Source organism: Prosopis cineraria, unplaced genomic scaffold (genome assembly GCF_029017545.1).
Source record: "Prosopis cineraria cultivar Desert tree isolate PC_DT_omini unplaced genomic scaffold, ASM2901754v1 PC13, whole genome shotgun sequence".
Taxonomy (NCBI): Eukaryota; Viridiplantae; Streptophyta; class Magnoliopsida; order Fabales; family Fabaceae; genus Prosopis; species Prosopis cineraria.
In genome coordinates this window covers 94,449-155,396 of record NW_026555344.1, presented here as the reverse complement: position 1 = coordinate 155,396, position 60,948 = coordinate 94,449, and the positions used below count along the sequence as shown (strand labels likewise).

Here is a 60,948-nt window from a genome sequence, read left to right as displayed (position 1 = left end):
TAAATACTATATGAATTTTTTACTCCTCTCTCTAGGTGAACTCTGGCTAAGTGATCATGTAATGTTTATGCTAACTTATTTCTCAATTCACTTAACATCAACACGTTAGGCTTATAGTATTACACTACCTATGTTAACATCAATATCATATTCACAAATATTCTCCCTTTTGATTTTAAATTTCATAACACATTTCAAATTTTTGTTTAGCCACACATATAACACCCACATGTTAACACAAGCACACTAACATCACATCACCCATCATAAACTTCTCATTTCAATACACATTCATAGTTTGAAAACTCATTTTAAATTCAACTCCACATTTATGTAAGATCAAAATTAATATACTAACATATGATTTATATCATACTTTCACATTTACAAACTCAATCATATATACAAATAACTCATTTTCACATTAAAACTTAATTAACAAATAACTACTCAAAATAAAGTTTTCTCAATTACCTCAAATATTTAAGAGATCAAAGATTTACCCCTTAATATGCATTTCTAAACTTGCTTTCCAAGCCAAATATAGTTCGGATGATTGATTTATAATTAATCAAGTCCAAACTCATCAACATTACCACATATACACTTCTAACTCTCATTTTTCAACACTTAATAACCTAAAGTCTTTGTCTATTACATTTAAGCTTATACATTAAGCTCATTATCATCTATTAAGTTCCAATAACTTCATTAAATCCTTTTAGGGTCATTAATATCACCCAACAACCCTCATAACTCCTATTAAATACTAAAATTTTGGACATAAATGCCCAACAACCTCAATTAATGAGTAAGCTTCTAATTTCTAGGTTTAAATACTCAAAACAATTCTCATTAACTCCATTTAAGTCAATGAATTCGGACTCATAGTCTATATGGATCAAAAATCATCTTCCACTTACGAACCCGAATTATAAATTGAAGAAAATGGGTTGGGAAGGAAGTGAAAGAGGTTAGGGGTGCTTACTCTCAAGGTTTGGAAGCTTCAAAATGCCTCTAATCTTCTTGAAATTGAAGCCTTGGCAAAGCAAAGATTAGCTCCTTCGTTTTTCCCTTCTTTCTCTTCTAATTTCTATTTCAGTTTGTGACTTATTTTTGTAGAAAATGTACCATGCGCCGTGACGCTTTTACCACATGCTACAACATGTGGTACAGAAAGATGAACTTCATGTTCTAGTGGCCCATGTGCTGCGGCATGTAGCATAGAGCCATTTCTCCTTGTTTTTCTCACTTTTTCATGTTCAAGTGGCCTGACTTCACTTTAGACTCAATCTTGAGGTTGAAATCACAACCCAAAACATCTGTTAACTTTTTATAACCACACTTCGCATAAATTTACTTAATTACCCTAATTTATTTAGCTAATTTGGGGTTAAATTTTCTCAAATGTTACAACACACCCCCAACGGTGTCTCCCCTGTCATCATCAAACTCTCCTCACTCTTGCTTGAACTCATCTAGTAATGCAAACATGTAAAGAACTTTGAGAATGACGTCTTCTTAGATTTCTAGCTCCCCAAGAATTACAAGCTTTGCTTGAGTTCTTTCACCGTTGTCTACTCCATTGTTCTCTTCATCTTCTTCATCCATCTCCTCTTCCACATCGTCCAAGCTGTTTGTGAAGGGGGGGAGAGAGAGAGAGAGTAGAGAGGGAGTGTAGAGATAGAGGGAGGATAGAGTGGGATTTTTATATTATAAAAAATATTAAAAATAGTGGGACTCACTAAAATAATAAAAAAGTTAAATGTGGGCCCCGGCCCCACAAATGGGAAAAAATTAATGAGACAAACGGCAGGGCAATGGATTTAAAAATTTTAGTGTTTAAGGAATATAAATAACCTATAATTGAGTTTAAGATTATTTATGATATTTTATGTACACTTTATAGGCATTTTTTACGCTTAACCCAAATTAAAATATAGATCACAGTATTTTACAATTTTTTTAATTGACAAAGTTACAGTCAAGACCGTGCTATTATAAAAAAGTTACTAAGAGTTGGTGCGTAAAATTTTTTTGCACCCTAAGGATGGAACTGTGGCAATTTTAATATCGAAACTAATAATATTCACTGCAAGCCAATCAACATATTAATTTGGGGCGGAGGGAGCAACAGTTTATCTTTTTATATGCAGAGTGATTTATGAAAATAACTACTAATTTGTTCTAAAATGTAACTTCTGTATGGTCGATGATGGGGGAGTAAAACCAAACAAAAGTTTTCTTCTTAGGGCTAATTGTTTTTGAAACAATAAATGTTCTGAAATACAAATAATAACAATATCATAAAATTTATGTAAAAAGATGTGGAAAAAAGTTAATTCTTAAATTAATTGGTTCCACATATAAAAAGATTGTAAAACCAAATTTCGCACTGTAATCGGAAAAAAAATTCAAATTTCAGAGTGACTCCGCAAGGAATCGTATGTTGCATTATTTATAAATAGCGACAGTGATAAAAATATATTGTCACCTATTAAGTAATAAATTGACATTTTAAATTAGCGATTATTATCAAAACCAATAGTAATGTTTTCATAAATTAATTTAATTCAATGCCATGCCAATGACCGATGGATGCTTTTGGCAACAAAAGCACTAATTTATCCAGTATATGAATAAATTTCATATCAATTATTGTTATTAGATTTAATTAATCTTTTATTAAATTCGAATCTTTTAAAATTGGGTATGAGACATACTATTTTTAATTTTTTATAATACTTTATGAAAATATTGTTTTAATATTTTTGGTCAATAATATAACAATTGATATTTTGGGACCAACCAATCATTTAGTGGAGTAGAATATAAGCAATGCGTTGCAATTAAGACAGGTCAGCACTCAGCAGTAGTGACCAATGAGACCCTGGCTCAAAAAAAAAAAAAAAGAAAAAAAAAAAGGGCTGCAACGATACTTGGTGACCGTTCGATACTACGTTTTCTGGGGAAAAAAGTGATAACTACGTTTCATAATTCATACTCAACGGAGTCGGCTTTGCTCATCCACGCACCGATCCCAAGTCCAAATTTAATATTTTATTTATCTATTTATTTATTTATATTAAAATAAAAATTTATAAAAAGTTTTAATAAATTTAAACATCAATTTAAATAATTTAAATTTAATTCAATTCAAAATTTAAATCAATTATTAAATTTAAATTATTTAAATTAATAATTAATTTTAAATTAAAATATATATTTAATTTTTTAACTTTACACAACGTTTTATTTTATTTCAGTGCTTTAATTTTATAAATTATTATTTTAATATTTTAACCTTATACAGTTAGTTTATTTTAATAAATTTTTATATTAAATTATTAAATATTTACAATACATTTTAAATATTGACATATTAAATTTAATTTTTTAAAATAATAATAATTAATATAAAAAATAATTATTTAAAATTAACATTATTAAAATTAAAGAATTTAAAAATATTTAATAAAATTAAAGAATTAAATTAAAATTTTATATAAAATTAAAGGATTAAAAGTAAAATATATTTTAAATTTATTAGATTTTTTTATATTGATATAAATAAAAAATAAAATATTAAATTTAAATATTTAATCTAATTTGGATCATGCTTCCCGGGAGCGGCGAAGCCGAGTACATGCTCAACCGGGGAAGTTAATATATACTCTCCCTCTCGCTCCCTCACTCACGGGCAAAGCACCACCGCGCGTGTTTCTCACTTGGTCCCTGTTTATAATCCTCGAGATCCTTGCTCATGCCCCAGCTCTCACTCTCTTATGCAGTGGAAGAAATTAATTTCTCTAATACAGATAACAATGGCGAATTGCCTCTTTCTTCTTCACAGCTGTGCATCCAGGAATCCCAATAGATTGCTTCCCAATCTCCCCCTCATCATAACAACCACCGTCTTCTGCACCGTCTTCTATCTCATAGGCCTCTGGCAGCACTCCTCTGGCCTTGTCACTATTGATGCAGGCTACGTCGTCGCCGATTCCATCTGCCTCCTCCCCAATTCCACCTCATCTTCTCTGTCGTCCCCGCCCCCGCCCAACCTCGACTTCACCGCCCACCACCAAATCCCAGGCCCTCTTCCTGCTCCGGAGGCGGCGCGCGATTTCCAATTCCCTCCCTGCGACGTCTCACTCTCCGAGTACACACCCTGCGAGGACGTCAACCGGTCCTTGAAATTCGACAGAGACAGATTAATCTATCGCGAGAGGCACTGTCCGGATCCGGAAGAGGGGTTGCGGTGCCGAGTTCCGGCTCCGCACGCGTACCGAGTTCCGGTGCGGTGGCCGGAGAGTCGCGACTGGGTTTGGTACGCTAACGTGCCTCACAAGGAGTTGACTGTGGAGAAGAAGAAGCAGAACTGGATTCGGTTCGAAGGGGACCGGTTTCGATTCCCTGGGGGAGGGACCATGTTTCCTCGGGGTGCGGACGCTTACATCGACGATATCGGGAAGCTCATCAACTTGAGAGACGGGTCCATCAGAACAGCCATCGACACCGGGTGCGGGGTGAGTTTTGCCTGCCGTTTTTTTTTTGCTTCATCCGGTTTCAGATTCCCTTCTTTTCCACTCTGTTTCTTTTGCTGGCCGGGGAGTTTACTTCTCTATTACTTTGTTAATCGGTTCGATGCGGCGGATAGCTGGATTTGAAACTCTTGTTGACTCTTGTCAAATTTAATCTCTTGACGTATAAAGAGTGATCGCTGAGTTTTTGTCGGCTGTGTCGCTTTCGCTGCATGATGCATCATCATCATTTTGGAAGGGATGGGAGTGTGGTTGTTTGTAATGTTTTTCCAGTATTCTTGAAACAAATTCAGTTTCTGTTTGATTTTCACATCAAATTGTTGGTTTTAAATTTAATATTCTAATTAAAATATTAAATATAAATATTTGAATTTGATGTCCATCATCTAAAGTTAAAATGAGAGAAGAATAAAAGAAAAGGAACAAGAATTGAATTGCAATATAAAGCATTCTTATCTATATTTGTCTGGGATTACATTATTGTTTTATAATTTGTTTTGGAATTTAACTGGTACTTACACAGCACATTGAGAAGTTTCCTGTGTGTTTTGTTTCGTTTGCTTTCTGTTTGATCTTTTTAACTTTTGAGGGTGAATTTGGCAATTTGTTTTGGAATCTTCTGAGAGTCCAGATGCCATTTATGGGTTGAAGGAGGATGGAAATACCTTCTGGGTCCTCTGTTTCCATTTTGAAAAAGGATGTCTTTCTATGGAAATTTATAATTAATGACATCATTGTCCTAATCAACCCAGTGTCATGTCATGCTGTTTTTATTTTTCGCGGTTTTGTTTTGCTGTCTTTTTTTAGTATTTTAAAATAACTTGACATGAATCTTGAACGAGATAAAATTTGAAAAATGAGCTTGTCATAATAAATATGATTTATTAAACTTTTACATTACATATTGATATGATTCTAACAACAAAACAAAAAAAATTATTATAGAATTTGAGTTGTAATAAAGAATTTTTCATTTCAAATTTAATTCATAAAGATTTTTGTATGTTTATTTTATATTAGAATTAGAATAGTATAAAAATAAAAAAGACTAAATTATGCATTTCTTGAGCTTTTATATCTTGCTTAGATAATCTACTCAACTTTTAAAACTATACAATAAATCTCCTAAACTTTTACATTTATGCTCATATCTCTCCTGTTAGTAATTCATTTATTATTTATTTATATATAGGTCAAAATTTATAGAGGTTATCTACATACAAGTTAAAGTTTGAGAAGTTATATGTACACAAAAATAAATTTTAAGAGTGCATATAAAGTTTGAGGGGGTTATTTGGATGGCGGATTTAAAAATGCAGGGGGTTTGTTATAAAGTTAAAAAAATTGAGGGAGTTATTTGTATAGGGTTAAAAGTTTATGGGAATTTTGTATAGGTTTTTTTTTGGACAAGGGAATTTTTTATAGTTCAAATGGCCCTATTGTATCATAATAAGAATATATTTAGGATCCAAGACCTGCACTACGAATTTTGTTCCTTATCCGAATATTAAAAAAAGTGAAAAAGGAGTAATCTTGAATTGCTTCGGCTGCAATTAATCAAATTCTTCAAACTGAAGTAAAGTAGTTATAATGAATTTTGTTTTGTTCGCGCGCGTGTGAATTAACAAAGATTTGAATTAATATAGAAAATGGAAGCTTGTGAAATGAGGGGGAAAATGACGGAAGGGAATAAAATGCAACGAATAATATATGGTAGAATATAGAAAGAAGTGGAAATATAAATTCATTTGTGTTATCGGGCAATGAAGGGCATATTGGACAATTATGTGTTTTGGATTAATTGAAAGATTTGATTAGAGTTTGAACGAGAGGTAGAGTTAAATTGAGTGGAGCTAGTGGGGAACGAGGAGGTTGAAGAAATTAACGAGAGGTGGGGTGATCTGGTGATGATAAGGAGCGACTGTGATGAAATTGGAAATATGGATTGGGCCTATAGACATGTTTCGCGTGCTCTGTGGTGCTCTCTCCAAGTGACATGGGTTCCCATCCTCTCCCCTTCCGTTAGCGTCCCTCTGCAGTCTAATCTTAATTATCAGACAATATCTGCACTGCATGTTAAATTTGATTCTGGGTTTATCACCATACGTGTCACGTCATTCGCTACATTGAACAAATGAAACGTGAAACTGATTCAGGTTGCGAGTTGGGGAGCGTACCTGATGTCACGGAACATATTAGCAGTCTCATTTGCACCCAGAGACACGCACGAAGCTCAGGTCCAATTCGCTCTGGAGCGAGGAGTCCCCGCACTGATCGGAGTTCTCGCCTCTATCAGACTTCCTTACCCTTCCAGATCCTTTGACATGGCTCACTGCTCTCGCTGCCTCATTCCCTGGGGCCAATACGGTACATCCCCAAATCCTAACACTCGATTTTACTTTTGTCTACGCGGAGAACTGATTGCTCTGAATGCGCAACGATTGATGATGGACCAGACGGGATATATCTCACGGAAGTGGACAGAGTGCTGCGGCCTGGAGGGTACTGGATTCTGTCAGGGCCACCAATCAATTGGCAGAAACACTGGAAAGGCTGGGAGAGGACTCGCGAGAGTCTTCAACAAGAACAGGACGGCATCGAGGGTGTGGCTAAGTCGTTGTGCTGGAAGAAACTGGTTCAGAAGGAGGATCTCGCAATATGGCAGAAGCCCACCAATCATGTTCACTGCAAAATCACCCGAAGACTTTTCAAGAATCGTCCCATGTGTCACTCATCACAGGATCCGGACACAGCCTGGTACACTAAACTGGAGACCTGCCTGACCCCGCTGCCTCGGGTGCGTGACATAAAAGAGGTGAGCGGCGGAGAGCTGGCGAAATGGCCAGAGAGGCTAAACTCGGTGCCTCCCAGGATTGGCAGCTGGAGTGTGAGGGGAATCACGGGGGAGATGTTCAGAGAAGACAGCGAATTGTGGAAAGAGAGGGTGAGAATGTACAAGAGAGCGGATCATCAGCTGGCGGAACGAGGGAGGTACAGGAACGTGCTTGATATGAACTCTCACCTGGGAGGCTTTGCCGCCGCGTTAGCATCGGCCGGTGATCCCCTGTGGGTCATGAATGTGGTCCCGGTGGAGGCGGAGATCAACACGCTGGGCGTCATTTTCGAGCGTGGTTTGATCGGTACGTACCACAACTGGTGCGAAGCCATGTCCACTTACCCGAGAACATACGACTTCATACATGGGGCCGGGCTGTTCAGGCTGTACAAAGAGAGGTGTAAAATGGAAGATATAGTGCTGGAGATGGACAGGATTCTGAGGCCAACGGGGAGCGTGATCGTGAGAGATGACGTGGACGTTGTGATGGGGCTGAAGAGCATGGCGAAGGCAGTGCAGTGGGAGACGAGAATAGAGGACCATGAGGATGGCCCTCTTCACAGAGAGAAGATACTCTTTGCAGTCAAGCCCTACTGGACTGCTTGACTTGTCTATTCTTTTGTGCCTCCTCCCTCCCTCCCTCCCTCTAATTTTTCATGCAACCATCACTGCCCTTGCTCCCTATGGTTTTCTGGCCCTTCCTTCATTATGTTTAATTTATACAGTTCCTACAGAAAAAGTCTTTTTCTTGCAGCAAAGGGAAACATCTCGTGTTTATTATATTCGTCTTGTTATTTAATACCGGAAATATTTATCTATTATTATTATTTTTTGTTTCAATCTATTAGTCATATTTTAAAATTATGAAATTACTCAGTTTGATTTTTCGTTCTCATGTATCAGCTGGTGTTTTCTACTATATCTTTTGGCCCAAGTTCTTCGATATTTTGTTCACCCGTTTTATTTGAAAATGATTTGAGCGTCCGGCTGATAATCGTCGGGAAAAAAAGCAAGGCAGGCTAATCCATACCAAAAAAAAAAAAAAAATAGTTGAGGAAAAGTTAATCATGTTCTCTCAAGTTTGCAACAATTTATGCGTGAGGCCCTTACATTAAAAATCAATTTCAAAATCATCCCACAGCATTTATTGGTTGCAAGGTTATGTTATTTACTTATTAAAAGATTTTAAAAAAAAAAGAAAATAAAGACTGGTGCCAGAACATTTAAAATGCAGCATATAGATGGGACTTGTTCATAAAAAAAAAAAATGTATATATATATATATATGGGTTTAACGCCTTATTAGTCAAGGAAAACTTGACTAGCTCCATCGAATAATCTGTCTAGGGATTGATGCCTTCGATTTAAAACTTCTATATCAAATTGAAAATTGAGGTGGATGATGCACATTAATTAAACTATTAGTTTTCCTTCAAAGATCTATCTATTGCCGCATTACAAATTACGAACAAAATCTGACTATCCGCGTACCTGTGGAATCTCAGATCCTTCGTCCTGCATCTAACGCGACTCCACACTTCTGAAACCAGCCTACGCCATTGATATAACCTCCAAGCAATTTCTTCTGAATTTGTATAAACTCCCCGATCCTTCAATTCAAACTTCCCTTAACCCATATGCGCGTTTGATCAGATCCAATCACTCCTCCTGATGGGCCAATCGAATTTGCCTCCCAAGCGTAACTCACGTCAATGGCGGCTCTTGGACGTAGTAACAGCGGCGTTCTTTGTGTTCATATTCTTGTTCTTTGTCCTCGTCTTCACACCTCTTGGGGATTCGCTCGCCGCCTCCGGTCGCCAGACGCTTTTTTTATCTAACTCTAATCGAGGGCAGCGCCACCGTCTCATTATGGCCATCGAAGCTGGGGAGCAGCGAACCATCGAGGCTTGCCCTCTGGATGCACTGGACCACATGCCGTGTGAGGACCCGAGATTGAACAGTCACCTAAGTAGAGAAATGAATTACTACAGAGAGAGGCATTGCCCGCGACCACAGGTTACGCCGCTTTGCCTGATTCCCCCGCCTGAAGGCTACAGGGTTCCAGTGCAGTGGCCGGAGAGCTTGCACAAGGTATAAGTACTACACTGCTTGCATCCGGTTAAAATGCTGAAATGTCAAATAAAACAAGACGTGGGTGTGTGAAAATCTAAATAATTACAAAATACAAGTAAAACAAGAAACGCGCGCGCGCATGTGAGCACTACGTTGGTTTGAATACTACCAAGTAAATTCTGTTACATCAGCAAAATTTTTCACTTGCTATATAGATATTTGTGGTCTCTTGAGAGTTTTTAAACGTGATGAATTTAAATTCCGTTTTTTTACACACGTTTCTCTAGCTTGAAAATTAAGAGGAAGAAAAAGGTAGATTACATTACATTCCCCCCTTTTTCTTCACCTTTTGTCTTTTATATCCAACGGGGACTTAATATCAATAAGATATCTTGTATGTTTCTTAATTAGTAATTCACTGATTTAAAACCATTTCTACATTTGTGCAGATATGGCATAGCAATATGCCACATGATAAGATTGCAGATAGAAAAGGTCACCAGGGATGGATGAAACGTGAAGGCCAACACTTTATTTTCCCTGGTGGTGGTACAATGTTTCCAGATGGAGCTGCTCAGTATATTGAAAAACTTGGTCAGTACATCCCAATAAAAAGTCACATTCTGAGGACTGCTCTTGATATGGGGTGTGGGGTAGGAGCTCTTCTCCTATTTCCTTCTGAATTTTCACAAGAACTTGTTATTGTTTTTTTATTCCTTTGGCCAAAAGAACTTATTATTGTTTAACATGTAAGTATATCTATCATTTTATAGGTTGCTAGTTTTGGAGGATATTTACTAGCTCAAGACATTTTAACTATGTCCTTTGCTCCAAGAGATTCACATAAATCACAAATACAGTTTGCTCTTGAAAGAGGAATACCGGCAATGGTTGCCATGCTTGGCACTCGCAGGCTTCCATTTCCTGCATTTGGATTTGACTTGGTGCATTGTTCTCGTTGTTTAATTCCCTTTACAGCCTACAGTAATCTCTTCATTCTGGCTTACCTTTTTATATCTTATAATCTGCTAGACAATAGCCTCTTCTCTAATGCGGAATATCTGCCCTGCAGATGCAACTTATTTTATTGAAGTGGATAGATTACTTCGCCCTAGTGGATACTTAGTCATATCTGGTCCCCCAGTGCAGTGGCCTAAACAAGATAAAGAATGGTCAGATCTCCAGGCCATAGCCAGAGCTTTGTGTTATGAGCTCATAGCTGTAGATGGTAACACAGTGATCTGGAAAAAGCCAGTAGGAAATTCATGCATGCCCAACCAAAATGAATTTGGCCTTGAGTTATGTGATGACTCCGATGACCCAAGTTCTGCTTGGTAATTTGCATCAGACTTAATAGTTTGAGTTATTCTTCCTCTTATTTTTTATTCTCTTTTGTCATTTTTCTTGTTAGTGATCTTCTGTATTAGGTGGACTATTTTAAATTTGATTCACCCTATCATAATGTTAGCACTTGGGTTAACTTTATTTTGTTAAAAGATTACTTATAATAGTTATTTGGGATTTCAAAATTGATTTATTTCACAGGTACTTCAAGCTGAAAAAATGTGTCAGCAATACAGATTCTGTCAAAGGAGACTATGCTGTTGGGAGAATTCACAAGTGGCCGGCAAGGCTCACTGCAGCACCTCCAAGAGCCACAATCATGAAAAACAGTGCTGATGTGTTTGAGGCTGATTCCAGGAGGTGGGTGAGGAGGGTTGCTTACTATAAGAATTCTCTAAACCTAAAGTTAGGTACTCCAGCTGTTCGCAATGTCATGGACATGAATGCATTCTTTGGAGGTTTTGCAGCAGCACTTGTATCTGATCCGGTGTGGGTAATGAATGTTGTTCCACCTCGCAAACCATACACTCTTGATCTTATATTTGATAGAGGCTTTATTGGAGTTTATCATGATTGGTGAGTTCTAGCTGAAAGATTTATGCATCGGTTATTGAAGAATTTCAGAGTTTAGAAATGATTGAATCACAAACAAATAGGAGTTGGATTAGAGTGCTAGGGTGCAAAATCCAAAATCCCAAAGAAATAGCTAATATGAATTTTAAATAAAAAATATATTGAAAAAAATGAGGTCACAATAAAAAGGCCTGACAACCTAAAACAAATGAAACTTATAGTTATCTTATTGTAATAGAATAATATGATGGTACAAAGCTCAATACATTGCCTTCTACAATAAAAAAACTAATATTAAAAAGATTCTGAATGATAATAAAAATGAAAATGTTGTTAAATGTCACGCCCAATAATGCACAATCTTTTCACATCTTCGAAAAGAAAAGACTGACATTCTCCAACGATTATGAAAATGATATGATTCATGATTTAAGCATATAAATTTATGCAATCCAAGCTGACATGGCAAAATCAAGTGATTTTTTAATTCAAAAGTTGCATACAAATATCGGGTATACTTGAAGTTGTGAAGTCAAATACATTACAACTTGATGTAACTTGACTGTGAAGAATATAGTTGCAGAACTCTCTTTTTTAAGTCGAAACCTATAATGACACATGAGAAGTTGATTATGCATTAATTATTTTTTCAGAGAATGAGTTGTTGTAGTTGTGTTGTATTACTGTTGACTGTTGTATAGATTTTATATTTCTTGGTATTTTCACTGCAATACTGACCTTGATCGGGGATCAAGGATTAGGCTTTCTGATCTCCACTATGCATCTTAATTTGACTACTTTCTTAAATTTATATCTTACACTATATTTTCACTCCAGTTTTCCATTTGTCTGCTATCAGTTGTTGGGCCTGTGCTTTTCCTGGCAGTTGCTCTATTGTTTTTAGTCTAGTACTTTACTACATATATCTAGTTGAATTTGAACTCATCAGGAGTATTAGTTGTAGCTTTGACTCACTGAAAGAATTTAAACTCGTGTCAGCTTGTTTTGATGATAAAGATTTTAAGGTAAAATACAGGTTACCACCATGTAGTTTTGTCCATTTGTAATTGGTTTCTTGGATTTGAGAAATAGTTGTTAAAGGTCTGTGATCTAAGGTTCTGTTTGGGTAGGTGTTTGAAGGGCTATAGAACGCTTGTATGGAGCCTCCTGCAATTCAAAGTAAATTGTTTTCTTAAGGCTGCTAGGCTTGAAAATAGGCGTGGATGCTTCAATTTTGGCTTTCAACCCTCCCAAAAAAATAACCGATGGTTAATCCTTCAGAAAGATTAATCTACATGAGCAATTCTTCAAACCTTTCTTGCCATGACAGATGCGAGTGTTGATGAATGCGGGGCCAATTTGAAAACAAAACAGAGGGGGGGTGCCAAAATCTATTTTAAAATTTTGTACAGGTAAAAAACTTTTTCCCCCAGAGGCTCATTCTCATTGAAGTGTTCCCCCCCCCCCAGCCCGCAATTGGCCCCTCTGGATCCATCCCTGCAATCTCTTGATACTCTATCATTGTTCCCTCTTGCTTCGAGTTCTTGAGTTCAGTTGTCGGATCAGTTCTCAAGATTTCACTGAAACTGACTCCGAGGTTGTCAAGATACTGTAGCCATCTATTATCTCCTATCTCTATTTTCTTCATAATGGCCTAACGCCCCTGCTTTTCCCTCCACATCCTCTTTATCCAACAGGGTTTGATCAACATAGAAAAACTTTCTGCATCTAAAGTGCCACCAGGTGAAGTCTGTCCCATCAAGTTTGTGAAACTCCATGAAACTTGGTTAAGAATACTTAGCTCCCCGCCATTTCATGGAGCATTCCAGACCATGGACATGGTCCACTTATTTGTCTGTCATTGCTGCCTCTGTTGATCCAGCCTAATTGGTATTGTCATTTGCAGTTATTGACAACTGCAAGAACTTGGATGTCAAATCTGAAAGAATGCTTTTCTTTCGGACAAGGAACCCTTAATTTTCAAAGTATCAGCCTGTTGCATCCCTTGCTCTAGTTCTGTGCTTATCATAGGCACGAGTCTCCTTAGCCATCACCCCTACATCAAGTCGTCCCATAATCTCCAACTGTTCAAACCGCGTGACTCCTTCTAAGAGAATCCCTTCCAATGGAACTAATAGAATTCTTAACAGCTATATCAGTTGTCCTAGCACGCATCTGCTAGCTGTCAATCCAATTACTCTCATATCTTATGTCTTCATTGCATAGGGAATCAGGGATTTTGTTTGAAAATTGGGATTTTATGGCACAATTTGGGGTGATTTTTATTGTTTTAGGAAATCAGGGATTTCAATTGGGCAAGGGAGGGGTTTTGTTTTTTCATACATAGGACATGAGGGATTTCTTAAGGAAATTGAGAATGTAGGGAGAAAGAAGGAATTAGTACAAGGTGGGAAGGTACTGATGATAGCAACCACAATATACCAATTTTCAAATTTTAAACTGTAGGGTAGTTGATTGCAAATAGATCAAACAATAGGGCGATAAAATATGTTTTGCCCGCTGGATATATCTTTACCCTGTGCGATGAATCAGATAAGTAATAACCTAAAACTTTTGAACATTGTACTAATTTCTAACATTTAAACTCATTTGAAATGTGTAGAAAAATATTGAAGTAATTTAAAAAAAAAAAGGTCAGACAGAGCCTAATGAAATGTGTGAAGAAAGATTGAAAGAATAAAAAAAGGGAGAATGACAATTAAGGACCTGCTAAGAACATTAATCCCAATTATGGACCGTGAAATTTTAAAATTCCAGTTGAGGATCATGGTCCTTAATTGTGATAAAAAAATGTAGTTTATGAGGTGGAATTCATTATTGCCACTTGAGAATTCACTAACCTAACTTGAGAAAATTTGTAACGTATATTGTGAAAACATGAAACCACACTTGGAAATGGAATGTTTAACAAAAAGCGTCACTTGAAAATTTACTAACTTGACTTGAAAAAATTTCTAATGTATATTGTGAAAACATGAAACTCCACTTGAGAATTGATTGTTTAATAAAAAATACCAATTTGGACAAGTTGCTTTTTATTAATGATTCTCAAGTGGGGTTTCATTTTTTCACAATATACGTTAGAAATTTTGTCAAGTTAGTTAGTGAATTTCTAAATGGCATTTTTTGTTAAATATTTCATTTCCAAGTGGGGTTTCATGTTTTCACAATATACATTAGTAATTTTCTCAAGTTGGGTTAGTGAATTTTCAAATCGCGTTAGTGAATCCCATTTCACAAATTACATTTTTTTATCACAATTAAGGACCATGGTCTTTAACTGGGATTTCAAGATTTTACGGTCCGTAATTAGGTTAATGTTCTTAACAGGTTCTCAATTGTCATTCTCCCATAAAAAAATGCATGGAGTCTTAGAGGAGTATCATTATAGCTCAAGTAATGCGACTCTGTAGATTTTACATTTTGTATTGATTTTAAAAGTTAAGACTTTCAATAAAATATGATATGATTGAAAATTTAATTAACAGAATCAAATGGTAGGTATTCAATTCAGGTTTCTTACATAGTGAAACCAATTCAATACAATCTAACGTCAAGTCATGTTGAGTTGAGCCTTTATTTAATCCAACCTGGTGAGCCTGTCAAATAGCGTGATTCTATTGCGAGAATACTATTTTTCTTGTATAAAATACTCAGTCTGATATGATTGTCATTTTCACTATTATTTCTTTTATGTAAATAGATAACCAATTCTGCTAATTTGTTGATGAATTCCAACATTCTATAACCAATTTTGCTAATTAGTTGATGAATTCCGACATTCTCTTTTTTCCTAGAAAAGAATAACATGGGAGTGAGTATTGTGATTTTATCCAGTCCTCTGCATCGAGAGAGTCAAAATTTCCTAGATATCTTGATTAAATCAAAGGCAGACTACTTAGCCTCTAACCTGCTTTTAACTTTTAGCTAGGATCTTGGTTCTAATCTTTTAACTGAGTTTAAGTGCATTCAACACATGTTACAATTGCGATAGAAGATTTTTTGTGGATCTCTCATTTGTAAGGATACTGTTCCAGGTGTGAACCTTTCTCAACATATCCTCGTTCGTATGACCTGATCCATGTGGCAAGCATTGAGTCACTTATAAAAGATCCAGCTTCTGGCAATAACAGGTGCCGACTTGCATTTTTCTATGGTAACATGCTAAATTAGAGCCCTACATATATACCCTTGCATGTTGAGAGAGCTAGAGGTTGCTTTTTGGAACCATTTAGCTATAGAAGGAACAACTTAATTTGATTTTCATCTGTTTGTATTAGGCTTATTGTTTGCCAATTTCTTTATCTCTTTTCGCCTATTGAATTTGAAGGTTTTGTTTCATTTCAAAATGTAAGCTTTTAAATCTAAAAAATGACGGTCTCCTTTGGCCAATTGGTCTATTTCACTTGAAGTAGTTTGCATTATAGAGCTGGTGTCGTTAAAATGATTATTGCATGCTTATTGGTCTATCTGAAGGATTTAAGTAACTTAGCGACTTATTATTTGAGAGTTCTGAGCCATCTAGGTAGCCACTGTCCTGTAGTGTGATTTCATGTGCAATCCAAAGTTGTTTCTGAGCAGCTTGAACATGACTGAAATTATTGAATGACTTCATTGCAGGTGTAGTATTGTTGACTTGCTGGTGGAAATAGACCGGATGCTGCGGCCGGAAGGAACCGTGGTGGTGAGGGACAGGCCAGATGTCATCACGAAAGTTGCCCATGTTGCCAATGCAGTACGTTGGAAGCCTGCGATTCACGATCAAGAACCTGAATCACATGGTGGAGAAAAAATTGTAGTCGCGACAAAGAGATTGTGGACACTTTGAACCTCATCCCGCTGACACGACTCTACAAATGAGGTTAACTTTTCTTCCTGTTTCTTCTTTTTTATGGCGGAAGACTTGAAAGAAAGAATATAATCTCAATGCATTAAGATATGAGGCTTTCTTTCTTGATCCAATATTTTTTTTTTTTGTTAGATTGAAGGAAGTGAAGAGAAGACCTTGAGCAGATTTTTTTTTGTAGGAAAGGCGGTAAGCCATGCTAGTCTTATTCATTGATCAATTGTAATTCTGTCGATTTATTTATTAAAAAAGGATCCTCATTGATTGTTGTTGATTACAAGTTTGGTTCTCGTAATTTTTGGGATGTTCTCGGTGCAATTAGTCAGTGATTAGAATTTGGCTTGAATTGACGGATTTTGGTGCAGCTCCGGGCTCCGTGTTTTATTGGCACCTCCCACCCCTCTCCCCTTGTGCTGGTGGATTTGGGACCTCCCATGTTGTTACATTTTTGTTGTTTTTTTTTTTCATCACTTACAGACGTCATTTTACTAGAAATAATCTCATCAAGTATAATTGAGCACTAACTAAAGACATCTCTTTTAATAACCCGCATAATATTAACCCGTCCGAACTCAACCTTCCTATTGGCGGCTTCCTCTTCAAATATGTAAAAGCTCACTTGGAAGTGAAATCAAACCTTCCTATTATTACTTCCTCGTCCCTTCCCTCTTGCCAAGTTCCTCTCACTACTCCCTTGGCCCCGTCCTCGTCACTTGCTAATATTCCTCTTTCTCCCAATTGTGTGAACAACCATATTTTCTATTACCAACATTGACTGATGAGACTGCCCCTTCCCTCCTAATAATACATTTCAATTATGTTAAATTATGCATAACTTTCTTAAACTTTGAATCATATACAAATAATCTCCTTAACCTTTAAAATTTAACAATAAACTTCTTTGAGTTTTCAAGTTTATGTAAATAATTTCTAACCATTAATTATATGCCCTTTTAAACTTTATTTTTGCATACATTTAAATCTCAAATTTTGATTGATATACAGATAGCTCCCTAAAATTTAAATTATATGTAGATAATTAATGTATAAAATTAATCATATAGAGTTATTTGCATAAATATAAGAGTTGAAGGAGGTTTATTATAAAATTTTAAAAGTTAAAGAGGTCATGTGTACATAGTTTAAAATTTAAAAAAATAATGTATAATTTAGCCTTTCAATTATTGATATATAGAAAATCACAATCAAAGATTACTGGAAACAATTAATTGTGCTGCAAGGCCAAATGATTTTGATATTATGATATTATCTTGCAAGACCAAAGGATTTAAATTGAATCAAAATTTGTTGTAAAAAGACAAAATTAAACACACACTCACACTCTCTCTCTCTCTTATAACAACTCCCCATTCAGGAAAAAAAGGTCCCATTTTTTATTTTAACAACAATCATTTTTTATTAATAACTCTAAAAAAATTAATTTAGTAATAGAGAGGAACAAATGTTGTGATTTGATAAATAAATTTTCATTCAAAAAAAAAAAGTCCTATTTTTATTTTAACAACAATCAATTATCTTATCAATAACTTCAAAAAAATTAACTTAATGGTGGGGAGGAACAAGTATTGCAATTTGGTAAACAAGTTTCCATTTGAAAAAAAAAGCAAGTCCCATTTTTATTTTAACAACAATCAATTTTCTTGTTAACAACTTCAAAAAATTAATTGATATGGAGAGGAGCAAGTGCTGTGATTTGGCGAACAAGTCCTCATTCAATACAAAGTAAGTTCCATTTTCATTCTAACAACAATCAATTCTTTAATTAACAAATAAAAAATATTAACTTGGTAGAGATGAGTTTTTGTAATCTAGTGAATAAGTCTTCATTTGAAAAAAATGAGGCTCATTTTTATTTTAACAACAATCAATTCTCCCATCACAACAGATATACATTAGGATAGTTTTATCTTTTCACAACAAATCTTAATTACATTTAAATCCTTTGATCTTGTAGAGTAATATCATAATTACAATTAATTATCATAATTGTGAGTTTTCCTATATTTAATTGTAGTCGTTACTCTTGTGTAATTTGTATTTTACTTTTCAAATTAAATATTTTTTTATATAATATTTTTATTTTATTGAGTTAAAATATACTCCCTCTGTTTAAAAATATAAGATATTTTTAGTCTTTTGAGGTGTACGCATTACCTTTTTTTTCTTCAAAAGTGCCCTTATTGATAATAATTTTATATTTATTATAGGGTGTTTAATAGGGATAAATATGAAAAGATAGGGTTAGTTTGAAATTAGGTAACTACTTTATTAGGGGTGAGGTTTGGTTAAAAATATCTTATATTTTTGAACAGAAGGAATATTAAATTATCATTTAACCCTTAACTCTTAAATCAATATTTTATCTAATAAAGCTTTGATATAAACCAGTAGAATACAGTAACATTTTTAGTTTTGCCAAAATTATAGGGAATAATTTTTTTTTATAAAAGCTAAATTTTGGTCCAATCTTTGAAATTAGTAAATTTATAAAATACTTAATTTTATTACCTAAAATTATGTTAGGAAATTTGAAACTGGTTATTTGCCCTCGATCTAATTGTATGCCTTCTACCCCCAATTTAATGAATTTTAAATAATTATGCAATATTTAAATGGATTTCTTACAAAAAAATACTTAAATTAATAGACATAGACCATATTAATATTCATGAAATTTAAAGTAAAATAAATATAATTTATATTGAACAATTAATTCTCCTCATATTAAGTACCTAATCATTAAGTTTTTTTCTTACATATTTGTTTGAATACTGTCTTAGCCTATTTATGCATTTCAACTTTAAAATATTAAAAAATAAATAAGTTTATGTATCTAAAAAATGATAAGAAAAAGGTTTAAAAATATATGCATTGTTATTATTTTCTTACAACCTAAATAATTTTTACACGATACTTATGTTAAAGAAATGTTATTTAATTCTAAATCTGTTATTTAACAATCAATTACTAGTTGGGTAGATAAAATAGAATTTTGAAAATAGAAAAGGAGGTTTCGATTATGTAACTTTTGATTTCAAGATTTGTGTAGGTTTTAAAAAATAGAAGGTTTATGTAATCAAGATAAAATAAAACTATGTCAATGTTTTTTTACTCTAAAACTAATATTTACTCTAGTGTTTTATATTTATTTTTTATTTTCATTTTTTAAGAGTCTGATTAAACCTCACCCATACATGCAAGCACAAGATTATTACAGCTTCAGAACATTTGTCTTCATCAGCTTCTGCGAGTTCAGCTCCTTGGATCTTGTTAGTGGAAGACAATAATGAATTCCATGTTACAGGGACAGGTGTCAAGTTGCATAGGCATTGTAATGTGCTTACTGTCCGAACAAGAGACGCCTTGAATCTTTGGACGATGCAGATTTCATCTCTCCTGAGCGATCTAAATCAGATCAAGCATCCAATTTTTCTTTTTTTATCATTTTGATCAATCATTTCCGATTGTAATTGAATAGGTGTTACCTCTTCACACTGATGGGGCTAATAATTGAACAGCTGGTATTTCTGTATTCAATTCATCAAGACAAGTAACACCCTCAATTGAGATGCATACTTCATCGAATACGTCAGCTACTGTTTCCGCAGCTGGTTTAACTTCAACTTTCACTAGAGCTTCTTTTACCACTTCATTTGCTGCTTCTCTTCATTGTTACTCTGCGAACTACATCTACATATCGCGTTATGTTTCATTCATGGAGCAGCCGTTGGTCCAGAATGGGTTTGTTCTAGAATCTACACATCATCGTGCAACCTCTCCTGCATCTATCTTGTCGCAAAACAACTTTTCTTTGACTAAGCTCGGGTTCGTTTCAACCATTTTGTCTGCTTCGCATCATCTCAAACGCAAATATACCCTGCTTTTCGAATCAGAAACAGAGTGCGTTTTCTCATCTGGGTTTGGCGGAGTTTCAGCTGAAAAACTCCGTCTTCCTGCATGATCCTTCATGCATTGCAGCCTCATGAAGGTCCATCATCCAGTGCTGCAGCTTTTGGGTTTATGTGCTTTGTCTCTATTGATACTGGTGTCTCAGTCAGCGTTCTGGTCTTTTGATTTCTGTTTGTTTGTTCACTACTATTAGGCAAAAGTTTGTCTGGTTTTGGGTCCTTTCTTGCGCTGTTATAGTTCAAGCAGATAAGTTTTTCTTAATTCCAGAGCATGTCCATCTTTGGATTTACAAATCCTACGGAATGTTCCTCTTAGCTGCATGTTCCAAAATATGCCAATGGGACCCCTTTATGTTTACTGCTGGTTTCGCGTCGTACTTTGTTTCTGACTTTTGTTTTTTTTAACCCGTTGGGTTTTGCTGTGTCGTCAGTTTTGGGCTTTTAGTTTGTTGCTCTAAAGGCCCTTTAGGTTGTGCCTTGTTGATAACATTTGCCTTCATTTAAAAAACAAAAAACGAATGAAGAAACCGAGGGATAGTTTGGACCCACGAAAGCCGAAGTTTGAAGTACTCGTCGCCAATATACCTCTTTCAATGAGGATTGTGATTAGACCTAATCCCCCTTGATTTGACAGGTTTAGTTTTATTTTAACCAAAACATGATAGGCGTGTGAATTTTCTATGTAACTGTGTTGTTATTTAAATTAAATTTTGTTTTTTCAGGTTTAGTTATGCTATATTTTGAGAAATTGATGTTGGATATAAGAATTTGTTTTCAAAAATTTTAATCAGTCATACAAGAAAGAGATAAGGAAACATAAAATTCTTTAAATTTGTTTTAATTATTGATTTGATTACTAAAGTTTAATTTTGCTTGACATGGTCCTTTAAATTTGTCTTAATTATGAATGTAGTCCTTATTAGTTTTGTAATTTTTTTGTATCCTTGTTTACAATTTTATATCCTTTTCTATTTGGTAATTTTTGATAAATTAATAACCTAAATTAACTTTCCTAAATGATAGGAAACATTGCACTGAAGGGGAATAATATATTAAAAATGAGTTGAATTTAAAATTTCAGTCTCTTTCAAATTTATAATTTAAAAATAAAAATACCCTTTCAACTCAATTTATTTTCATAACTTTTCTATGAACTTGTTATCTTAATTTTAAAAGAGTTGTTGTAAATTCTATACAGTGAAATTAACAAAATTAAAACATTTTGTCAATATTATGTTGCCTATTTAAAGACATGTCAAATAATAATTTATTAAAATTTAAATTACAACTCGTGAATTCTTAAAAAATAAATGATCATTATCCAAATACCAATTTATTAATTTTTAACATATAAATATTAAAATTTGCAAGTAAATAAGATTTTAAAAATAATTAAATTTTTTATTTGTAACCCGTTATAGTCCTAAACTTCATAACTCAAACTTACTTTTTTTTTTTCGTTTTGGTCCATAAAAAATTTATGTACAGTACGTGATATGATACATTTTTAATGATTACTCAATGATAATTACTTTATTATATTTTTTATATGAAAAAATTGAAATATGTTTTTATTTCATTTCATTCTACCTACCAAACAGCCCCTTATCATTGCTAAAGGAGCTAAAACTCCCCAAACGTGCTCAAATGATCGAGAAACTTTCTGCATAACACTGATTGTTGCCGTTTGAATTTAAAAGCAAGATGGCTGAAAGCTGTTTACAATAGGGGAAAATTTTCAAAGGCCAAATAGATACACATATAGACATGCCCAAGATTTACCATGGAGAAAGAAAGGATTTACACCCTCAGCATCCGTTATCTCACCTACAATTTATATCCAAAAAAAACTAACTCCTCTTTCTACCTGGGACTTGGGACATAGGGCTCGAAGAGTTTAACACATGGATTTGAATCATACTGAAGAATATTGGCGGCACGTTCAAACTCTTCTCTGATAACCTTGATGCTGGATTTGTCTACCACTCGACCCAGATCATGAGATAATTCAAACGGATCCTCTATGCATATTAGATGCCGATCATTACCAATCCTCCTTGTCCAATCTTTGTCTCGCTTACTAAGGCCAAAAATTAAATACAACACCACAGTAAGTTTGATATAAAGTCTTCCCCAACCCAAATTTTGATTTTTGAACAATTAATGACTTTTCACAACATGATTTGTGACAAGAAAACATTTACATATCCTAACAAAAGCCAGATGGATACGATCATATGCAAGAGAATGGCGTAAACCTTCAAAGTCACACCAAAATTGTACTGGGAAGCCAGGGGTCAACATTTCTACCCCCATCTAAAAACAAAAAAACAAAAAACAAAAAAGAACCCGCAAAATTAAATAGGAAAAATTTATATACTCAATCTTATAAATTTAATATGTTTCTTTCCATTCCAATCAAATCAAGACATCTGAATTTGTTATTTATTACATAATAAATTCTTGTTATTAATATTATCAATACTTTAAAATCTACTCATTCTAATTTGATTAGACAAAAGTATATCAAGCATATAAAGTTAAGTATTCTAGCTTTCTCCAATTACATAAAAGCTAGTGCTGAGGAAAGCAATATTTAAATATTTAAAACTGCATGAATATTAGTCAACAAACAATTACCATGCTAATGTAAAAATAAAAAGGAGAACTACAATCAAGTCCCAAGTAAGTGATTAATTATTTCCTCAGTCCCATTAGCAAGTCAAACTTCAATATTTATAAGTCAAATTTCATAATTTATAAGCGACTGGCACCTATGGATAATTAATTTTCTTATCTAGGACCTATATGTAATTCTCTTAAAACAAACCATCCAACAACCAACCAACAAAAACACAACACCCCACTGTGCTCTTACCTGATTACGTTTCCTGTACGTACAGATATAACAGAGTCCGCATAATCATGGCAGTATGCCCAGTAAAAGAAAAATCCCCACACAAGTTGAGCAATCGTTTCCTTGTTGTGACGTCCAAAATCACGTAGTTTTTCAACTTCATCAAAGTAACCGCATTTAACATCATCCACAGTCACAGAATATGTGGTCTCCATCTCCTAAATGGAAGATAGCAAATTAAAAAAATGCTCCAATGAATTACAAAAATAGCTACAAGAGGCACAAAGCATATGCAACTGATATGGATAGCGTGTTTCATAGTGAAGAGTGGAAGAGACGATCTGTTTAAAAACTGCAAGTACATTAGTCAACAAACTATTGCCATGTTAATGTAAAAATAAAAAGGAGAATTACAATCAAGTCCCAAATAAAGTAATCAATTATTTCCTCAGTCCCATTAGCAAGTAAAACTTCAATATTTATAAGTCAAATTTCATAATTTAGAAGCGACTGGCACCTATAGATAATTAATTTTCTTATCTAGGACCTATATGTAATTCTCTTAAAACAAAACCAAACGGCTCAGTGCAGACTGCAGACTTCATTTTGCTAACAATCTAGTTGAGTTCGGGCCAAAAAAAAAAAAAACAATCTAGTTGGCAATATGATCCTTACCGGTAGACAGAAAGATCCATCTGGCAATTTACTATATACAAAAAATTTTCAACTACTCCCTATCTCAAACTTAAAAGCAGATTTGGCCTCTGACATTTATTCACCACGCACTTTCCTCAAGGAAGTTCAAACCAATGCGACACTATTCCAACTTGCACATGTATTTCTAAATTATTATTCAATAGCTCACTCTCATCAATATCCAAACAGATATGGTATTAAATGTTTATTCATATTTGACATTTCATATATATGGGCCCAAGTATCTTGCTCCTGAAGCCATCTCTGGACTATTGAATTGACACTGAACTAAAAGGAAATCTTTATTTGGATGTTTTCATCCCCTAAACGTTCAATCCAACAGTCCAAGCAATGCCACCTACGATGTCGTACATGCAAAACTGGAAGTACAAGGTGCCCCATAGACTTGGCTAAGAATACAATATCATGTTTGATGCTTCAGTATCATCAACTAACAATCCAGGAATACTTACAGCTGGATAGCCACTAAGGAACATCTGCTTTATTATTAGCAGTTTATCACGTGTGAAAAATATTTAGGGCTTGCTTGATTTTGTTCCCATTTTTTATTTTTTAAAACTACTCTGTAAACTTTTAAAATTGTTTTTCAAAACAAAACAGAAAGAAAAAACCGTTTGATTAAACAAAAAGAAATCAAACAGGCCCTTAGTCTCCAAAAAAATGATTTATTTGAATTAAATTCAGAACACAGTAAAAAGAAAAACATTTAAGGGATTCAGAATAAGTGATAATGGGGGAAAACTTTTGAAGTACTTAATGTACATTACTTTAATAAAACTAAAAGGAAAAAACCATCATTTTTTGAAACATGATTTATTTCAATATTTTTACTAGAACATGTCAACTATGACGTCCATCAATTTTAAATTGCTCTAAGTCAGAGGACATCACATTCCCCAAAATAACATGTCTGAAGTGACAATGAGAAATCATGATATAATGTTCTTTGATTATGGCATGCTACCCGGTATTTTCTTCCATTTAAAGAAATCAAAGAACAGCTTAAGAGAATGGTAAGGGAAAAAAAAAATTGACTTATGTGATGTAATACTATGTACCGTCAAATTAGATCATAATTCCTGCGAACAAAAAGTCTCTGTTATTCCACAAATCACTACATAAGCACTCAATTCCACATGATAACATCAACACCAATAAAGCCTGTGAATAAATGACAATATCTAAACCATGGTGGGTACTCCTAATATGGTAGACCCACGACTTTGATAAACTTAAAAAGCCTTCATGGTGTGTAATCCTAATATGTAAGCAGCACTAACAAAAGACTATTTTATTAAGGCTAGACCCTTACAAATCTGGTGTATGGCAACAGAAGTTAAAAAAAAAAAAAGGAACATACCTGTAAGCAGGGAAGGATAGCAGGTCTCCTCATTTGTAAAAAATGAATGCACATTAAAACATATCTGAAAATTTCCAAAAGTTTGCATCACTTTGTATGCACTTAATTTATTAAATTATATCATTAACCAACTTCCTCTCAATATTTGCAAAGCAACTTAAACTAAATTAAATAAAGGTCAAGTAGAAAATGCTGGAGCTTAGTGCTGGAATAGTATAAAAAAACTACTAACGCATAGCTGGATAAGGTCCCTTGGTAAGTTTCGTTAACTCCTCTTGACTTGGCCCAATGTTTGATGATAAAAGCCAACTGACGTAGCCTTGCATCTATTTGTGCATAATCCTGAAGAAGCTTTGTATTCACAACAGCCAGGAGATTGTTAACACATATGTCACAGGAGATTCCTGTCGCAGGGTCCATGAGCTTAACTATAGGAACCCTGGCACGCGTCAAAGCCTGTTTATTTTATGAAAGAAAAGAATCAATTTCAATTAAAGGGAAATATGCAACCGCAGGCAGCTTCCCTGAAGGAAAGGACCCATACAGAAGAACATTGAATCATATGATAGAAGAAGTATGATCTTACATTTAAATGGACAATTTTGTCTAAACATCAAATGTTCAACAACTAAAGCTATCCATAATATATATAGAAATGCTAGTCACACATCATAAATCAATTACAAGTATTCCCCGAGGGCAAATCTATTAATAACGAAAGTACCAGAAATTGGTAGGTAAGTTGATTTGTTTATCTCACTCTAGACCTGACATATCATATGCAATAGGAGTTGTAAGCCAATTTGCTAACAACCCTCAAAAGAAGCACATGTAAACTGTATATCAAATCCTTAGGTACCTCAAGACAACACCAGGCAAGGGCCTATTTTTCTCTAAGGGGAATCACAAGAAGGTGGAAATATACACAGATGTAAACAAGGTGATACCAAGCAAAGAAAACCAGACGGGTGTAGAAATATATATATATAAATGCTGATCGGGCACAGCCAATTGATGATAGATGCTCAACCATAAGATACTGTGCTTATGTCTGGGGTAATCTTGTAAAATGGAGGAGCAAGAAGTAGCCATTCGTGTCTAGAAGCTCTGCAAAAGCTGAATACAAAGCATTGGCACTTGGAATCTATGAAGGAATGTGGATTAAGTGCCTGTTCAAAGAACCTAGGTTAGAATTGGATGCTCCAATCAAGATGGGGTGTGATAGCATGGTTACACTCAAGATTGCCAATAATCCAGATCAGCATGATCGCACCAAGCATGTTGAAATTGACAGACATTTTACTAAAGAAAGGATCGAAGCCAAGGTGATAGACTTGTCGTACGTCCCATATGGGAAGAAAGCTGCTGATATGATGACTAATCCTCTTATCAGAGGTAAGTTTGATGATTTTATAAGCAAGCTGGGAATGGTCAATATCTATTCACCAGTTTGAGGAGGAGTGTCGGAAGTGGGTTTAGGTTTGCTAGGCCCATCTAGTTTCTCTATATATGACTGTATCATAATATTCTGTAATTACTTAACAGATTGCAGAGTATTTCCTTTAATTTTGTTTTTTACTCTGTCAATCATTGAGAGAGGATTTCGAGGGATTATATTCTCTCCTCAGCCCTGCATGTATTGATTTATTCAAAGAAATAATATACAAACAAATTAGCACTGAAAATTCTCAAAATGAAAAACCAGGCTACCCAAAATTAACAAAGATCATTTAAAACAAATGTACAAATGAAGTATAAACTATGCTGAATGTTCAGCACACCTCGATGTCCAGTTATATAAGCATGTAGCATTTTCCCACCTTGACATCACGAGAATAACCTATAAAAAGACTACACAGATGTTGAATGAAATTAACTTAAATATACTAGTTGAGTAGTTGGCTAAGCATGTCAACCAATGTGATTAAACAAACTTGAATGTCTCAGAAAGGACAAAATGACCGCATGTGTGCATATCTTCAAAAATGTAAGACTTAATTTTTAACATCTAAGACAAAAGTCAAATCCATTGAATTACCATATGCAAATTTCCAAGTAAGCATGTGCGCAGGTGCATATCCTAAGATAATGCACAATTTTTGACTCTTTCTTGAACTATATCTTTATAAACTCCAGACTCAGAATAAATGTATTCAAGTCTTCTCACCTGCACATTCTGTAGATTATCTGATTTTAAAATATCAGCCAACTTCAATAAAATCTCAGATTTGTCCATGTCTGTTTCCTCAATGGCAAGGCAAACATCAACGTCACTTTTACAAACACCAAATGAATTAGCACATGATCCATAGAGATAAAGCTGAGCTTTTGGCCATTCCTTACAAACTAGTTTCTCCAGTAAAGCTAGTAATTGTTTCTGCTTGGCCTTTTCTTCTTCAGGAGGTATTAACGAATCATAAAGTGCAAGGAGGGGAGCATTGAGATTATTTATGTCACTTCGGCACGTCATCAGTCTTTTATACATTCTCACCCGCTGGCTTAGGAGCTTTTGTCCCCTTGAGTCCGATCTGACATCCTGATGATAAAAGATGTGGATTATGATAATAATACTTTAACATTTCATTGCAATCATATCAGTAATAGTTATCATCCACATACTTGAACATACTACTCAATTTACATTAATATTAATGATACTAACCTACATCATATTGACCTCGTGCAAACCAACAGGTGCCTAACTAGGAAGGTCAGCAATCTAAGATTTTATATGTCCATAAATATTTCCATAAAGATGTTTGAAATAAGAAATAATAGATTCTCAAAGTCTTTACCTAAGATCCCATCCACAATTCTGTTCTTTAGAATCATGACAGTTCATAATCTATAAACCATATCCATAACTACTACCAAAAAATGCAAAAGCAAACACATTGATGTAAAGCAAAATCAACAGAAATTAAAGTACCAACCTTTTCACGAGTGCGGCGCTGCCTTGAGACTGAGGTATTCTTGTCTTCAGATTCACCCTCATTCAACAAGGATTCAACCAATTGCTCACCGAAACCACTGCCAGAGTCAGTAATATCCTCCTTGGACACACCCACTCCATGATATTTATCTCCAACCCTATCTAAGACAATTTTACTCTGGAAATTGTTTCTAACCTCTTCAATGTCCGATCCTGAGACTGAATGAAGGTTGCTGCCGGAGGGTGGCCCCGGCCGATCTAGCTGTTCAGGAAGGCCCACTTCACTAGATTTATTGCCTCGGCTGTTACTTCTTTCTGATAACAGTTTTCCCACTCGTTCCTTCTCAGCGGTCACATTCTCGTATTCCCCACCCAATGAACCAGAATTAGCAGCCTCCCAACCGTCATGAATATCTGAACCCCTTCTTCTAGACCCAGAGACCCAATAGCCTCTTCCTTTGGGCTTGTTTGAAAAACCTGATGGCGACTGCCTTGTTTCAGGCCTGTAGTTTCCACCTTGATAGTTATTTCCCCGGCCACACCCTCTTCGGTCCAGGTCACGGCCATCATGATGTGGATTCCCAACCACATTCACACTTGAATTCGTATTAGAAGTCGCCTTGGGATCCAAATGGAAATTTCTATCTAACCCATTATAGCTTCTGCTCAATCCCGCTTCCCGCCCAGTGCCAACATTGAACACCAAATTGAGCAAAGAATCCCCATCGGACGATACTTCCCTACCCAAAACATCACTTGGTAACGAACCAAACTTCAGCTTATGTTCCTGCTGCTTCTGCTGCTGAACAAAAGCATCAATCCGATTACCTGCAGAAGGATCAACTGGAAACCCTAATCTTATTAGATCATCGCCATGGGTGACTCCAATGTTCCCCACAGGAATTGGATCCCCAGGGAAGTGATCCACGGGGAGCCGAGGAGGAGGGAACAGGTTGTGGGGCAACCCGAAGAAATTTGGCGGGTAATGAGGAGAGATTGTGTGAGGCCAAGACGGAAGATGATGTTGGGGATCACGCCCGTTACTCGGCCACGGTGGCATGATGGGGATCGTAGGTCCTATGGCTGCCACGGCGGGATCAAGCGTCAGTGATTGTTGCTGGTGCTCGAGTGACGGCGGTGGCGCCGTCAGTGGTGGTTGCAGTGGAGGTTGCGGGTGATTGGGGGACCTCTGGAGAAGAGAGAGAAGAAACTCTCCGCCATTGTCTGCCGGCGGCAGCGGTGCGTCTCCACCGCCGGTCATCCCAAATGATGTACTGGAAGTTTCACTAAGCTAGTGAAAGAAGCACCCGAAGAAAACATGGTGTTATCTTTTACGAGTGTTTCACTGGGGGAAAAAAATCCTGCGTGCCAATTTTCTTGTTTTTTGGGCCAACATTTGTGTATCGTGTCTAATCACCATGTTTCTACATACATAAGCTCATTAGCCCCCGGCAATTGACCCAATTCTAGTCTTAAGTCAGGTTTGAATAGCACTTTTAAACTTTAAATACGTGAAATTTATAAAAAGTGAAAAATCATACTTTTTGCAAAAGTACGTCTAAAAACTGAAAAATAAATTGACACATATTTTCTTTATTAAAAAATATAGAACATTTTTTATAAGGTTAAATTTTAAAAAATATAAAATATTTTTAATTTAATTTTTAGTATGCAATTAATGATTTTTTTTCAAAACTATCATTAATAAATGTATCACCCAGTCATTTTCATTTAATTTAGACACCTATTAAATATGAGCAAATATAAAAAGATGGTACTCCCTTCATTTCTATTCGTAGGATAAAATATCATTTTTTACTTATTTTTTATATAAATAAAATTACATATTTCAATAAGCATTAATTACACATTTTTTAAATTATCTCTTATAATTTATATTAATAAAAAATAATTAATACATACTTATATTGATTAAGGTAGGGCATTTTAGTTCAATTTTTCTATTTTCAGGTATAATTATTATTGTTAATCAATTTTTTTAAACTATATGATAGAGTTTTTCCTCTTATATACAAAAATAGAAGGAGTATTAATTTAAAAACAATTAAGTAACTTATTGGATGTGTAATTTGATTAAAAGTATCTTATATTTTTTAACATAAGAAATCATTACTATGAAATTTTATCACTTCTTTCATTTTGAAAATATATTAATTCATCCATCCACTCAAAGAAATATTTATCCTAATTTAATACTAATATTGCACATAAATGTTAATTTAGCTGGGAGAAGTCTATTGGAGATATTTTTTTATTATGAGGGGAGCCTGCTTTTTATATCTAGAAAGAAAGAAAGACAGGGATGGTATAAGAGGAATTTTGCTCTCAACTCCCTTGTTTGATTTTAAAAAATTTCTAATTTTTTAAGCAAACCTAAAAAATTCAGGGGAGAATTTCAAATAAGGATTAGGGATATGACATAATTACTGGTTGGTTTCAAAAAATTCTAAAATTTCAGTTTAGTTTAAGGGAATAAAAGTGAAAATAAGCTTAATTGTGCAAAGATCAAAGTATCATTCACTTGTTATGTAGAATCATTAATTGTTAATTTTCTTACTTTACTTATTAATTTACCAATATTACTTATAAATTACATCCCTTTGTCAGGGAAGCAGTAACATCAATTATTAGTTTGCTAACTTTACCTGCTAACTTAACAGTTGTAAATTATTGACAGGTCTTGTAATAAATTAACAAATAAAGTTAGTAATTTAATAATTGATGTTGCTACTTGTGATTGAACAATTGATGTTAAGCCTTATATAATTATTGATATATTAACTCATGTAATTTATAATTCATATTAGTAAATTAATAAGTGAAGTAAGAAAATTAATAACCAGTAATTTTGCATAACAAGTGAATGGTACTTTAATCTTTTCACAATTAAAATTATTTTCACTTTTATCCTCCTAAACTCAACTGAAATTTCATAATTTTTTAGAGCCTACTAATAATTATGTCACATCCTTGATCTTTATTTAAAATTCTCCCAAAATTTAAAGTTAAGCCCTCCTAAGTCCTAATCCCCCATAAAAAACAAGTTATGTTTGGCATCATTAAATTGACAATATAAAAATGAAATCAAAGAGGGAATTCTAATTTAAGCATGTTTGATATGTAGGAATTGTAATTCTTAAGAATCATGATATTACCAAAAATGTTAGAATCCAATTATATCATAATGATCATAAAATTATTTTAATTCCCTTGAATTCATTCGATAGACCCCACTATCTTCAACTTTCTTGTCCACTTATAATAAGGGAGGTCTTTTTAATTTTGAGAAGAAGGACAATTTGATCTTTTCCTATTTTAAATACATATATTAATTAAAATTATATTAGGATTTCATTTTCATATCAAACACACTTTTAAAATTTAATTATATTCCAATCTCAATTCTATCAAAAACTTTTCAATCATACCAAATGAGGCCTTAAGGAATTTGGAGAGATGTGTTATACTTTTTATTTTTTATGATATGCTGACTAAAATTCTCCTCCCTAAAGTATTTTTAAAAAATCATTTATTGTCCTATCTTTACACTATCTAGTATTAGAACATTTTCTAAAATTTGTTTTCTATTATCCATTCTAAAAAATAAAAAAAATTTAAAGTTATTTTGAAAAACTAAAAAACCATAATATATTTTTTTATATTTTGTTGCCTTTTGTTCTTGAAAACTAGATAAAAAGTAAAAAAAAATCATATTTTTATTAATGACAATTATATTAATAAAATAAATAATTTTCACCCTTTATTTCGTAGCTTTATATATATTTTTATAATATTAATTTAAATATATTTCTTTATTTTTTATTTCCAAAACTTGTTATAAAAAAATCATTCTGTAAAATTGTTTTATGAACATGAAAACATAAAACAGGGGGAAAAAAAGCAAGCCCTAAGTTTCAATCTCATATGCTCCTCCATTCACTGCCTGCTCCATCATTAGTTCGCTATCCCGTAGGTTTGTATTATTTGCCTCCCTCCCTCTCTCCCTCTCTACCCATTGCTATGTTTCTCTTTGATTTGCGCTATGATATTGGGATAATTTTAATATAGGATCAGGAAAGAAAGTTATTTACTAATAAGGCCTAAAAAGTCTGAAAATACTCTACAAGAATTTTGGTATGAAATGAAATAAAAGTGGTACCCGAAATGATCGAAATATCCTTTTGCAAGGTTTTTTTTCTTTTCCTGCACTCTTCTCGTCAACCTTCATTCTCCTCCTCGTTCTTTTCCATTTCACTCTTCCTTTCCTCACTCTATCCACCTTCTCTCCCCTTCCTCCCTCACTATCATGGATCATGCCCTCCAAGCCCTTCTCACTGTCATTGTTAACTTCTTCATCGTCACCTTCATGTTTGCAATGACTTCCTTCATTAACCTTAACTGACTCCAATAACTAATAATCCTTAACCATAATGAAAGTAATAATGATAAAAAATTGTTGCACCAAAAAACGCGACACGAACGGTGTGAGAGAGCGGAGGTTTTAGCGTTCAGGGCTGGAATTGAATAAACGGGATTCATCACCAAAATTTTGAGAAAAATCTTAAAAACCCATTTAAAGGAGGTAAGGATGGTCTGCAAAATCAAAAAATAGGTTCGGGAGTCAATTGAGTGTGGGAAAGATGTTAGGCACTCCACAACACCCGTTCATAAGAACGATTACCTGAAATTTGTTACGCTAATTTGATATGATTTTAAAGTTATTTTAATTATCCCTTTCTTATTCACATGTTTGATATAAAAATAATAATAATTAAGTGCAATATTTTTTTATTTACAAGAGACGACTTGACTTAAAATCAGACTCTAAAGCCTACATACCCTGTGATGGAAATCAAAATTCATGTAGTTTGTAGTATAAATTGTTGGTGAAAATATTTTTTGAAAAAAATTAATTAAAAATAATTTACTATTTTGCAAATAAAATAATTTTCTGAACTTTGATATGTGTGTGATAAATTGCAAAAAATTAATTTTATTTTAATTATTTTCTTAATTTTTGAAATAAAGAAAAGAAAAGGGTTTAAAATTATTTTTTTTACATTTTTATTATTAAAAATTTAACTACTATACTTGCAGAGCCTTATTGGCTCATACGACAATACAATTGTTTTTAATATCTGTGGAGATTTTGAAATCTTACACAATGAAAGAGTTTAGAAACTTAATTTATTTACTTAAATTTTTAAATATATATATATATATATTTTAAGCATGTATATATATTTTTTAATTCTTAGTCATCATACCTGCAAAGTTTTATTGACTTATACGATAATATGATTATTCTAAATATTTGTGAAGATTCAAAATTCTCACATAATAAGGGATTAAATAATATACATTTAACTATATTTTTAATTTAATTGATTTATTATGTATGTATATAATATACATATTTTCTTAAAAACTTAATTGTTATATCTGCAGAGTTTTAGTAACTCATAGGATAATACAATTATCTTAGAAGTCTATGAAGATTCAAAAACCTCATGTGACTAAAAGATATAATCGGTAAATGTGATTATAATTTAAACACATTAATTTGATTAACTAATTTTTCTAAATTGTGTATTATATCATTATTTACAAAATTTATTTATTTATTATAGAAATTGAGAGTCCTGACATCTGGGAGGATTTATTATCCCACACGATGATGTAATTAATTTAAGTCTCTACAAAGATTCTTGAAATCTCAGATGAGACTTAAATAAATTATTAATTTAGATTATAAAAAAGAGAGTTAATTTTAATGATGAGCTTTTGAAACCCATATTAGCATATAAGTTTTACTCTTATATCTGTGAAACCTTATTAACTCACATGATACGAGATCATTCTTAGTGCTTACGGAAACTCTTAAAATCTCACATGACAAAATTTAAAAATGATAATTATGTTTACCATTCGGGCACAAAGGGATGCACATATTTAAAGATAATTCATTTGAACATAAAATTCGTGGAAGCAACAAATGGGGGTGAACCATTTCTTTTTTTTTCTTTTTTTAACTTGGTCATAATTTTAGATATTTGGCTTGATGTTTTAAAGATACTCAAAAGGAAGAAAAATAAATAAACAAAGCGGCAACATTCTTCCTTTAAAACAACAATCATATAAACCATGTAAGTAGCCACTGCATAACTCCCCAATAATACTAATTTTTTTGAAAAACGATAAATACCAAATCAAAATCTCATCCTGAAATTAAATTACATATAAGTTAACTTCTACTAATAATAGGCCTTTTAGAAACAAAAATCATGATGTAGATATTGCAAGCCCCATTTGATTCAGTTAAAGTGAATATAAAGAACTTTGTCAAGTAATATTATAAAAACTTGAGGGAGTTGGATTACTGACCTTGAAACCCTGTGGTTCTTATGGACAAGGCCTTTGAATTGCGCTCTAAAATGATTCCAATTGCCTCCCGTCTGGCAGCCTCATTATCTACATTATTATGGCAATTTAAACAGTTGCAGCCATCACAATGGATCCCAGCTGCAAAACACTCACAGTACAATTGTAGAAACCAACGATTCCCAGCATGAAAGCAATTAAGTGAAGCAACAGGTGCATGAACTTATGGGTTGACCTCTCGCTTGGTATCATATGGTACGCCATCATTGCTTGATCGACATGAATATATAACCCATGAACATTAGTAGAAGGTGGATGTTGAAGACTCGGTATCCGTTGAGAGAATCATGCTCGATCCCCTCGTGAAAATGCAGCAGCCAGATGAGCAGGAGCATGATGATGTGGATCCAAAACCATTTAAATCTCTCTCGCTCTCTATCTCCAGATCTTGCTGTGAGAGAGCAACAAAATGCAAGATCTCTCTCTTTCCCCTCTACTGCTGCTCTCTCACCCTCGATCTCTCTTTTTTCTCCAACTTCTTCTCTATCTCTCTCTCGTTCATGCCTTCCCTTTTGGATCTCTTCTACCCCTCTCGGTCTCTCTCTTGCTTCAGCCTCTAGAAAAAAATACTAGGTCCCCTTTCTTTCTTTCGGTGAGCCCTGTTTATCTCTGAAGCTACCATTTTCTTTTCTCTTTCGTGCATGTTTGGCTTTGCTCTTTTGCTTTTGCCCTTCAGTCGAAAGTGTGCTGTCAATCTTCGTACGTGAGTTTGCTCTCCTCTGTGTCTTCTTCTGTGTTTTTCATCTGCAAGTCTATTTCTCTATATCTGTCTCTTCCCTTTGCCCATGCGAGTCTGTGTGTGCGTGTTTTGCTCTCTCTTCTTTTCTGATGTGTGGCTCACCTTCTGTCTAGTCTTCTCTTTTGTGTTTCTTCTGCATGCAGTCGAAAGAGGAATAAGGGTTGAGTGAAACGTTCTGCTCTCTGCTTTCGCATTTCGTGTGCGCCTTTGGTCTGTCTGCTCTCTCTTTTTGCTTTTGCTCTTCTTTTCTGTTGTAATATGCATGTGTTTTCTCTCCTGTATGCGTCTCTGGCTCCTTTCATTTTCTTTGCTCGTGTGCTCAAACTGGACGAAGTATTAGTGTTGATGATTAAACGTTAGATTCGATTTCCAGCGTTTAACCTTCGAGTTATATCATTTTTCTAAAAAACCATAATCTCTCTCTCTCTTTTTTTTTAAATTATGTTTAATTTGGGAGAGATTTTCAAAGATTTAAGCAAGATTATCTTTTTTTTTAAATTTGTTAGGTTATTATTTTTTAAAAATATAATCCTACAAAAGGATTAAATTTTATTTTTTTGATTATTTGAATGAACTAAAAAAATAAAATCTTAACCAACAAAATATTATCTAGTTAAAATAAAATAAAACCCTATTAATTAATTTTTTTTATTTTAAAAATATAATCCTAAAAAGGATTCAATTTTATTTTTGTATTTTTATATTTTTTTGGTTGAATTTATTATTAATTTTATTGAATTTTAAAAAAAAATATCTGGATAAAGTATAATGTTCACAAACACAACTTAAAAACTGAAATCCCAAAATTAATCAAAAAGATAAAGAAAATATTATCTTTTAGAAATCAAAGTATTTCTATTACACAAAAGTATGGAAAGGAGAGAAAATATTGAGAAAGAAGGATAAAAGGGCCAAACTATTATTTTTGGAAAATTGAATCAATTCGATGTGGTTAAGATTACCTTCACAATAGCCAATTACACATTGACCCACTCACCAAACCACTTCATAATCACTCATTCGCCACAACTAAAGGCATGTTTTCTGTGGCTAACACACGATTAGTCACTTGTCGTGGTTAACTGGCCAACATTATAATTCACCACAGCGGACACCGCATTGACAAAAAGAAAACAGCATGCAAAGATTAACTTTCAACCACATATAATTAATCACTTGAAACTCTAAATAAGGTGATTCAAGCATTCTATTGGATAATCCACTCTTAGTGGATTAAGCCCATTATAAGCCCATGGAGTTTTATCAGAATATAATAAAGACTTGGGTTTGAAAGCGTAATATACTTTAGGATCAAATGTGTGATTTTCCCTCAATTGTTTAAATTAGAGAGGGAACGATTATAGAGCACAATGCACGTACACACAACGCTAAGTAACTCCCATCAGTGTGGGTAGTTTTAAGAAGACAACCATAAGAGATAATAATGATTAATCGAAAACTAATGACTCTTAACTCAATTGTTCACTTGTTTTTTATTTCTTCCCCTCAAGTGCATTTGCTGTGATTCAATAATAGAGATAAGTCCCATGACTCTGATCTCGCATTTTGTATCTGTGCAACTATTTTCAAGTGTGTCTTCCTCCTCCAAATTCTTACATTGGTGAAGAGCCCTAAGCTTCTCTCTTCATTTCTCTTTTGATTTACCCTTCCATTTTGATGTCTGGTTTGCTCATTTTAAATTTTTCAAAATGTATTGTTTATTGTAGCAGATTTGTCTATTAGCCGTAGCCGACAGTACAATTTTATTGGCCCAACTTTAAAATTTTATAATTAGTTTCACACATCTTCAAAAATTGTGACTCTATAGAAAGCTTGAGATATCTACTTTTTAATGCAAAAAAAATTATTCAAAAATATTATCATTTATCCTTTAAAAATATTTCATTACAAAGATAGCTCATTTTCATCATATTCCAAGCCTTAATTGATTATAAAAATAATTATTTTCTAATGTATTTAAATTCCCTTAAAGTTTCCTAAATATTATTTATTAATTTAATTAACTCAAAAGGTAAGAATTTAGTATGTTACAGATTTAACCTCATAATAAGAAAGACGAGACTTCCCAGTCTGACCAGAGGGGGCAATATCACTTAGGCCTGTAGAAAGGGTATTTTAGTAGTAGGTTCAAAGATTTTATTGGGGCTTACAGTAAAAGCTCAAGAGGGCACCCCATTTAAAGGGAGCATATATAGGTTCAACAGGGCTTGGGATATTTACCTATCCAGCAACTAACTCAAGGTGCTCTACCACTGGCTAGGTTTGGATTGGGCTCTTCAAGACAGCTGAAGGTGGCTCTTAGGGTGACTTGGTTCTATGATCTGGATAGTACTTGGTCCATCATCAATTAGGCTTTTACACTTTGTTGGGCTTGTAACTTCTTCCCCTACATTCATATTGTCCACAACTACGCTCTTTCCTTCTCGGCCGACCAAGCACTTTTTTTCCATGCTTGGCACTTGATGCACATGTCTGGACCTCACATCAGTGTCTGCAAGATGCATTACTCCGTTACCAACAGAATCAAAATTGCATCCTGATTAATAGATTGCCTATCACCTATGCTCCGCCTAAGTTTAGAAGAGCCACACGACGTTCCCGTATGAATGGAAACCACCTTATCTTGGATAGAGATAATTGTTGAAACTGCCTTCATCAGAATGATACCAAGAGAAGCATCATACAAGGGAGCTTCAGGATTTTCTCTGACATGGCTCATTCAGAATCACATGGCCTCAAATCATGACCAATAATACCATAGTTATAGCAAAAAAATTTGAGTTTTTCAAATTTCACTTTAACCCAGACCTCAAGCAAGTTCGGACGAGACATCCAAAAACCAGCAACAAGAGGAACAGTTAATCAACAACCACTCTAATATGAGCAACAACAACAACAACAAGCCTTTATCCCACTAGGTGGGGTCGGCTACATGGATTGCAAGACGCCATTGTGCTCTATCATTTATTAAGCTTTTAGAAATATTATTAATTAAGAGATCACGTTCAACAACTTCCAAGAGTGTCCTCTTAGGCCTTCCTCTACCTCTCTTAATCGGACTCAAAGTTATATGTTCCACTCTTCTCACTGGTGCCTCCCTTGGTCTTCTTTGTACATGCCCAAACCATCTCAACCGATTTTCTACCATTTTTTCCTCAATAGGTGCCACCCTCACTTTTTCACGTATGTGCTCATTTCGAATTTTATCTTTACGTGTATGTCCGCACATCCATCGTAACATTCTCATCTCTGCTACTCCAACTTTATGCTCTTGCTGTCCCGTTAGAGCCCAGCATTCACTACTATATAACATTGCCGGTCTGATAGCAGTACGATAAAACTTTCCTTTAAGTTTATTAGGCACCTTACGGTCACAAATAACTCCTTTAGCTTTTCTCCAATTAAACCACCCAGCTTGAATTCTATGTGAAATATCTCCACTGATTTCGCCATCATTTTGAATAATGGCTCCCAAATATCTAAACTTTTCCACTTGAGGTATAATTTGATCTCCCAATTTCACTTCCAAATTATTTTCGAATAGTCCTTTACCAAATTTACAATATAAATATTCCGTCTTACTTCTACTCAGACGAAAACCTTTCGACTCCAATGTCCTCCTCCATAACTCAAGTTTGCAATTAACCTCTTCTCTTGTCTCTGCTATAAGAACTATATCATCCGCGAAGAGCATACATTTCGGGATTTCCTCTTGAATATGTTCCGTCAAAACATTTAAAATCAAGTTGAACAAATAAGGACTCAGAGATGATCCCTGATGTAGTCCAATCTTTATAGGAAAATCCTTTGTTTGACCACTAGGCGTTCTTATACTAGTTTTTACCCCCTCATACATATCTTGTATGGCTTTAATATAAGCAATCCGTACTCCCTTTTTTTCCAACGCTTTCCAAAGCACTTCTCTTGGTATACGGTCATAAGCTTTTTCCAAATCAATAAAAACCATGTGTAGATCTTTATCTTTACAACGATACTTTTCCATTAATCCCCTTAGTAGATAAATCGCCTCTGTAGTTGATCTACCTGGCATAAAACCAAATTGATTCTCAGAAATACTTGTCTCCAATCTCAACCTGTGCTCAATTACTTTCTCCCACAATTTCATTGTGTGGCTCATGAGTTTAATCCCTCTATAGTTAGTACAATTCTGAATATCTCCTTTATTTTTATAAATAGGAATTAATGTACTTCTCCTCCACTCATCAGGCATTTTCTTGGACCGTAAAATCACATTAAATAACTTAGTTAACCATCTCACCCCTTCTTCACCTAAACATTTCCACGCTTCGATAGATATACAATCAGGTCCGTTAGCTCTACCATTTGCCATTTTCTTAAGAGCTTCCTTTACCTCCTTATCACGTATTTTTCGATAGAATGACAAATTTTGTTCTCCTTCACCAGTTACTAAATCCTCCAAGTTACTAGATGAATCCTCTCCATCATTGAAAAGTTTAGAAAAATAAGTCTCCCATCTATTTTTAATTTCATCATCTGTAACTAAAATTCTTCCCTCTTCATCCTTTAATACACCTTACCTGTTCTAGATCTCTTGATTTTCTTTCCCTACTTTGGCAATCTTATAAATATTTTGCTCTCCTTCCTTCGTCTCAAGGTTCTTATAAAATTCTTCAAAAGCTTTGGAACGAGCTTCACCCACAGCTCTCTTAGTTTCCTTCTTAGCCATACGGTACCTCTCCCAATTTTCCTCATTGTTACACAAATGTATGGCTTTAAAACAGTTCTTCTTATACTTGATTTTGTCCTGTACACTATTATTCCACCACCAAGACTCCTTATCTCTCGGACCAGAACCTTTCGATTCTCCCAAAACTACTTTTGCAACCTCCCGTATCTTTTTAGCCATATCCTCCCATATGATGTTAGCACTTCCCTGAGAATCCCAAATTCCTTTATCCAAAAGATTTCGCTTGAAAATATCTTGCTTCTCACCTTTTAATTGCCACCACCTAATCCTTGGTGTTACTACTTGTCGACGTTTTTGGATTTTACTCATAATACACATATCAAGGACTAGGACCCTATGTTGTGTCGTTACAGCATCTCCAGGGATCACCTTACAATTTTTACAAAGTTTTCTATCTGTGTTCCTAACCAAAAGAAAATCAATCTGCGACCTTGAGGCTCCACTTTTGTAAGTGATGAGATGCTCATCTCTCTTCTTGAAACAAGTGTTGGCAATCTTAAAATCATACGCCAATGAGAAATCAAGAAGAGTTTGCCCTTCATTGTTTAGCTCTCCAAAACCAAAACCACCATGCACCCTCGCATACTGACCAGCTTCCCTCCCGACATGCCCATTAAAGTCTCCTCCAATAAAAATCTTTTCACTCTGTGGTATGTGTCGAATCAACCCCTCCAGATCCTCCCAAAATAATTCCTTAAGACTGGCTTCTGTCCCGACTTGCGGCGCATAAGCGCTAACAATATTAACAGTCTCACGTCCAATTATCATTTTTAAAGAAATAATTCTGTCTCCAATTCTGTTAACTTCTACAATGTTCTTCTTCCACTCCTTATCTATAATGATGCCTACTCCATTGCGTGCACTTACTTTTCCTGTATACCAAAGTTTGAAACCTTGAATATCCTTAGCTCCTTCTCCACGCCATTTTGTTTCTTGCAAGCAAAGGATATTGATTTTCCTTTGAATCATAACCCCTACAACCTCTACAGATTTACAATTTAATATCCCAACATTCCAAGTACCAAATCTAATTTTGCTCTTATGACTAACCACTCTAATATGAGCAAAGTTATGAAAAATAGCATTATAAAGTTTAGGATCTTCAAAGCAAATTACCTCACCTATCTGACTCCCCATAGTGAAAATATTCTTGAATGTCATAGCCTCCTTCGAGAGCTCCTAGACTTGAATCCAAAACAAGCATTCATAGAAATTCACCTCTGACATATTAAGAAGCCGTGACTAGGGCAAAAGATTCAACAAGAAAGTGTCAATACTCTATGGCCCATCTCGCAAAACACGATCATACTCACTTTGTAAAGTAAAGCTAAAAATGAGCACGCCATTATATTCGTTGACTTTCAGTTGCCCTTTCGGTCGCCAAGACTTGAAAACAGTCTCACGTACCATTTCTCAATCTAGGTACTTCTCAATGAAAATCCGCCCAATCAACAACAAATCCTGCTCTATTTACACCACCGCCTCTTTCCACTCTATCGGAAATCTTTTCCAACCATTAACCATTGCCATATTTGAAGAAAAGTTGCACGGGCACTAACAGAAACTAAAAAAATCACAAACCGGCCACCAAATGAAAAACCCACTCTAAGGAGGAACTTCGGAGCGAGTGCCAAAACCCAAACTGAGAAATCAAGAAGACAGAGTGAAAATAGAGAAGATGACGCACGAGGAGAGGCTAGGTAGAGAGAAGATGAAGAAAGAAAGAGGGGAAGAATATGGAGAAAAATGCAAACTCTCAGATTTTCTCAAGGGAGAGAGAATTGTTCCTATAATTATTGTAACCAATGAATTTATTTTAGTTGTTCATAATTGAATATTTTAAATTTTAGTATTTAATTCCACCTTTTTTAAAATTCAGATTTTTAATTTGTCAACGTATTTTATATTTCCTATCTACTTTTTTTAAAAAATTATAATTTTAAATTTCATATTTTTCTTTAAAAATATTAAATTAACCACAAAAATATATATAACAAAATTCATATCTATTTTTATTATTATACATTTTAATTGACTTTTTAAATTAAATTATTTCAACAAATTTTAATTTGTCCACTTGATTTCTAAAAAATATACATCTAAATACAAATTAAGTTACAATTATAGATTTTTCTTCTAACCTCAATTCACTATCATCAATTAATTCTTATCTTCAGTTGCAGATTTTTTTAATCCAAACACACCCATAATAAATAATTAAACATGGAGACAAATGTAAGGGAATCAATCTGGATCAAGATTTTGTTCAAACCCATTCTACATAATTCCTGCGCCTACACCCTTGCTAATGCCTCATCTGGCAATCTCATTTAACATTCTATAATATGTGTGACGTGTTTAGATCGTGTTTCTTTTTTTAATATGAAAGTATGAAGTAGCATGCCCCAAGAGCCATTGGTGAGTTTAGTCTGTTCGCGCATCTCAATGTTTATACTTTATTCACCCTCGTAGTTCCACTCTCACACTCGTTGCCTAAAAAAAATTCAACCCGAACTCAATACTGAAAATTCTATTAAGAGCTTCTGGTTCATTCAGTTAATCTCAATGCTTCACACAAGATCCTCAAAAGAGCTCTTAGGTGCACAAGTACAGCAACATGAAATATGAAAAACATTTTAAGGAGTGATCTTCATATATAGAAACACCGAACACGGCTTCTTCTTCATGCATTCCCGTATTTAGAAAGAAAAAATTGAAGCCTGACCTCACAATCACGAAGTGGAGGTCACATTTGAGGCGTAGATAAATTTCTGGATATTATCGCACAGAGCCAGTGCTTTAGCAGGTTCAAAGATCTCCACTCCATGGAACCCATCGTCGGTGAACATGGTGACCACCTGCACTCCACGTGTTTCCAGAATTTTCGCCAACTCCTTCTGCTTGTCCACCAGGGGGTCCCCGCCATAGCCGTTCAAGAAACACCGTGGCAGCCGTCCGATCTTCTCCCCATAGATCCCATCACCCACAGTCGGATTACAGTACTCATGGTCCCGGTCGGCGCCAAGTGGCAAAGACAGGGCCCACATCAGATCATTCGCCGGCAGCGGCAGAATGCGATCGTTGACCAGCCTCAGCTCCGATGCCGTCCTGTGGACGCCACTAAAGTAAGCCGAGTTTAGTATCAGCCCTTGGATGATCACGGGAGACAAGTCAAGATCGGCGGAGCGTAGACCAGCGAAGTAGGCGATATTTGCTCCAGCGCTACTTCCCATCAGGAAGCACTTGGAGAAATCCGCGTAGTCCTTCAACCAGGGGTCGGATCCGCCGGGATCCCGGGCTTGGTTTCGGACCCACTGGATGGCTTCGACAGCGTCTTCGTAGGCGGCTGGAAGGCGGTGCTCGGGGGCGAGGCGGTAGTCGACGGAGACAACGAGGGCGGGCAATCGGGAGGCCAGGGCAGAGCAGGAATCGTGGAAAACGGAGGAGGAAGGGTGGTAGAAGAGGAAGCCGCCGCCGTGGTAGTAGATGAGGAGGGGGAGTTTGGGGCGAGAGGGAGGGAGAGGGTGGGGGAGGAAGAGGCGGAGGGAGGTGTTGGAGGCGGCGTTAAGAGGGAGATCCTTGGAGAGAGACAGGGGAGAAGGGGGCACGGTGTGGACGGGTTGGAGTCGGGTGAGGGAGCCATCGGGATTGAGTTGAATGTTTAGGAATTCGTAGGGTTCGACGGAGGAGCAGGAGCCGGAGCCGGAGCCTGCATAGGGAGGCTGGTCGGCCATGGCTCACTGCATTCTGTCACAACCTATGTTATGTTCAGATATAAGAGAAGCCCTAAGCTGTAAAAATTTTAGAACCTTCTTGAACAAGGGAGAGAATTTTAGAGATTTAAAAAAAAATTAATATATTTTAAAATGTTTCAGAAATATCTAAAACAATTTAAAATAATCTGAAAAAATTTAAAAGTTTTAGAATGTTCTAAAAATTTATGAAGGAATATGAAGATATTTAAAATATTTTAAAATATTACACATATATCTTAAAAGATAGTCTCTAAAAACTTTTTTATAAATATTTAAATATTTATTGTAGATATTTTTATAAAACATTTTAGAGAATGAATGTAAATCGTAAGATTAAATTAATCTCTATCGTTTATTAAGGAGGTAAGAATTTTTTAGAGAAAGGAGGAGGCCTATAAATACCTCCATAATTCCTCATTTGTAAACTCAAACAAAACAATAAAGCTCTCAAGTTCATTCATTCACTCAAACTCTCTACTTTTTATTTGTACATCTAATTCTCTTAAGTTTTTTGACTATTTTATGTGTTTAATTGACTTAATCATGATCAAGAGGTTAATCAAATTAAAACTAATACAATTTAAGAAAAGAGAAGTTTTAAGTTCGTGACAATTCTTTAACATGCTATGGAGCCACCATTTTGTTTTTTGTTTTATTTATTTATTACCCAAGCTCTTGTTATGGCCCGCGTTATTAAATCAGCTACTTCATTTTTGGTTGCAACAAGTATGAAAATGATCCAAATCCGCCGGCCTCTTACCCAACCATGTCGCCACATTGAATGACCGCCTAAGTTAGGTTGGCATATAAATTTCATACTCCCTCACCGCCTCTCTCTTCGTGCCACTGGCACCAATACTTCCTTTCACATTCACAAGCCAAGAAACTTTAAAAGAATAACAAGTGAAATAGAGAGCACAATGTCATCAAAATATATGTTCGTCCAATAAAAAACAACTACTCTTGTTTCTATAATTTTTACTAGAGTACATGTAGGAGGAAGGTGGCAACAAAAAGCATTGAAAAAGATTTTTTTAAAAAAACAAAATATAAAACTAAAATATCCCCAACAATAATTTTTCTGCCCTTATTCATGGGCAATTTCAACATTTTCTCTCCATTTTGGAATTGGAGCCTTCCTCTCAACCATCCCTTCCGTTCTCATACCAACGATGGTCTTTCTCAACCACCCATAGACGAGGAGAGGCGGGACGCACATGATCTATCTTGAGTTTTTAAACAATTATTCAATATTAAATTTAAATGTTAAGAAACCAAAACGTTAAGGGAAAATAACAATTAAGGACCCCATAAGATTATTAATTCTAATTGAGGATCATAAAATATTAAAATCTCAATTAAGGATCATGATCCTTATTTGAAATTAAAAAACATACATAACTTTATAAAATTGTCCTCTACTAAATATTAAAATATAACAGTTTATATTTGCATTCTGTATACTTTTGCGTGTGAAAAAATGTGCTCCCGCTTGCTCACTACTCTCATTGCCTTCAATCCTGGTATTTAGTGGAGTGAGTTATTATTTGGGTTGTCATCTTCTCCCCTCTTAGTAATAGGTAAGTACATGCATTGTTTTTTTTTCTCAACTTTTACATTTTTTTTCTCTTCTTTATTTTTGTTATCAGACCATTGTGATTGTTTGTGGGTATATGAAAAATAAATTCTATTTTATACCGTTTCTCGTATATAGCTAAGAAAAAAAATAATCTTATTTATTATTATATATATACAAGAAATGATTTCTAACAAAGATAGTGTTAAAAAATTGAGTGAAAAAAAGAAAAAACTCTATTGTTTTTTTATCGTCATGCTATAAAATTTTTTCTTTTTTGTAATAAAAAGTGCACTAATGTTAAAAGATGTAACTTGAATGTTGAATTGTTGAAGTCATAGTTGGAATTAAGAAAGATAGTTGTAAGTAATAAATTTATTTGTTGCTTTTGGTTGTTCCAAGATTAATTCTCATATGACAAGTACTTTAGCAAAAGAAGTATTTTGTTATTTTCACATCGAAGAATATTTTGTAAAACATTCACAAGGAAAAATGATCTTTGAAGGTGGGATATCAATTTAAAAATTGATTAGAGAAGGTATAAATCAAGAGTTGTTGAGGATGACTTTTTGTACTAACATCCACAATATATATATTTTTTGTACTTATGGTGGTAATAAGTTATGTAAATAGGTTTGCAATTCAAGAAGTTTTTTGAGAAGTAGATTGCACAACTATCATTTAGCTAGATGGTAGGTTGGGATATTTTTTGTGTAAAGGAGATGCAAATATAGGGTATATATATTGAAATTAGTGTAATATGCTGCAATTGTAAATGCTTTGATAACGTCACACTACTGAAATTATTATGGTGGTATGAGAATATAGTCAATGTTAGTTGGGACAATAAGAAATTACACTTGAAAATATATTGTTTCCCAATATAAAAGAAATTGACTTTTGAAATGTTTTAATGTCATTTATGAATATATAAAAGTAACTTGAAAATTTACTAATTAACTTTACTCAAGAATATGAACAATGACTTTTCAAATTGTATGCTTGTTTATATAAAGTAGACCACTTGAAAAATAAAAACATAACACTGTTAAAATCACTATTATGACATGAAAATATTGCTAATATTTATTGGGAAAACAAGGAACTACAATTGAGAATATATTGTTTTTCAGTATAAAAGAAATTCACTTTTGAAACGTTCTAAGATTATTTATGAATATACAAAAGTGACTTGAAAATTTATTAACTTCACTAAAAAAATATGAACCCAATAACTTGTTAAATTTCATGCTTATTAATATATATAGTTAGACAACTTGGAAAGAAAACATAACACTACCCAAATTACTATCATGGTATGAGAATTTTGTTAATATCAATTGAAAAAATAAAGAATCATAGTTGGGAATAGATTGCTTTCCAACATGGAAACGAAGGTATCACACTTGAGAATTTAGGCAAATGACATAGAAAATCAAGATAAACTACTACTAAATAAAATGAGAGTCATTTGGACATTTAACAAAAAATTCTTAGGATTAATTGTTATATCATGTACAATATTGAACAACAGAAAACACTAAACTGCACAAAGTTTTATTTTATATCATACATATATAACCAAAACATCACTTGTGAAAGTACATGTCACATTTGTCCAATCTATGCTTTTAATTTTTTTGCTCCTCTATGGCCAACATTTAAAATAGATGTCATCACTTGTAAGGCTATTTTATTATGTGGATGAGTCATCATCCAATACAATAGCTCAGATCTCATTTTATTCAATTATTCCTATACAATTAAAGCAAGTCAATGAACAAATAGACAATAATAATAAAATGGTGACTTCCAAAAATTTTGTTTGTTACTCTTTCAACTAACCTTTGTTAATAGTAATATGATATGACCGCCCTTACTTCTCTTGTGTAATATTATTTCACTATCTAAAGCAAATAATGACATACATGCCACAATTACCTATACATAAACATTTTTCAACATAAAATTTGTCAACATGGGTTAAAAAAAACAAATTGCTACTAAATATATTTAACATTGCTAATGAATACTCATGATAAAACTATTGAATTCATCTTATATCAAATTTGAAATTTCCTTAAATCACGACTCACGTACTATATAAATACAGCAAAATTAAATTATAAAATAGCATATGTATGTCTAACAAGTGCTTGTCAAGTTGAATATAGAAGGGGAATAGGCCTGGAAAAGAGGAGAGGCATGTGAAAATGTTTCGTTGGGCAAAGCAAAAATTGGTCTTTATAAGTCATTTGTAGTTTCATGGCGTTTGCGTTGTTCAACTCATGAATTCTTGATTAAAATAACAATGAATTCTTGATTTTTAATTATTTGAGTTTGGCAACTTCAAACTAGTAACGAGAGGAATTTAATTTACCAAGCAAGAAAAGATCATGAATATCATATACTTGAGGCGATCTACATGTACAAGAAGAGAACAATTTTCATAAAAATGAGATCCAACTTTTTCTTAATTTAAATTTTGTTTAAATTTAGTTAGCCAGAAGAAAGGAGACAGGGAACAGAAGCAATGGGATCAACATGGATAACAGAAACGAAAGGTTCAAAAAAGGGAAAGGCAATAAGAAAGTTGAGAACTTTACCCAGATATGAAGAGTAAAGCAGTATGGAGCAACAATGAGTGGATTAACCAATGTCAATCGAAGAGCAGTGTTTGAATGGAGCAACGATGTCTGTGCGGTGTAATGATGAACACTGAACAATCTTCAAGAATCACTGGCAGGCAACTGTGACAATAACTAGAATGAACAGAGATGCGATAGTCAGATAGTAGAAAAAGGAACAAAGATGATATGGCATCTACGTAGGTATTTTGATTTTCTCTTGAGGGGCATCTAAGAGAACTCACATTTTATTAAAATTTTCAATAGGAATCATGATCTTTAATTAGAATTTCAATATTTTATAATCCTCAATTAAAATTAATGGTCTTAAAGGATCTTTAATTGTCATTTTTCCAACAAGAAAACCAGAAACGAATACATTCTCTCAGAAATACTTCTAAATTTTTAAGTGTTAAAGAACATATCTAGTAGAATATAACATAACATTTAAGTTCCTACCATAGAATAGTCAGTTAATATACAAGTCACTACAGTATTGTTTTATTTCATTCTGCATTCATTACTATTCATCTACCGAGAGTTACCTTGATTAGATCTAATATGTTCGAATCTGATACAACATTTAAAGACAAATGGTCCCTAATCTTCTAATATAAGTAGTCGTTGAAAGTCCTGGGACGTAGAGATTAGCCCTAAACTTGTTACAAGTTAAATTCTTATTTCCTCTGACAATAATAGAGCACAAAAAGACAGCAACGACAAAACCACTTGATAACAGAATAAGTTTTGCAGCCCATTAAACATTTGATAAAACTAATTTGTACGCTGTCAATAAATTATTGAACAGAAGTTCAGCCCTTTCTTTTCCCCATTTAAAAAGAGGGTTGAGAGAGTTTTGAAATTTGAGGAACATATTTTAGAGTTTACTCGAAAAGGATCTTACTAGCAACTTATTTTTCTGACTTTTTTGGGGCCTACTTTGATTCCTCATTTGAACAATCCCATAACATTATGAATTCCTTTTCTATTCTGGTAAATACCGCTTGATTTTCTTTTACCAAAAACGAGAGTCTGTCTGATTTTCAAACACCATAATGGGCCCAAATAATCTACGTTAGGCCTAGTTCGCATCGTGATTGCAAAAGTCTCAAATGATGGTATTCTCCTTTCATAAAATTTGAATCCGCCCATACCAACTGTTACAGTATAAATTTTTGGATGAAGTAACAAATTTGACTATGAATTATTATTTTTAGAAATATCTGATAACTTGAACTGTTAAGCGGTATGAAATAAATCTTTAATATTTAAAACTTGACCATCCAGTAACCTGTCGTTAACTTCACTTAACGAACGTTATGTGAGGCTTACAATGACATATGACACTCCATAAATGCTCCACAAGCAATCCACGTTAGCATGTGTAAATGTACAAATTTATTTATGAATTATTTTTTGAGAAGTACTAGATAGTCTCTACTATAAAAAATGGACCATCCATCACCTTCCTATCAATTTTGATCAAACATCATTTATTTTCATACTTATGAGACCCATAGCGTGTCAATCTCTCCAATGTTCTTGCTTTCATTCTCAACCTTAGCTAAAAAAAAAGATGTTTAAGTAATTCTTATTTGAAAACATTCATAAGGACAATGTTAATGAAGTAAAAGCTTGATTTTACTATGCGTGAAAGAAGCTTGAATCTAGTTTAATTTAGCCACAAATTATTTTTTACTTTTTTGGCATTGTTTTCGTGAATGTTTTCAGATAAAAATTCTTTGAACCTCTTCTTTTTGAGCTAAGACTGAAGATGAAAGCAAGATTGAAAAGATTGAAGCATTGTGAGTCTCATAAATATAAAAATAAACGGTGTTTGATCAAAATTAATGAAAAGATGTTGGATGGTCCGTTTTTTATAATAAAGATTAACTAGTGCTTCTCAAAAAATAATTCGTAACTAAATTTATACATTTACACATGTTGATGTAGAGTGTTATGAAGTACCAAATGTCATTGTGAGCCTCATATAACATCTGTTTTCTAAAGTTGAAAATTTAATTCAAACCACTTGATAATTTAAGTCATCATATGCTCTTAAAAAAAAGTATGTAGTTAAAATTTGTACCTTTATCCTTATTTCTTCTTCATACAGAGTCATGTGGATCTCGAATCTATTCATCCTTAATGTAAGGGCGTAAATCATGTTAAACAGAAGCAACCATGACATGGCAGTGACAAAAACTGGTTAAGCCTCTAGAGCACGTAAAGAAATAGAGATAAGAACTGGATCTATATAACAATTAACAAGTGAGTCAGGTCAATGAAATGACAGAGACTCTCATGATCTGGGAAAACGCAGTGAAATGTAATCCTTCTCATGGAAGAATGACAGACATTTTCATTGATCACATCCACGTCCTGCACTCAATTTGATTCCACTCATCACTGCCCTCGCAAAGATTGAAAATAGAAGATTATCACATGGAGTATTCCCTGCCAAAATGTTCTCTTTACAGAATAAAAATTCAAAGGAGACATTGCGACGTGTCAGAAGTATTGAAGGGGCTGGGCAGTTGTTGTAGTTAAGAGTTTGGCTGTTAAAGTAGTTAGCACTTCTCAGTTGGAGTTACAAGTTTGACTGAGAGATCCCCTTCCCATTTTTACATCCATCACTTCTTTTTCCCCCATCCCTTTACAAACACACTACTTGCATTCACTTACTTTTGTTAGCGGCTACGGTATATAGAGGTAGCTTAGATGAGGAGGTAGAACCTGTGGTTGAACTTGAAGGTTCCTGTAAATCATCTTTTGTCCAAGAGTCTCCATACCAGATATAGTACAAAACTACCTCCACAATGGCGGTGCTGTATGAAGTAAATACAAATTCAATCAGAAAGGCAGTCCCTTTCAGAGACCGTATTTCCTGAGTCTTGTTTATTGTTTGCACTTTGCACAATGAAAGAGAAACACTGTATATTTGCTGCTATGAAAACTAAAATCCTAGCTTTTTACCAGCATAAAATCTGTGATGACTTATCAGAGTCCATCAACCAGTCTCCAGACTTGAGAATGCAAATATCAATTATAATTCAAAATGGAAACTTTCCTAACCAACATATTCCTGACTTTGAAGCCTTGTAATACCCAAACTTTTCTATATCATAAATTTCAACTTTCACGTGATGGCCCAAAGAGGATTGGCCATTCTGTCATTGTAATATTTGCCAAATCTAAGTGTTTCTAATAATAAAAACTGAAAGACTGAAACAACCACTTGGCGTTTCATGTGTAGTTCGCGATCGAGTGGAATTAAAACAGAAAATATGCTCTCTTCAATTTTTCAAAAGACTCAAAGCTTAAGAACTAAATGCATATAGTAGGACCCAAGCCCTGTGATGATCAAATGATGATCTGCTACTCTCATTTTCATGGACAGGGCATTTTCCACTTTGCCCAAATACATCATCATTAGTTGTAAAGACAGGACGGGGCCAGGATTTGTTGCATGCTTTGAAATTTATGCTCACTTTCATAATGTCACTTTTACAAAATATGAGAAAAACAGACACATATATGAATAACTTTTGCCTGGGTCCTATGCAGGCAGTTAGGCACTAATGTCATGAAAATATTTTTTTTACTAATCGTACAGTCACAGGGCCAAACTGCTTCAAAAGAAAAAGAAATGTTCCATCACCTTTAGAAGGTCATACATTTCTTAAAATTCAACAAATTGTGAAAGCAATTAAGCAAAAGATAAGTGAGTCTACTAACACTACTCCCAAAAAGATCACTCAGATTAAAAAGCGTGAGCATTATGTCAGACTAAATGTTCATATGAAGGATAAAAGGAGCAAAACAAGGAAGACACTGATTTATATAGGGCTAGTAAATTACAGTTTTCTTTCCCTTTTGCCGCATCAATTTCTACAAATTGTGAAAATTAGATCTGACCTACAACCATACAAACTTCCATAAGTTAATCATAATGACAAGTACTACTCAGCCAACTAACTCACCCACCCTTCTTTCGGGACTTGAACGGAAAATTAGACGGCGGTGATGGTGAAAACTCAAAAGGTAAGTGGGGCGGCTCAGCCTCACCGGAAAGCATGCCTACAATCTCTTTCATGGTAGGTCGCTTTGCTGGGGATCTCTGTAGACATAACAAGGCTATAGTGATGCAGAGCAAAGCCTGCTCCTTGTCTAATGAATGAATGGAAGGGTCAATAAGATCCAATAGCCTCCCGCTGTGGGCAAGTTGTCGAGCCCATGAAATAAGATTAGCCCTTTCAAATTCTGACATTGGTGATGCTGTAACTTGAAGAGGTCGTCTTCCTGCTATCAAAACCAAGAGTAGAACTCCAAAACTATAGACATCACATTTCTCAGAAAGCTGTCCACCACCACCATACTCAGGAGCAATGTAACAAACAGTTCCTCTCATACTTGGCGTGCTGCTAATTCCACCACTCTTGGGCATATCCCCGCTAACCCAATCCTGGCTATTTCTTCTGCCATATCTGAGCTCACCGCTCAAACCATCCAACCACCAGTCAATGCTTCCTCTACTACTCTTGCTTTTCCTCTTCTTCTTCTTCTCCGATACCATTTCATCATCTTTCTGCCACCATGATTCCCCAACGTAATTCGAATCCAGACTTCTTCTTTTCTTCCTCGTGAGTTCCTCACAGAACTCCTCCTTCCACCATTCTCTGGGTTTTCGGTTCTTCTTCTCCTTCTTGACTTTTTCTTCCTCTAGTGATGCCCACCAATCCAATCTCCTTCTCTGCTTCTTTGACTCGATTTTTTCGGCCGGAGTGCTTGTCCCTGCGGTGCTTGGAGACGCAATCCATTCGCTTTTTGGTCTTTCCTTCTTAATCTCACTCCCGATCCACTCCATCACATAGTCTTTCACCCTGCCCGATTCCGACCCTCCTCCATTGTCCTGCTTCCACCACCAATCCCTGCCCGAACCACCCTTCTTTCGATTATTACCGATCAAATCTTTTCCACTATCAATGCTAAATTTATCAAAGCACCCTTCTGAGACACTTGATTTATCGACCCCTACGTCTGGGGACAGCGCAACCGTCGTCTCCGGAGAAGCTTCGGAATCCAAAATCCTAATCATGCAACTCTCCGGCGAACGATCGACCACTGCACTACCTTCTTCAAACCCAGTGGTGACACTCTCCACCTCTTCCAAAATCAACCCATGGTCATCCCCCAAGTCCGCAACCCCATCCTTTTTCTTCGCACTATCTTCTTCTCCCCCATTTTCCTCCACCATTTCCAGATCGTCTGTTTTCAACCTAGCAAGTCCAAAATCCCCAACTTTCGCTGAGAAATCGGCATCTAGCAACACATTACTCGGCTTAATATCCCCGTGAATCACGGGCGGATTACAATGATGGTGAAGGTACTCAAGACCCTTTGAGATGTGGACAGCAATATCGAATCTCTTCTTCCACTCCATAAGCTCCTCGCACTTCCTATCCAACAACGCATCTTGCAAACTCCTATTCGGCATGAGTTCATAAACCAAAATCAGTTTTCGGCCTCGGCGATCAGAAGAGTAACCCAGGAGAGAGAGTATATAGGGAGAACTAAGCTGGGAACAGAGTGAAAGCTCGTTGTGGAACTCGCGCTCGCCTTGAAGCGACCCCGTGGAGTCCATGAGTTTGAGGGCCACGGACAGACCAGAAGGCAGGGTAGCCTTGTGAACGGAGCCGAACCCACCATGGCCGAGCTTGGTGGACGCCGAGAAGGAGTTGGTGACGCGTCGAAGGAGAGAGTAGGAGAAACGACGATGCTGATGATTGTGGCTATAGTGGTCGAATGGTGCTGTTCGGTTATAAGAGAGTTTGCGGTAGAGAAAGACTATCAGGAGGACGATGAGGACTAGGACAATGAAAGCGAGACCGATAACTCCGATAAGGATTGATTGGTGACGGCGGTGATGGGAGGGTGAGGCTGTAGGTATCGCCGCCGCCGCCGTAGGTTGTAGAGACGGTCGTGATGGCATTGTTGTAATTAGGGGAAAATGCTAGCCTTCCATGAGGGGGAGAGACAAAAGGGGGGGGGGTGTGGGGGAGTCGCTGAATGAAGGAGTGACAGAACAGAGCTGGCAGATTGATAAACCAACTCTCACTGACCTGATAATAAGTGCAGTAATAATAATAATAATATGAAAAAGAAAATTATATATTTAACCTTGCGCATTTAGGCCTTTAGGGTGTTTGGTTTTAGGGAAAATTTCAGCCTGGAACCTTGATGAAATTTAATAAAAGAGAGGACCCCAAATTTTTTGACTTCACGGAAGGGCCTGTATGGAATTTCCATTGAATTTGTAAAGGAAATAAAAAAATTATCCTCGTTTAAATAAATAGTATAAACGATCTATTTATTTTTATATTTTATGTTATTCATTTATTTACAGAATATTATTCATTTCCTGCTTCACTTATTTATAAACCTACTTTTACTTGATTTCATTTCAAGGTCATAAACAAGTAAAGCAGGAAAATGAACAACATTTAGTAAGTAAACGAACAACATATAATATCAGAACGAACAAGTTATCTTATCATAAAATCAACGCGAAATGAAAATGAAATGAAACTAAACCTGTAAATAAGTGAAGTAAGGAAATGAACAACATTCCGTAAGTATATGAACAATATGTAGTATGAGAACGAACAAGCTATTTATGTTGTTCATTTAAATGAAAGAAATTTTATCATTTCTGTTACAAATTCAGGGGCAATTCCATACAGGTCTTTCAGTGAAGTTTCAGAAATTTTGAGACCCTCTTTTTGATTAATTTTGGTCAAAGGTCCCTAACTAAAAATTTTTCTTATTTTTAACTAAATTGAGACATATGTATCTATTATATATTATTTATTCTATAATAAATTTTTATTCTTAATATTATTAACATATTAAAATCTACATGTCTTAATTAGATTAAATAAAAATATATTAAATATATAATGATAAGTATATAAATTTTGACCTAATATTATAAAAAATAAGGGCATTCAGGGAACATTGAAAAGGAAAAAATTAGGAAAAAATATTAAAATACTTATAAATGTGGAGAGAACAGTAGCTAAATTTATTCAACAACACCCACATAAAATATAAGACATTTTTATCACCTAGTATTAATTTAAAATGTGAAATACTTTGTAAAACTTTCAAAACAATAATTTTTAGGGCTTTTGCATAGATAACCTATATTATAATATTAAGTAAAAGAAATAGCCTATCCTTTCTTAAATTTTAAAAATAATCTTTTAATATTTATATTATAATTAATTTATAAAACTGCTATTTTTAATATCTTCTTTTTTTCAAATACTAGGAGGTTCAAAACACAAGAAATCTCAGGAACGAGAGAGACAAATGTGAGAGAGAAGATGAAGCTTGACACAAGAGAGACAAACGCAAGATAGCAGAGTAATGTGAGTTAGCCATAGTTACGATGGCGAGAGACAAATGTAAGATGAGACACATTGACAGTACTCGATAGAACGAAGCACGTCGGTGGAAAAATAGAGCTATAGATTCACGATTTTTTTATTTTATTAGTTTAGATATTTGATTCTCTATGAGAAGTTAAGAGTCTAAAATTTTTTATAAACTATGTTTGATTTGTTAAAGGCAAATGATCATGTGTTTTTTATATTATTATTTTATGATACTACATTATTGATATATGACTATATATCAATTATAAACAAATTTATGTCTAATTGTTTGGTTATATTGATTTATGATAGTATATTAATGATATACTATTGTACTCCCTCCATCCCTATATATAAGGTATTTTTAATCAAATTTCACATACCAATAAAAGTTTGTTATTTAGTTGGACTCACGTAAAAACATAATGCTTTACCAATTTTACCCCCGATAATATCATAATTAATATCATGATGGTGGTAAGGAAAACATACAATCAATGATTCATTCCATTTTCTAAGACAAGGATAAAATTATCTAATTACTTAAAAATATCATTGCTGTCCTTATATTTAAGGACAAAATAAGCTTTTAAAAAAAATCCTATACATAAGGATAGAGGGAGTATATCACTAATATATAAGTCATATCAGCGAAAACTTACTGATTTATTTATTATTGATATACAATCGCATATCAATGATATAATATCATAGATCAGTAATGGAGTTTCCTCTTCAATGTCTAATGTTTTCTTCGTAATATTTTGGAAAAATAGAGAGGGAGAGAGAGGAAAAAGCTCTGTGATGAAGATAGTGATTCAGGAAAATTAGATAAAAAATTTTGATAAAGAAAAGCACTACATGAGAGATTAATATAATGATCAAGAAAATTAGATCAAAAAATATGATGAAAAAAAATACTCAGAAATGATAAACCAGAGAGGTAGCACGCACAACATGATTTTTGATGATAAAAATAAAAAATTCAATCAGGTAAAGATTAGTTAAATTAGATATATTTTGTTTTAATAATAAATTTATTTTGAGGATAAAAAAAGAAAAAACACATCTAACTGATTTTATGAAAGGGTCATATTCCAAAATATTTAAAAAGGTCATCCATAATTTATAGGAGTTGTGTATTTTGAGGCTATTGAGCTAATTTTCTCATAATTTTTTCACATATATGATTAGTTGTATTATACATAAACATTATATAAGAATGTGGTTATGTTTCAATTAGTGCCAATTTGAATTTAAGCTAGTATTTGGATAGTTGGATTCCAACCAGATCCAAAGCAAAATATTTTTGTCACAGTTCCTTTAAAATTTTAAATACTTAATTCATCCTACTTATTTTAAGTCTTAATCATCATCTTTTTCAATATTACCTAAATATATAAATAATTTATATAAGCAAGACAATTTATTTTTATTGATGTAAATTTTTATACTGTCCAAACGAAAGTAAATAAATGATTTTAAATTTAAAATTGGGAAAATGACAATTAGATATTATAAGAACATTAATTATAATTTTAGACAATAAATTATTAAAATTTTAATAGTAAACTATGATCCTTACTTACAATTAACAAAAGTCTGCTGCAACTTGCAAGCCTATCACAAGGGATTGTTAATTTTCAACTAATGCTACAAAGATTTTTTAAGTATCTTTTGTTGATTTTTCAATTGATTTATCTATGTATTCGTATCAAAAAATTACAAGTTGCTTGCCATTTACAACTAACTTTCATTAATTACAAGTAAAGATCATGGTTTATTGTTGTGATTTCAATAATTTAGGGTATGTAATTGTAAGGGTTAGTATACATTTTGAATCTTAAACTATAAGTACAAAAGTTATTTGAACCCTAAATTTTTAAAAAGGGCATTTTGAATTCTAAATAATTAAAGTTGGGACAATTTTACTTCCACCGTTAAATTTCAACAAATGTTTGTTAAATTGGAGCTTAATATATGATTTTCACCAAATTTCACTCTTCCCCTCTCTCCTATCCTCATTGGGTAAAAATTACACATTAAGCTCAATTTGACGGACATTTGTCTAAACTTAATCATAGGGGGTGAAATTGTCCTAATTTTAATTGTTTAGGATTCAAAATGTACCTTTTAAAAGTTTAGAGTTCAAATTGTATAATCATTTTTCCTTTAAAATTTTCAATGTAATATTTTAAATCTAAAATCCAAATCTGATATCATTTAAATGTAATTAAAATAAATTGATTTTTATTATTGCTCACAAATATCCTCATATTAGAGATAATTTTGTTAAGCCTTAACTGCCAATCGATGGAGCAGGTAATGGGTTAATTTTGGGAAGGATAATTTTAAGAGGATTAAAATCCAAGGCCACATGGTTTCCTAAATGATTGTTAACCGTTGGGCTACTTACACTAATGTAATTGTGTAAAATATATGTATGCATGCATGCATGTAATAACTCGTGTTCAATATAAAGAAATGACAACTTAAATATAAGAAAATGATAATTTGAAAAAAAAATGACAACTTGAATGCAAGAAATAAAGAAAATAACACTTACATATAAGAAAATAACAATTTGGACATAGAGAAGTGATAGCTTGATAAAGGTAAATGATAACTTATGAGAAAATAAATGCCATTTTCCTTTGTCAAAGTATCATTTTCTTATGCCTGAGTTGTTATATACTTATACCTAAGTTATTATTTGTTATCAAGTTGTCATTTTTCTATGCCCCAATTATCATTTTCTTATTGCGGAAACAAGTTATAATATATATATATATATATATAGCATTATTTTGTCAATATGTATAAGAAGTCCAATGGTTAATAATTATTTTGGAGACCATGTGACCAGTGACAAATGTGGGACCTGAGTTCAGTAGGAGAAAATTAATCAAAAACAAAAAAAAATCAAATGGCAATAACCATTATCATATTATAATCAAATACTAACTTTGGCAAGGGAAAAAAAGAGTAAAATACTAACCATTAGATGAAGATAGTAGTAATTTTCTATATTTTTTATAGACTAAGATAATGAAATATTTTCCAATAAATAAATATACATCAATAAATGAATGAAATATAAATTATTTTCAATGTCTTCAGGCTTAGACAAGTCACCTTAACTAAATCATGATAGCCAACGTACATGCATGTGGGCTTGGACTGTCACCTAGAGAAAAAAGCAGTTTGGTTCAACCCTTTGACTCATTTTGGTAGTTGGCCTGAGCTTGGCCCACTTTGATTAGGGTAGTTCTTGAAGACTTAAAGAAAAACAAAACATTCAAAACGATTGGACTGTTTTGACTCGTTTTTCACTTAAATATTATTTTTATTTAATTATTATGTTGTCGGTTTAACCATTGGTTTAATCGATGAAAATTATGACTTGTTGACCTTTTTGGTTCATCATCTAATCTAATTTGATTTTTAAGACATTGATTATTTTATTAAAATAGAAGTTAAGTTAAGTCAACTAACAGAAGTACCGAACAAATAAATTTATACTTGTTAAATTAAATATGAAGCAATCCAAAAGCAATGCTCTCTCTTAAATCACATGTCGGGACATAATTCAATTATATTTTTAGATAGTTAAAATTCTCCATAAAAAAGAGAACTCCTTTCTTCTACGTCCACTTCTCCATACTGTCGAGCTGGAAGTATGAAAGCAGCAACTTTGATTTCCTTTCTTTTTCTTTCTTCATTTTCATCTCTCCACGACTCCATCTCTTCCTCTCTAGCTTTTACAGAGTCCAAGCTCTAGCAATTTAACTCCACCATTGAAATCAAAGAGGAAATGTCTTGCTGCTCAATAGTTAAGCTATATACTTTTTCTTGTCAGTCTCTGCTTTCATATCAGTTTGATCAATCTTTTTTTCAGCCAACTAGTTTGATCAATCTCACTCAAAGCTAAGTTTATCATTTGCAAAATATGTCTATATAGGAGATTGTGCATATTGACCTCATGTGGACTGAATTCATATTAGTGGATTCAAGGTTAACATAATAAAGAGCTCAATACTTATTGCATGTAGTTTTTTTAAAGTCAATGGGGGCATCTGCTTACCCAAAAATATAGCTAAGTATGCCACTACACATTGTCTTAGGTCCTAGTCCTTCAAATGCCACCTTTCCTAAAATTAATCTATTAGTGATCGCTAGAGCTCTAGTTGCCAGCAGGTGTTCCAACAACTGACAATAATGATTGGTTGGAGCTTGAACTATATTTTTTTGAAAAAATAATGCAAGGGTATTTTTGTGATTACTCAAAAATATATACAATTAAGGGATTTTGAGACTTGACAATAATTTGTGCATTTCATGAGACCTAACGAGTAATTGGATTCCTTAATTAGGTCTTAGGAGTAATTCTCCTGAAAAATTATTGAAAGATATTCATTCAATCTCATATGTAAAAGACTCTTTACTTGACTTAGATCTAGTCTCCCTTTCCCTCATTATGCAAAAATCTGGACATTTGAGGTAATGGGGACTTTGATTTCAGTTTTCTTAGGTTTAGACCAAACCCATTGACTTATTTAAAATCTTAGGGAGTTAAATCAAGTTTTTAACCCTAGGTTTATGAGTTTTATAGTGATTGAAAATTTTGTTTAGGGTTTGGATGAACCCTAGCTATAATTTGAAGATTTTGAGATAATGTGAGGAATTGGATGATGAATTTGGTGTGTTGGGTTGTTTAATAGGATGGTTAGAGTGTTTTAAATGGGTGGTATGGTTGGTAAAGAAATTTAAGTGTTATAGGCACTTAGAACCTAGAAAATTCAAGGTTTATCTGAAGTAATAATTCATTATGTAAATTGAGTATTGCTCAAACTACCTTGTGCATATAAAATGTGTGGAGCTAATGTTGAGCCATGATAACCCTTTTGTGTGATAAAGGATTGAGGTAACAGAATAATTTATACTATTTAATTATATTGCTAAATTATCTGCGAGTAGATATGTTAAATTTATTACTTGGGATTTAATAATCTTGTATATAGTGAAATGTGATTTTGTGCATAAAAAAATATTTGCGAATGATGAAAATGATGAAAGTTTTATATGGCCTAGTTGAAAAATTTGAAATGTATATGTGCTATATATGATAAGTGTGAGTATAATCTTGTTAAGAGGTGGGAGTTCATTCATAAAAAGGAGTAATGGAAGTCCATATGGTATGTATCTCCTTAGTATCTAGTGAAGCATGGTGTTGGAGATTTTCTCCTTAGTATCCATTTGGGATATGGCATTGGAGAGTAACGCTCCCTAGCATCATTGATGTGGTATTGGAGTAACGACACCTTAATTTGTATGCGATAGAAGGAGATCATAGTCCGAAATTAAGATAGGATACCTTTGGCCGGGTGATCCTACTATTGAGGTGAGCCCGAACCATTGAGGGTGCACTCGGTCTAAGAGCTTATGGTTTTAGTTGGGGTGATACAGAGGCTCGGATGGTAGAATGATCATGCTAGTGGTAAATGATTTGTGTTGATGAAAAAGAGTATGTTATAATATGCAAAAGTATATTTTTGTGTTTTAATAGCTTTA

The 60,948-nt window shown here is 34.0% G+C and overlaps 5 protein-coding genes across 5 annotated transcripts; 2 read left to right on the top strand and 3 right to left on the bottom strand.

Annotated features, from left to right (window-relative positions):
• Positions 1-3,637: 3,637 nt before the first annotated feature.
• Positions 3,638-8,217, top strand: LOC129290668 (probable methyltransferase PMT15). Its single transcript, XM_054927529.1, has 3 exons — positions 3,638-4,526; positions 6,698-6,908; positions 6,998-8,217. The coding sequence occupies exons 1-3, from the start codon at positions 3,786-3,788 to the stop codon at positions 7,981-7,983; spliced, it is 1,938 nt and encodes a 645-aa protein (XP_054783504.1). The 5' UTR covers positions 3,638-3,785; the 3' UTR covers positions 7,984-8,217.
• Positions 8,218-8,709: 492 nt separating this feature from the next.
• LOC129290669 (probable pectin methyltransferase QUA3) lies at positions 8,710-16,580 on the top strand. The gene is made up of 8 exons (XM_054927530.1): positions 8,710-9,468; positions 9,900-10,103; positions 10,224-10,434; positions 10,523-10,784; positions 10,996-11,370; positions 15,426-15,521; positions 16,009-16,249; positions 16,370-16,580. Exons 1-7 carry the CDS (start codon positions 9,049-9,051, stop codon positions 16,214-16,216), a joined length of 1,776 nt encoding a protein of 591 aa, XP_054783505.1. The 5' UTR covers positions 8,710-9,048; the 3' UTR covers positions 16,217-16,249; positions 16,370-16,580.
• A 5,231-nt stretch (positions 16,581-21,811) lies between these two features.
• Positions 21,812-29,424, bottom strand: LOC129291023 (UTP:RNA uridylyltransferase 1). Its single transcript, XM_054928113.1, has 6 exons — positions 28,031-29,424; positions 27,265-27,633; positions 25,330-25,553; positions 25,098-25,161; positions 23,042-23,238; positions 21,812-22,243 (listed from the first exon to the last, which is right to left on the bottom strand). The coding sequence occupies exons 1-6, from the start codon at positions 29,288-29,290 to the stop codon at positions 22,027-22,029; spliced, it is 2,331 nt and encodes a 776-aa protein (XP_054784088.1). The 5' UTR covers positions 29,291-29,424; the 3' UTR covers positions 21,812-22,026.
• Positions 29,425-42,508: 13,084 nt separating this feature from the next.
• LOC129291232 (probable carboxylesterase 8) lies at positions 42,509-43,745 on the bottom strand. The gene has a single exon (XM_054928493.1). It carries the CDS (start codon positions 43,712-43,714, stop codon positions 42,713-42,715), a length of 1,002 nt encoding a protein of 333 aa, XP_054784468.1. The 5' UTR covers positions 43,715-43,745; the 3' UTR covers positions 42,509-42,712.
• Positions 43,746-50,280: 6,535 nt separating this feature from the next.
• LOC129289789 (receptor-like serine/threonine-protein kinase At2g45590) lies at positions 50,281-53,982 on the bottom strand. The gene is made up of 2 exons (XM_054926552.1): positions 51,926-53,982; positions 50,281-50,766 (listed from the first exon to the last, which is right to left on the bottom strand). Exons 1-2 carry the CDS (start codon positions 53,928-53,930, stop codon positions 50,747-50,749), a joined length of 2,025 nt encoding a protein of 674 aa, XP_054782527.1. The 5' UTR covers positions 53,931-53,982; the 3' UTR covers positions 50,281-50,746.
• Between the last annotated feature and the right edge of the window lie 6,966 nt (positions 53,983-60,948).

Bases quoted from the DNA above. Each gene is read 5' to 3' on its own strand.
- LOC129289789 (XM_054926552.1), bottom strand. From the start codon at position 53,930: ATGCCATCACGACCGTCTCTACAACCTACGGCGGCGGCGGCGATACCT. The intron at 50,767-51,925 runs GTGGGTGAGTTA...TACTTCATACAG, and splicing joins GTTCAAGTCCCGAAAGAAGG to CACCGCCATTGTGGAGGTAG.
- LOC129291232 (XM_054928493.1), bottom strand. From the start codon at position 43,714: ATGGCCGACCAGCCTCCCTATGCAGGCTCCGGCTCCGGCTCCTGCTCC.
- LOC129291023 (XM_054928113.1), bottom strand. From the start codon at position 29,290: ATGACCGGCGGTGGAGACGCACCGCTGCCGCCGGCAGACAATGGCGGA. The intron at 25,554-27,264 runs GTGAGAAGACTT...TAAAATAAACAG, and splicing joins ATAATCTACAGAATGTGCAG to GCTTTGACGCGTGCCAGGGT. The intron at 25,162-25,329 runs GTTAGTAGTTTT...GGAAATTTTCAG, and splicing joins GGGACCTTATCCAGCTATGC to ATATGTTTTAATGTGCATTC.
- LOC129290668 (XM_054927529.1), top strand. From the start codon at position 3,786: ATGCAGTGGAAGAAATTAATTTCTCTAATACAGATAACAATGGCGAAT. The intron at 4,527-6,697 runs GTGAGTTTTGCC...AAACTGATTCAG, and splicing joins CCATCGACACCGGGTGCGGG to GTTGCGAGTTGGGGAGCGTA. The intron at 6,909-6,997 runs GTACATCCCCAA...ATGATGGACCAG, and splicing joins CATTCCCTGGGGCCAATACG to ACGGGATATATCTCACGGAA.
- LOC129290669 (XM_054927530.1), top strand. From the start codon at position 9,049: ATGGGCCAATCGAATTTGCCTCCCAAGCGTAACTCACGTCAATGGCGG. The intron at 11,371-15,425 runs GTGAGTTCTAGC...ATACTGTTCCAG, and splicing joins ATTGGAGTTTATCATGATTG to GTGTGAACCTTTCTCAACAT. The intron at 15,522-16,008 runs GTGCCGACTTGC...ACTTCATTGCAG, and splicing joins CCAGCTTCTGGCAATAACAG to GTGTAGTATTGTTGACTTGC.